This window comes from Benincasa hispida, chromosome 5 (assembly GCF_027475165.1).
Source record: "Benincasa hispida cultivar pf3 chromosome 5, pf3_genome.v1.1, whole genome shotgun sequence".
Lineage (NCBI taxonomy): Eukaryota > Viridiplantae > Streptophyta > Magnoliopsida > Cucurbitales > Cucurbitaceae > Benincasa > Benincasa hispida.
This window is the reverse complement of record NC_143482.1, coordinates 24,561,160-24,622,872: the sequence shown is the minus strand read 5'-3', so window position 1 is coordinate 24,622,872 and position 61,713 is coordinate 24,561,160. Positions and strand designations below refer to the sequence as shown.

The 61,713-nt window shown below is 39.8% G+C and overlaps 1 protein-coding gene across 1 annotated transcript; it reads left to right on the top strand.

Moving 5' to 3' along the window:
* The first annotated feature begins 3,406 nt into the window (after positions 1-3,406).
* On the top strand, positions 3,407-53,471 carry LOC150035991 (peptide chain release factor PrfB1, chloroplastic-like). The gene is made up of 5 exons (XM_090314151.1): positions 3,407-3,627; positions 51,322-51,525; positions 51,689-51,904; positions 52,135-52,321; positions 53,007-53,471. Exons 1-5 carry the CDS (start codon positions 3,553-3,555, stop codon positions 53,309-53,311), a joined length of 987 nt encoding a protein of 328 aa, XP_090170277.1. The 5' UTR covers positions 3,407-3,552; the 3' UTR covers positions 53,312-53,471.
* Positions 53,472-61,713: the final 8,242 nt, after the last annotated feature.

The window sequence follows — 61,713 nt, the reverse complement described above, 5'->3', positions numbered from 1 at the left end:
GGTCTTGTATCAATGCTACTCAGAACATAAGCTTACATGCCAAGTTCTCTCCTGAAGAAATCAAGGCTGCGGTAAGGAAACTAGGAAAATGTAAAGCACCAGGACCCGATAGTTTCACAGTGGAGTTTCTGCTGAAATTTTGGCACTTGATCAAGGATAATCTGCATTGACCTTTGAAGATTTTTATAATAATGGTAAGCTAAATGCTTGCATAAAGGAAAACTTCATTTGTCTTATTCAAAAGAAGAAAATAGCAGTCAAAGTAAGTGACTTTAGGCCAATTAGCTTAACTACAGTGATATATAAGGTTGTTGCAAAGGTGCTAGCTAAAAGATTAAAATTGGTAATGCCATTATAGCCTCTTCCCAAAGTGCCTTTATTGAAGGAAGGTAAATTTTAGACCCCATCCTCATTGCTAACGATGCTGTAGAAGAGTATAGAGTGAAAAAGAAGAAAGGATGGATCCTCAAACTTGATTTGGAGAAGGCCTTTGACCGTGTGAATTGGGATTTCCTAGAAAAGGTGTTGAGAAGCAAAAACTTTGATCAGAAATGGATTGATTGGATTCTGGGCTGTGTTAAAAATCCAATGTTTTCTGTGTTCATCAACGGAAAACCAAGGGGAAGAGTGGTTGCCACTAGAGACATTAGGCAAGGTGATCCCCTCTCACCTTTCCTTTTCCTTCTAGTAAGTGAAGTTTTAAGTGCTTTGGTTCAGGGGGAAGATCATAAGCAGTTTTTTGCCTTAAGGAGTGGCGGCAAAGCTCTTGATTGAGATCATTCAAGCCGGTCTATATGAAGGTTTTGTGGTTGGCAAAGATAAAATCCAGATCTCCATCCTTCAATTTGCGGATGATATGCTCTTGTTTTGTAAGTATGACAGCAGCATGCTTGCAAAACTAAAGCAAACGGTGGGGTTTTTCGAATGGTGCTTAGGGTAGAAGGTAAATGGGATAAATCAGCTCTTTATGGTGTAAATGTGGATGAAAAAGAGTCGCTTTCAATGGCTGCTGCATTAAATTGTAAGGCTGATCAGCTTCCAATCCTCTATCTTGGGCTGCCTCTAGGAGGGTACCCGAAGAAGCTATCTTTTTGGCAACCAGTTTTGGACAACTTCCAAGCCAAATTGGATAAATGGAAGAGTTTCAATCTTTCTAGATGAGGTAGAGTCACATTATGCAAGTCAGTTCTATCTAACCTCCCAACACACTTCATGTCCATATTTATATTGCCGGAAGGAGTTGCTTCGAAATTGGAGAGAATCATAAGAAATTTCTTTTGGGAAGGGCACAATGGCAGCAAGCTAAATCATTTGGTGAAGTGGGCTATGGTTCAAAAACCATTGTCAGATGGAGGCCTCGGCCTTGGTGGATTCAAATTTATGAACCAAGCCCTACTTGCTAAATGGGGCTGGAGGTTCTTCAAAGAAGAAGGCTCATTTTGGGGGCAAGTTATCAGAAGCATCCATGGCACGGACCCTTTCAATTGACACACGACAGGTAAAGGGGGTAGAAGTCTGAGAAGCCCTTGGATTAGTATATCTAAATCTTGGCTAAAAGTTGAATCGTTGGCCACTCTTAAGCTTGGAAATGGTAGAAGAATTGGTTTTTGGCTGGAACCTTGGGTGGGAGCGACTCCTTTCCGTTCCTTATTCCCAAATCTCTTCCGAATATCTTTGTTACCAAACGGTTCGGTTGTTGACCATTGGGACACCAATTTGGCAGCTTGGTCAATAATCACCTTTCGCCAATTGCTTAAAGATGATGAAATCACCTCCTTTCAAGATTTGCTTGGGGTCATTGCAACAAGGAAAGTTTCAGAATTTGTTGATAGCAAGGTATGGTCTATCTCAGCCTCGGGACTCTTTACGGTCAACTCACTTAGAATACCTTTCCCACTCCTCCCCAATGGATAAATCTCTATTCTCGGCCCTATGGAAGACTTACAGCCCAAGAAGAATTAACATTCTTGTATGGATAATGCTTAGTGGGCAGTTGAATGTAGCCTCGGTGTTGCAAAGTAAGATGGCCGCCAACAAGATCTCTCCTTCAATATGCCCTTTGTGTCTAAATTGGTCAGAAGACTCCCTCCACCTTTTCTTTCATTGTTTCTATTCAGCTTGGTGTTGGAATAAGTTGCTGTCCTTCTTCAACATCTCATGGGTTATGTGTAATGACTTTAAGGGCAACTTGCAGCAGCTGTTAGTTGGTATAGACCTTCACAAACCCAACAATTTTCTGTGATGGAATGCTGTAAAGGCATTGCTGGCTGACCTTTGGTTTGAAAGAAATCAGAGGGTGTTCCATGATAAGGTACTTGGATGTCAAGATCGATTCGAATCAGCCCGTCGGCTAGCTTCTTCTTGGTGTATGATCTCCAAGCACTTTAATGCCTACAGTTTATCAGAATTTAATCTCAATTGGAGGGTGTTTGCCTCCCTCCCAAGTGACGGGATTTAGTTTCTTCAGCATCAAGTGGTTTTCTTAGTTTTTTCATTGTTTTTTCAGATTGTTTATTTAATTATTAGCCCCGTTGTTTGTCCTTTTGGGAATGTAAAGAAGCTATGCAAGCTTTAAGCTTGTCTTAGATAATTATTGAATATGATGAGGGCACTAAGGGGGTGTCAACCTAGTTGAGATGCCCGGGTGCGCTAGCTGATCCGTTTTGGTTTTTGGTTGTTATTTAGCTCATTGTATAATCCTCTTGTACTTTGGGCTTTTGCTCGATATTCTCTTAAATTAACGAATTGTTTCCGTTTTAAAAAAAAAAACAAGAACTAGGCATATAATTGAAAATTCTTTGAGGATGAAAGTTTGTAATTCGAACAATAGTTTAGTAAGAAAATTGTTTTCTTATCAGGTATCCAACATTTCCAGTTATGGAAGATGATAAAATCTTTATTAGATATAATGCCCTTTATTTTTATTATTATTATTTTTTTTGCTTTCATATAATCTCGTGCCCAGGTCAAATAAATATTGCTGTGACATGTTTGACTTCAAACGTTAGGCTTTTCCAAGCATTAAAATTTGGTCACTATTAGGTCGCCCTTGGTTCCTTGAATGGTTGTTAAACCATTTTAATGGGTTGACATAAGAATAAGTGACTTATTAGTTGTATCTTCGTCAATTGTGGTCAATGTTTGTGTTAAATGACGTTCAATTTTAAATGCTGCTTTATGAATATTCACTTGAATGACAAATTGCTTAAGCCTTTTTATTATTTTAACATCCTTAAAATATCTATTGCAACTATTTTTAAGACCCAACAGGGTGTTTGTTGCCCCAGATTTTGACATTTCACATCAATTGTATTGGATGCATCTAATTCCCATTTATCCATTTTAGATTCAGTGGTGTTTTCAGCACAATGGAAGTGATATAACCTGTGCTTCTTGTTGCTGACAGATTTTTATTTATTAAGGAAAGAAGTGGAAACAACCTCAGAGCGTGTGGAAGAGATAAGGAACTCTGCCGGTTTGTTACAGTTGGACCAAGAACTTGCAGACTTGGAATCTAAGGCTGCTGATAGCTCTTTCTGGGATGACAGATCTATGGCTCAACAAGTTCTCGTGGCCCTGACTGACGTGAAAGATAAAATAAATATGCTTACTGATTTCAGAACTCAGGTACCTATCATGCAGTCTTATATTTAGAGCACTCTGTTCTTTTTAAGAATAAGAAACGCAATTTTTTATTAGAGTAATGAAAAAGATCAATGCTAAAAAATACAAGCGCCAAAACCAAAAGGAGGAGGAAAAAAAAAAGCGAAAAGAAAAACTTCATAGACATAATAAGAACTAAAAATTTCTCGATTCATACAAATATCTGTTTGGCCTCTGGTTAAGAAAGTTTATTCTAGGAGGGGCAAGAAGGGTATTTCACCCAGACAAGTAGTGTATAGCAGTGTAGCAATGTAAGAGCAAGAGAGAATGTCATTATAATGTTTGGAAAGGGTGAGGGTGTCCTTATCTAGGATTTTGTATAAAAAGGACTGTAAGAGTCTTTTGGGAAAGATTAGTTCCTCTGAATTGGCTGGGGATTATCTTTTATTTTTCTTTATCTTTATGTTTGTTCTAGGGAAGAATAGTTTTGTGATCCATTTTGGAACTTGTGATCGTTGTTCGTTATTTTGGAAATATATATCATAGTAAGGAGTATCTTTACAAGTGGTATCATAGCCGTTCAAAAATTTGGGGCGATGGTCAAAGATGACGTAGAAATAGTTTGAAGAATGATTGAATGCTACAAGGATGATCTCGGAGGAATAAAGAAAGAACTTCAAAGACTTCCTGTTATGGAGAAGTCGATTGAGAAGATAAATGATGAGATCCATTCGTTGGACGCAATGATTAAGGAGATGTATGGGGATTGAAAACGTTCGAAAACATCTGAGCTAACGTAAGCGTCAACTGGGAAGAGAAAGGTAAGAAAGATTGATGTGATGAAAACAATCGATGAGGCAGAGGACGGGGAGACCTCAAATCGTCATGAGAATGGGGAAAGACTGAAATGGATTAAGTTAAAAAAATTAGAGATAGGTTTTCAACAGTTAAGACGTGGGCGGGTAGTATTTTAGAGCTGAGCCGAGCATTGTTTTGAACTCCATTTGCTTACAGAGACAGAGAAGTTGAAGAATGCAATAGTGAATTTGGAGGGAAGAGCCTTGAACTGGTTTCGATGGGCGAGAAACCATCAAAAGTTTAAATCGTGGACAAAGTTGAAGAAGCGTATCTAGACTTGATTTCGATCGCATCAACAAGGGACACTGTGCACTCGATTCTTGGCAATCAAATAGGAAGGAACGATGACGGAGTTCTTGCAGTCGTTTGAGAAGTTGTCGGTGTCGTTGCTGAACATGGCAGAGGGTGCTTTAGAAAATACATTCACTAATGGGTTGGATCAGGTTGTTCGAATTGAAGTCTTACTAATGAGGCAATGGACCTGGATGATATGATGGACATGGCCTAGTTGATAGAGGATAAAATGGAAGCTGCTAAGGTAACCGAAGGCCCGAATGGGTGAAAAGAGCCCAAGTTCAATGGAAAACCTGTTAAAAAGTCGATGACAAAAAATTATGAAGGAATGACGACACACTATTACCTTGGCAGAGAAGATACTCATAAATCAAAAGGACTACAACTACAAAAAGTTATCAGACTTGGAGCTCCAAGCTAGATGTGATAAAGGCCTTTGTTACCAGTGTGACGAGAATTATTCAAAGGGTCATCATTATTAAAACAAAGAACTTTGACGGTTGATTTTTGCTCACGGAGTGGAAGATGACGAGATGGACAAAATGGAAATAAATGAACAAGTGCTTCAAGTTAGCCCCATTGTGGAGCTGTCACTCTCGTGGGTTTGATGACATCGAGACTTTCAAGTTAAAGGGAGTGGTCGATGATCAGGTGATGGTCCTTGTGGACTATTGTGCCACACATAACTTCATCGCACAATGAGTTGTTGAGGCAATCGACCTTCCCTTATTAGAGACTACTAGCTATGGGGTAGTAATGGCATGGGAGAAGTAGTCAAGGGCAAGGGAATCTGTAAGGGAGTGATCTTTCATTGATGACTTTCTATCGTTAGAGCTCGGAAATTGTTATGGCTTCTATTATGAAAACTTATGTTAGAAGGAACAAGTGGCCTGTTGATGTTGGGCCTAGTCAGTAATGGGCCTTTATTATCTTTTGTTATGTTTTGGGCTGGTTGCTTGTGTTGTCTGACTTATATATATTTTGTGGTGTTTGGGTTATGGAATATTTTATGTACTAACTGGATAGTGTGAACTTGAGAGAGGTCCGGTGCCCTCGAGTCCGCCGGTTGACTTGTATTATTGTAATTTCAATATCAATATCACGAAGGGGACCTAGTGTCCTTACAAGTGGTATCGAAGCACCTTTAACATCTTGGGAAGGATGAGGAATAGGACACAGAAGCAAATGAAAAGGAGTGGTTGAGTGCAACAGAGGCAGAGATGGGTGGTTTGAGAAAAGAGTTGCAAAGACTACCGGAGTTGGAGAAAGGAGTGGTCATAATAACGACAGAGATGCGGGACATACAAAAGACGTTGAAGGTTTTGGTAGAAGAGTTGCTGGAGGAACCCGATAGGGAAGGAAATGAAATGTCTAGAACTGAAGTTGTGGCCCGCAAGAGAATGACCAGAGAGCGGAATGAGGAAGGGGCAGAGGTTGAGGAAACTCAGAAAGACAGAGAGCTATCAAGGAGAAAGCTTGATGAAGGAGACGGGGAGAGGATCACGTCCAAGAAGGTGGAAATGCATGTTTTTAATGGAGAAGACCTTGACGGATAGTTCTTCCCAGCAGAAAGATATTTTCAACTCCACCAGTTGTCTGAGGTAAAGAAACTCACCGTAGTTGTGGTTAGCTTTGAAAGGTAGGCCTTAAATTGGTACTGTTGGGAGAAAAATCAGAGAAGGTAGCTTAAGGAGACTTGAAGAAACGACTGCCCTTTCGTTTCCGGCCGGTTAGGGATGGAACACTGTGTGCACGTTTTTTGAGGTTAGAAGGCTTGATGGCTGAATATCGCCAGAAATTTGAGGAGTTGTCGACGTCTCTTCCACATCTTTCTGATGAGGTGTTAGAAAGTACATTCTTGAATAGGCTGAAACCGTTGATAAGAGCAGAAATGGCCTGTTTTAGGCATGTTGGGCTGGAAGAGATGATGGCTGTGGCCCAATTAGTAGAGGATAGTTTGGATGAGGACAAGCCTAGGTTAGGTCCATCTGGGGAAATGAAATCTGATAGGAGGGTTGAGCCCAAATTTAATGCGAAATCGGCAGGGAAGGGACAAGAGGGCATGATGACTCGTATGATCACATTGCCTGAGAAAGTGATGTCAAATCAGAAAGAACCGTTGTATCGTTGTTGGACCGATTTGGAAATGCAAGGAGGGAACGATAAAGGGCTTTGTTATCGTTGTGGCGAGAAGTACAACCCTGGGCACTGTTGCAAAAATTGGGAACTTCGACTATTAGTTTTTTCTGACGAGGTGGCTGGAGACATGTTGACAAAAGGCAGGAAGGTTACGAAGGTACCGAGTGAAGTGTTGGAAGTGCCCCTACGCGTCGAGTTATCTTTGAACTCTGTTGTAGGGTTATCGACACCCTGAATCATGAAGTTGAAAGGGTTCATGGGTGAACAAGATGTGGTGATATTGATCGACTGCAGGGCCACGCACAATTTTATACCTCAAAGGCTAGTGGATAACTTGAAGCAGCCATTAACAAAAACCACAAGTTATGGAGTGGTCCTGAGCCTCGATGAGGCAGTCAAGGGAAAAGGAATATGTAAATCCGTGATCGTCTGTCTGCCCAAGATCATGATACAAGAGGATTTTCTTTCGAGTGAACTGGGAAATTTGGACCTTGTGTTGGGAATGCAGTGGCTCCGAAACAGGGGGCTATGATGGTTGATTGGAAGGCTCTTAGCATGTCGTTCACCATGGGTTCTTCTAGAAGAGTGCTGAGCGGAGATCTCACATTGGCTCGCTTGGAGATTTCTTTGAAGATGATATCAAGAATGTGGGATGAGGAGGATCAAAGCTTTCTCATCGAGTTTAAGGAGCTGGAAATCCAGAGTTCCGATTTTATTACAGAAACGGGAAACCCAAAGCTTTATCGGGTCTTGACTGAATACGAAGTTGTCTTTAACATGCCGAAAGGATTACCTTCGAAGTGTGCCGTGGATCATTGGATCTCTATCCAGGGAGGGCATGACCCCATTAACATAAGGCCCTTCAAGTATCTCCATGCCCTTAAAGCGAGATTGAAAATTTAATAGGGAATAATCCGACCAAGCGTCAGCCCATATGCCAGCCTGGTGATCCTTGTAAAAAAGAAAGATGGTAGCTGGCGGTTTTGTGTGGACTACCGCGCCCTAAATAGGGTTACAATTTCGGACAAGTTTCCTATTCTGGTGATTGAAGAGCAACTCGATGAGCTACACGGGGCCAAGGTCTTTTCCAAACTGGATCTGAAATTGGGATACCATCAAATTAGAGTGGTAGAAGAAGACCGCGTCCAGATGGTGTTTCGCACGCATGAAGGCCACTATGAATTCACGGTCATGTTGTTTGGCTTGACAAACGCACCAACGACCTTCCAATCTTTAATGAACTAGGTTTTTTGCCCTCTCATTTGCAAATACGTACTTGTTTTCTTTGACGATATTTTAGTTTACAGCCCGGACATGCATACCCATCTTGCACATCTATCAGTAGTGTTCAGTGTGTTGAAGAAGCATCAACTTTATGCTAATTATGAAAAATGCCAATTCGAGCGAGAGCACATTCAGTATTTAGGCCATTGGGTTTTCGCCAACAGGGTGGAAGCAGAGAGTGAGAAGATTCGGATGATGGTGGAATGGCCTGTACCGACCAATATGAAAGAATTACGTGGGTTTTTAGGCCTCACAGGCTATTATTGGCGTTTCGTTGAAGGGTATAGCCTAATCGCTGCCCTATTGCATGCTTTGATGAAGAAGAGTGCTTTTAAATGGACCAAGGAAGCTACTTTAGCTTTTGACTGGTTGAAGCATGCCATGATGACACTGCCACTGCGATTTTTGGCATTACCTGTCTTCCAGGTCGCCTTTGTCGTTTAGACAGACGCATCCGACTTGAGGGTGGGGGTTTGATGCTATCTTAGTGGTGGTGGACTGCCTTAGTAAGTATGCTCACTTTATCCTTGTCTCTCATCCGTTTTCAATTAAGGCTATTACGACAACTTTCATCAAGGAAGTGGTCTGGCATCACGGGTTTCCTAGTTTGATTGTTTCCGATCGAGACAAGATTTCTATTAGTCATTTATGGACATTGTTTTGGCTGTAGGGTACACAGCTTAGGTGCAAGACGACTTGTTAGCCCAAATCGGATGGTCAAACCGAAATTGTGAATAAATGTCTCAAAACGTATTTACGCTGTTTTAGTGGTGAGAAACCGAAGGCTTGGTCTAACCTTGTGGGCTAAATCATGGTATAATACCAACTTTCATGCTTCAATTCAACCGACGTTGTTTAAGATTGTGTTCGGGCGTGATTTTCCGCCATTATTGGGTTTTGGGAATTATGATATAGTCAATGGGACTCTTGAACAACAATTGATAGAAAGGGACCATGTGCTCACCACTTTGAAAGAACCGCTGGTGGTGGCCCAGGATCGTATGAAAAATTTCACTGATAAAAAACGACGGGAATTAAAATTTGAGGTGGGTGATTATGTGTCACACCCCCTTCCAGATTACTCTCTTAATCTGGAAAGAGATGTGACGGTAGCAGTTACTAGCCCTATTGCCTACACTTACCACCTAAGCTTTCTAACCTAAACACCAATCTGTTAAACATTATTAATGTACGCATACAGCATGCCTCCATAAGGTTCTACATAAGTTTATATAATCACATGCAAACAGTCATGATACAACATCTACAGGTAAAATATTTACAGTTGGACCCAAACATCATTAACAAAGCCCTAGTCCCTCTCAAAACATGTGTACATAGGTAGACCATCAACCTAAGTTCTTCTTGACAAGCCGGCCCTTTCAGTGGCAAGCAGCAGCAGGATCAACATTGAGGAATCTGACCGCTACCTGGAAAAGGAAAACATAGAAAATCTGTGAGCTAGTAGCCCAGTGAGTGACTATAGAATCATATTACACCATGCATTACATTACTATAAACATGTAAATATACCGATGGGCGTCTCAAGCAACTTCCTCTAAACATAAACATTGATAACTACTCTTAAACATCATTAAACATCATTATTCCCTAGTCGAGAACGAGCATATATTGCTCTAGCTCCCAACGTCTGTTACCGGCCAAGAGACCCATACTTTGGCCTCTCTTTGCTGGTATATGGCCTAGGAGACCCATACTTCGGCCTCTCATTCAGAACTACTTACGTGCACGTGGAGTTTTCTAAGTACCGTCAACACCTTAGGTACTATTACCCAGATACCTTCTCCGTGTCCTTCAGTATTGGGTTATTTCCTAGTATCAAATTAAGTTTCATTGCATGCCATTTACACAAAGACTCATTCCATCATAGCCTTCCTACAGAACACATCTTCAACATAGGAACTTAACTTTTATAATGAATTCACAACATACCTTGGCATGCGTTAAAACATATACAAGTTGGAGAAGATACACTATGTTATTCATTAAACATTTGTTGCTTGAGGAAGTATAAATTCATCATCAACATCACTGTAACTTACATGGTCCTTTATGCATAAGTATTGAAAGCATTAAGTTCATTTTAGTCATCCACAGCTTGTCGGGGCTCTGAACGGTTTATATGCCTCTCCTAGCTCTTCTTGGCATGAAATGACATAATTCTCGGTTAGATTCCTTAGAATTCTCAGCAAAATGCCTTAGATAGTTTGTTTACTAATGAAACTTTTATTAACAAAATCAACATTACTAGCGAGATGATCATCATGAGTGAGATCACCTTCATGAGCGAGATTTACCATTCCTAGCGAGATTTGGCACTTTCCAGCGAGATTCAGTGCAAAACCAGCGAGATTTCCGTCCTTAGCGAGATCCACCTCTCGCTCTTTATAGTGAGCTGCTTGCTTAATCTTCCTAAGCAGCTGCTTGTTTGTGCACAAATTTCCTGTTTTAACTTAAAAAATTCATAACTTAAAATCCAAGACTCTTTTTAAGAAACTTTCTTCTACAAACTTGTTTAGAATTGAGTTAACTTTCTTACCTTAAAATATCAGCCGAAAATTTCTTGTAGTTTGGCCTGGAGCTTCCAATCTTCACCCCGGGCCTTGATTAATTCGAGAATCTGCCCCTTCTGCAAATTCCTCACTTTTTGTTCTTCTCCTTTTGAGATCTTTCTCCGGCAAAACAACCTCGAAAACTAGATTCTCCCAGCTTTCAAATGGCATCGATCTCACTTAATTTGCTCATGTCATTTGCCAAAACCGAGCTTTTAAAGTTCCGCTTCCATTTATTCTTCCTGCCGCCTCTCGTGTTCAATGGTCAAGCCGCCACCTCATCCCGCACTTAGTGTTTCCTGCCAATTCCAATTAGTGAGCTCCTTCAATTAATTTGTTTTTCCTTCCCTTCCTTTATAACCCCTGTTAGTAAGCATGGATCTCCACTTATCAAATAATTAATATAACATTCCTTTGGCTAAACATGCTTATATAGAAAACTTAGAGTTCGGGGTTTACAATCACCTCCCCCTTAAAAGAAATCTCATCCTTGAAATTTACCTGATATATCATTCGAAAAATTGAGAATATCTCTCTCATTAGTTCTTCAGGTTCCTAGGTTGCCTCTTCGATTCCATGATTACGCCATAGTACCTTCACCAAAGGAATTGTCTTATTTCTGAGTACCTGGTTTTTTCCTATCTAAAATCTCGATGGCCTCTTCCTCGTAAGATAGATCTCCTTTGAGCTGTATTGGTTGTGCTGCCAATATGTGCATAGGATCAGACACATACTTCCTTAACATTGACACATGAAATACGTCGTGAATACAAGTTAGCTCCATAGGTAACTGCAATCTATATGCTGCTGGACCAACCCGTTCCACAACTTCATATAGTCCAATGTATCGCGGACTTAACTTCCCTTTCCTCCCAAATCGGAGAATTCCTTTCCATGGGAACAATCGAAGAAATACCCGATCTCCGACTTCAAATTCTAGTTCTCTTCTTTGCTTATCAGCATAGCTCTTCTGTCTATCACGAGCCACCTTAAGATTATCTCTGATAAGCTTCACATTCTCTGTTGTTTGTTGAACTAATTTCGGACCCCATAACTGTCTTTCTCCGACTTCGTTTTAGCATACTGGGGTCCTGCAAGGTCGGCCGTACAACACTTCATAGGAAGCCATTCCGATCCTAGAATGGTAGCTATTGTTATATGCAAATTCGATCAACGACAATTGCGTATCCCAACTTCTTTTGAATTGTAATATTCAAGCTCTTAACATATCTTCCAGTATCTGTATAGTTCTTTTCGACTGTCCATCAGTTTGTGGATGAAAAGCCGTACTGAAATGCAGTTTAGTGCCCATAGCCTTCTGTAGACTAGGCCAGAATTTTGAAGTAAACCTCGAGTCTTGGTCTGACACTATCGACACTGGGCTCCATATTGACTGATTATCCTATCTACATAGATCTTAACTAGACAGTCTAGTGTAAAAGTAACTTCTACTGGTATAAACTTGGCCGTCTTGGTTAGTCTATCGACTATTACCCAAATGCCATCGTATCCTGAGGGCGTCCTAGGCAATCCAAACAGAAAGTCCATTGTCACATGCTCCCACTTCCACTCAGGCACTGTGAGTGGGTTCAGTAATCCTGCTAGTCTTTGTCTCTTAGGTTTCCCTGTTGACAGACTAAACATCAATCAACATATTCTGCTATGTCTTTCTTCATCTCAAGCCACCAGTAAGATCTCTTCAAAGTTCTATACATCTTGGTGCTCCCTGGATGCATAGCATAAGCAGAACTATGTGCTTCTTCCAGAATGGCTTGCTTAAGCCGTAGCTTATTAGGCACACACATTCTTCCCTCCTTTTCTAGTACATTATCCGCTCTCACTTGAAAGTCAACTCTGATTCCCTTACTTACATCATTAGCAAACTTCTGAAGATCAGGGTCTTTCAACTGATCCTGCTTAAGGTCTTCTACTAAGGTAGGTCTTACCTGGAATGTAGCTAATCAATCCTCCTGACTGTCCCACTGATAAGGCGGTTCTAGAATTCTTGAATTCCTACAATAACATTCCTCTCATTGAGCCAATAATGGTCCTAGATCCCGAGGATTTCCTACTTCGTGCATCCGCTACAACATTAGCCTTACCAGGGTGGTACTTGATGGAACAGTCATAATCTTTGATTAGCTCAATCCATCTTCTTTGTCTCGGATTCAACTCTTTTTGATCAAAAATATATTTTAAGCTCTTGTGATCTGTGAGTATTCTACAACGCTCTCCAAATAAATAATGTCTCCACAACTTCAGAGCCAAAACAACTGCTGCCAGCTCTAGATCATGTGTAGGATAAATGCTCTCGTGCTTCTTAAGTTGACGAGATGCATATGCAATCACTTTCCCATCCTGCATCAGCAAACATCCCAATCCTTGTCGGGACGCGTCATAATAAATCTCAAATTCCTTACCTGGAACAGGCAAGGTAAGCACTGACGTTGATACTAGCCTCTGTTTCAGCTCCTGAAAAGCTCACACTCTGACGACCACTCAAACCTCACGCCTTTCCTGGTCAGGTTCATCAATGGAAGGGCTATCTTAGAGAAACCATCAACAAACCTCCTGTAATAACCTGCCAATCCTAGGAAACTGCGTATCTCTGAAACAGTCGTGGGTCATTCCCAATTAACTATTGCTTCCGTCTTTTGGGAATCTACACTAATACCATTTGCTGAAACAACATGCCCGAGAAATACAACCCGATCTAACAAAAAATCACATTTGCTGAACTTAGCATACAACTGCCTATCTCGCAGTGTCTGCAATACTATCCTCAGGTGGGTCATATGATCTTCTCTACTGCCAAAATATACCAATATATCATCAATGAATACTATCACGAACTGGTCCAAGTAGGGATGAAATACCATGTTCATAAGTCCATGAATACCGTAGGGGCATTTGTCAGTCCAAGTGACATTACTAGAGATTCATAATGTCCATATCTTGTTCTAAATGCGGTTTTAGGAATGTCAGCTTCCTTCACCTTCAATTGATGATAACTCGATCTCAGGTCTATCTTTGAAAACACCGTGGCTCCTCTTAGCTGATCAAACAAATCATCAATGCATGGTAACGGATATTTATTCTTAATTGTTACCTTATTCAGCTGCCTATAGTCGATACACAATCTAAATGTACCATCTTTCTTCCTTACAAATAACACTGGAGCTCCCCAAGGCGATACACTAGGTTGTATGTATTCCTTGTCAATTAACTCTTGCAGCTGAACCTTTAATTCTTTTAACTCAGTTGGCGCCATTCTGTACGGTGCCTGCGATATGGGAGTTGTTCCTGGAATTAAGTCAATAGTGAACTCCACTTCTCTATCGGGTGGCAATCCCGATAATTCCTCAGGAAATACATCCCGAAACTCATTTACCACGGGGACATCTTCTGTGTTCAGCTCTTTCCTCTGAGGCAATCACTACGTGAGCCAGATAGGCCTTACATCCCTTACTCAACAGCTTTCTAACTTTCACTGCTGATATTAGACTTTCCGTAGTTAATCTTTTGCTTCCTACCAGAACTGCGTCTTGGCCACTTGATTTTTTGAGCTTTACTTCTTTCTTGTAGCAGTCCACTAAAGCACGATATCTACATAGGAAATTCATCCCTAGGATAGCATCAAACTCTAACAAATCCAAGGAAAGTAAATCAACATAAAAGTCCTGACCATTGATCAACATTTCACAATGTTTATAACATTCCTATACTATTATCACATAAACATAAGTAAACTGTCCACATAATATGACATTACCGGTCACAACATCTGGAGACTCCGCTGCCTCCTGGTTTGTCACGGCATACACTCGCCCCTGTTGCTGGGGTTGACCTACGACACCCTTCTGCTTGGTACCATTTGACCCTTCGTCTCGATTTCTAGCGCCCTTTGGTTGGTTAACTGTCTGGGAGGTTGTCTGCTGTGCTGTTGGGGCTTCCCTGTTCACCCGAGGACAGTCTCTCTTGAAATGCCCTGCTTGTCCGCATTGGAAACATACCCCTCTGCCATCATAGCATACTCCAAAATGCCTCTTGCCACAACTAGGGCACATCGGTTTCCTGTCTGTGCTGGCTATCGATTCACCAGCTCGTGGTATCTCTGGTCGGCTGACTGCACTGGTCAAGGGTCTCGATTTCCTCTTCTTGGATCCTTGCCAACTCGTACCCCTGAATTGGCTTCCACTAGTCTGAATTGCAACTGGAGGTCGGGATCCCCTGTCTCTTGGTCCTACTACAGCCTCACTGCCCCTTTGCAGCTGCTCATCATCTGCCAAACTCCGCTCGACTCGTGTCGCCGTTTCTACTAACTGGTTAAAGTCTAGCCAATTAGTCGTAGATGTCACCAAAGTTCTAATCTCTTTCCTCAAACCTTGTTCAAACTTCCTGCATCTATCTCTTTCCTCAGCAATAATCGGTAGAGCATACTGTGATAACTCTATAAATTTCTGCTCATATTCTGCCACTGACATCGTTCCCTGCGTCAATCTGAGGAACTTATCCCTTTTCGCATCTCGGAATGAGCTGGGGTAATACTTGTCTTCAAAGGCCTTCCTGAACTCAGGCCATAACATCGCATCTGTACTAGCTCGTCTGGCGGATATCACCTTCCACCATTTCTCCGCTCCTTTCTGTAGTAGAAAGGTGGCTAATCCTACCTTCCTGTCTTCTGGACAGCTCATAACATTGAAACATTTTTCAACTACATCCAACCATAACTCGGCTTCAGCTGGGTCCACTATACCTTCAAATGTCACAGCCCCTAGGGCTTTAAACCTCTCAATGCCATATTTCTTCTCTGGGTCGGCTCGTACTGAGCCCACACTGGTTGCTAACCTCTGCGCTATCCTGTCAAAAACTATATCTTCTAGCTGGGAATCTACCCTTGTCTGGAGAGTACTAGACTCTTTCTCAGACGTCACTTCCTGGCCCACTGGATTGTTCACCTTCCTCTTTCCACCTGATGGGTCCTAACTAACCTCCGGGCCTCTATTGGTAGGGTCAGTATTCCTGCCTCCTATCTGCCTACTCTGTCTGTCACTTTGCCTCGGCATTCCACCTATTACAATGTACACATGTTAGGGACTCACACTTTATGGACTTAGACTTCTGCATGAACTTTCCCTCTTATTCCCAAAACCTTATGCTCTGATACCAACTTGTCACACTCCTTTCCAGATTACCCTTTTAATCTCGAAAAAGATGTGACGGTAGCAGTTACTAGCCCTACTATCAGCACTTACCACCTAAGCTTTCTAACCTAAACACCAACCTGTTAAACATTATTAATGTACGCATACAACATGCCTCCATAAGGTTCTACATAAGATTATATAATCACATGCAAATAGTCATGACACAACATCTACAGGTAAAATATTTACAGTTGGGCCCAAACATCACTAACAAAGCCCTAGTCCCTCTCAAAACATGTGTACATAGGCAGACCATCAACCTAAGTTCTTCTTGACAAGCCGGGCCTTTCAGTGGCAAGCAACAGCAGGATCAACCTTGAGGAATTTGGCCGCTACCTGGAAAAGGAAAACATAGAAAATCTGTGAGCTAGTAGCCCAGTGAGTGACTATAGAATCATATTAACCATGCATTACATTACTATAAACATGTAAATATACCGATGGGCATCTCAAGCAACTTCCTCTAAACATAAACATTGATAACTACTCTTAAACATCATTATTCCCTAGTCGAGAACGAGCATACATTGCTCTAGGTCCCAACATCTGTTACCGGCCAAGAGACCCATACTTCGGGCTCCCTTTGTTGGTATATGGCCTAGGAGACCCATACTTCGGCCTCTCATTCAAAACTACCTACGTGCACGTGGAGTTTTCTAAGTACCGTCAACACCTTAGGTACTATTACCCAGATACCTTCTCCGTGTCCTTCAGTACTAGGTTATTTCCTAGCATCAAATTAAGTTTCATTGCATGCCATTTACACAAAGACTCATTCCATCATAGCCTTCCTCCAGAACGCATCTTCAACATAGGAACTTAACTTTTGTAATGAATTCACAACATACCTTGGCATGCGTTAAAACATATACAAGCGGGAGAAGATATGCCATGCTATTCATTAAACATTTATTGCTTGAGGAAGTATAAATTCATCATCAACATCACTGTAACTTACATGGTTCTTTATGCATAAGTATTGAAAGCATTAAGTTCATTTTAGTCATTCACAGCTTGTCGGGGCTTTGAACGGTTTATATGCCTCTCCTAGCTCTTCTTGGCCTGAAATGACATAATTATCGGTTAGATTCCTTAGAATTCTCAGCAAAATGCCTTAGATAGTTCGTTTACTAATGAAACTTTTATCAACAAAATCAATATTACTAGCGAGATGATCATCATGAGTGAGATCACCCTCATGAGCGAGATCATCCTCATGAGCGAGATTTACCATTCCCAGTGAGATTTGGCACTTTCCAGCGAGATTCAGTGCAAAACCAGCGAGATTTGGCACTTCCAGCGAGATTCGGTGCAAAACCAGCGAGATTTGGCACTTCCAGCGAGATTCAGTGCAAAACCAGCGAGATTTCCGTCCTTAGCGAGATCCACCTCTCGCTCTCGCTCTCTACAGTGAACTGTCTGCTTAATCTTCCTAAGCAGCTGTGTTTACGCACAAATTTCCTGTTTTAACTTAAAAAATTCATAACTCAAAATTCAGGACTCTTTTTAAGAAACTTCCTTCGACAAACTTGTTTAGAATTGAGTTAACTTTCTTACCTTAAAATATCAGCCGAAAATTCCTTGTAGTTTGACCTGGAGCTTCCAATCTTCACCCCGGGCCCTAATTAATCCGAGAATCTGCCCCTTCTGCAAATTCTTCACCTTTTGTTCTTCTCCTTCTGAGATCTTTCTCCAGCAAAACAACCTCGAAAACTAGATTCCCTCAGCTTTCAAATGGCATTGATTTCACTTAATTTGTTCATGTCATTTGCTAAAACTGAGCTTCTGAAGTTCCGCTTCCATTTATTCTTCCTGCCGTCTCCCGTGTTCAATGGTCAAGCCGCCACCTCATCCCGCACTTAGTGTTTCCGGCCAATTCCAATTAGTGAGCTATTTCAATTAATTTGTTTTTCCTTCCCTTCCTTCATAACCCCTATTAGTAACCATGGATCTCCACTTATCAAATAATTAATATAACATTCCTTTGGCTAAACATGCTTATATAGGAAACTTAGAATTCGGGGTTTACATTATGTTTTCTTGAAACTCCGCCCCTATCACCAATTATCCTTAGCTTGAAAAGATGTGAAAAATTAGCGCCCAAGTTCTTTGGTCCATACAAAATCTTACATCGAGTGGACATCGTGGCGCATCGTTTGGATTTGCCTGTAGACGTAGCCATCCTCTCGGTCTTTCACGTCTTGTAGCTAAAACGTGCTATTGGGGATGATATCATGGTTCAAAGAATCCCTCCCTGGGTGTTCGATGTTTTTGAATGGATAGTGCGACTGGTGGAAGTATTAGCAATGCATTGGAATGAAATTGAACTGGAGTGGGAAGGTCTGATCGCTTGGCAAGGACAACTGGACTGCGAAGCGACCTGGGAGTCTGTTCCCTGTATGCAATGTCAATTTCCCCGAGTTCCACCTTGAGGACAAGGTGGCTTCGAAAGGAAGGGGTATGATATGCACCCACGATGCTGCTTGGATGCAAAGCTAGAGGTCCTTCTAGTATCCTTGTAAACACTCACAAAGAAAGCTAACTTAGATTGAACTTAGAATTTATGATGGTCACTCATAGATCCTAAGACAACTCACTCCAGAACTAGCTTGATCAAGACTAATCCAGTGAATTGATTTAAACATCAAATCTAAAGTAAGATTTGAAAGAAAAAGACAACACCAAAGGATTGAATAAACACAAGTTTTTTTACTATGGATAATCTGAGTTTTGAAGAGCGTTACAAGCCATTTTATAGGCCAAATGGTTGTGGATAGACCAAGAAACTCAAAAGTCATTCAAATACAATTAATTGCACATTGTAGAAAATAACACCTAGAAACATGAAACTTAATTGCGTACTAAATTATAAGTCAAAATGCAAAACTAGAAATGTAGAAAGTCTTCAAATTGCCTTAAATATCTCCTATAGAAGGCGGCAAAGTAGATGTGCATGTTTGACAAGGTTTGACATCACATTTCTCCTCTTTCCTCCTCTTGGATTTGAGATGTTGATACCAATTTCCCGCATGGTTAGTGAATTCGGTAATAACAAGTCTCATTTTCTTATTCTCACTAAATGAGTTGCAATCAAACACATATTCTATCTTCCTTTCCCATTCCAAGTATGGCTCCGCATCCGATGTTCCACAACATGGTGGAATTTTGAGCTTGACTCCGCTATCTCTATCTTCATGGATTCTTTCTCCTCGTCTAGGGTGCATATTATTTCTTCCTCTTCCTCTCACATTTCCTCTTCCTCCAATTTGTCTTTTTTGTTCAACTAAGTCAAATACTCCTTCATCTTCTTGTAAGACGCTTTGTTGTTGTGCCCTCCTTTCTTGTCTATCTTCCCTCATCATTTCCATCATGCCTTGAATAGCTTGAAGAATAGTCATATTAGTATCTTGTACTTGTGGTACTCCTTCACCCTTTGACATTTTAAAGTTAGTAATAAAAGGACCTCACCACACTTCTCACTAATTTCACTCAAGAACACTCGTGTTTATCACTCAAGGGTAGGCTTCTGGTACTAGGTCAAAGATGTAAGGGTTGGCTTATATTTTTTTGTGCAATCTCACTAAAAGTTTGATAAAAACCAATTCAAAATAATCAACTCTCACAAACTAAGACTAGAGTAACTAAGCTTATGCAAAAAAAAAAAAAAAAAAAAAAAATCTGGATTTTTTTTTCTTTTTTTTCAAATGAATGACAAAAAACTTTCATGTGCCTTGGATCTTTGATTTCTTTTCTTCTTTTTTTTTTCTTTCTTTTTTTTGCTGACTTTTTTTTTCTTTATGATCCAAGAGTTGATTCGAAGAAGTTCTCAAGATAAGTTGTAGTATGTCTTGTAGTACAAGAAGTAAGCAATTGCTTTGGAGAAAAAAATTGAAATAAAAATAAATTAAAATAAAGTAAAGATAACACCTCTAAAGTCGGCCAAGAACGATGAACAAATGCTCTGATACCAAATGATAAGCGTCTGTGATGCTTGTTGGATGCAAAGCTATTGGTTCTTCTAGTATCCTTGCAAACACTCACAAAGAAAGCTAACTTAGATTGAACTTAGAATATTGACCTCTTAGATCCTAAGGCAACTCACTCCAGAACTAGCTTGATTCAAAACTAATCCAATGAGAATTGATTTAAACATCAAATATAAAGCAAGATTTGAAAGGAAAAGACAACACCAAAGGTTTGAATAAGCACAAGCTTTTTTACTATGGATAATCTGAGTTTTGAAGAGCATTACAAGTCATTTTATAGGCCAAATGGTCGTGGATAGACCAAGAAACTCAAAAGTCATTCAAATACAATTAATTGCATGGTGTCAATAATAGAACTTCAGTTTGTAATTTTTATTGTTAGTTTTCAGTTGTAAAAACAGAAACTATATTATGTTATTTTTGTAATTCAATTGTAAAAACAGAAGCTATATTCTGTTTTCCCCTCTATAAATAAAGTTTTCCTCTCCTCATTTGAGAGAGGTCACTTTCATTCAAGATCAGACTTTTGGTATTACACCAAATTGGTATTAGAGCTCCAAGAATCCTTAGACTGATGACCGGAAGAAGAGCAGCCCATCCAAATGGAGGAGATGCTCGTACGCAAGATCAAGAGGTGGAAGAAACCCTCACCCTCTCTCCAAGAACTACAACACGACGCTTGCCTTCCATTGAGAACTCTTTGGAGGGAATTCATGGCACTTTAATGAGTCTCCAAGAAAGTATGGACACTTTTACTCGAAGTGTTGAGATGTGGGCCACACCTCAAAATCGGGGGAATGATCAACCATTCATTCAAGAATGGGGAAGAAGAGGTAGACGTGGTGCTGGACAGCCAAGAAATTTCCTGTTTTAGCAAGAAATTCATCAAGAAAGACCTCCAAGAATGCATAGACAACCCCAAGAAAGATACCAAGAAAACCAAGAATGGAACTCATCTAGTGAATATTGATGAGAAACAGAGTAGAGAAAGAAGGAAAGCACATCAAGATTTTACGTGGAAAACCCCAATCAGGGAGAAAAAACTACGGGATAAAAGGATTCTTATTAAAAGACTGATAAAAAGAAATACAACAGACCATCAGCTTAAATAGAAAAAAAGGGAAACCCTAGGGTACAATGAAAAAAACAAAAATGTCCCTAGAGTACAAAACCCTAATTTCAACACTCCCCCTCAAGTTGGGGCGTAGAAGTCAATAAGACCCAACTTGCTCACACATGCGTCAAACAACTATCTAGGCAGTCCCTTTGTTAAGACATTTGCAATCGTTGATTGGAAGGAATATAAGGAACACAAATGTTGCCACTATCAAGTTTTTCCTTGATGAAATGTCGATCAATCTCCACATGCTTTGTTTTGTCATGTTGAACAGGGTTATTTGCTATGCTTATTGCAGCTTTATTATCATAATAGAGTTTCATTGGACCGGTATGCTCTTGATCAAGGTCTTTCAAAACTTTTTCAAGCCAAATCTCTTCACAGATTCCTAAACTCATTGCTTTGTATTCTGCCTTGGCACTATTTCTGGCAACAACACCTTACTTTTTGTTTCTCCATGTAATAAGGTTGCCCTACACAAAGGTATAATACCCTGATGTTGATTTTCTGTCTATTACAGATCCTGCCCAATCAGCATCGGTGTAAGCTTCGATTCATCGCCTTTCAGTTTTCCTGAACACCAAGCCTTTCCTTGGAGAGGTTTTCAGATATCTCAAAATGGGCTCCATTGCCCTCATGTGTTCTTCGTATGGAGACTGCATGAACTGATTTACCATACTTACTGCATAAGAGATGTCGGGTCTAGTATGAGAGAGATATATTAATTTCCCAACAAGCCACTGATATCTTTCTTTGCTAGCTGGAACACCTTTACTCATATAACTTTGCATTTGCTTCTATAGGAGTATCAACTGGTTTGCAACCTGTCATACCTGTTTCCTTAAGCAAGTCTAGAGTATACTTCCGTTGGGAGACTGAAATTCCTTCTTTCGACCGAGCTATTTCCATTCCAAGGAAGTATCTTAGTTTTCCAAGGTCCTTGATTTCGAATTCCTCAGCCATCTTTGCTTTCAATCGGTCAATCTCTGAGGTATCATTGCCTGAAATAACAATGTCATCAACATAAACAATCAAAACTACAATTTTCCCGGATACTGACCTTTTAGTTTTTTTTTGAACAAGAAACAACCCACTTCATTAAGATAATGAAAGATGTTACAAGTGTATGAAAGGAAACAAACCATAAAGAGCAAAATTAATCAAAACTAAACAAAAAAAAGGATCAGTAAATGTACCAGGACATCTCAATTAGGTTGACACCTCCATAGCATTCTCATCATCTCTTAGAAAGAAGAACCGAAATTCAATTGCTTAGTACAATACTGAGAAGACCTTGCCTATTTCAAGGCATACAACAGAAAGATAATCTGAAAATTAAAAAAACCACAACTAGGCTGTTACAAGATCAAGAAAGCGAGAAGATGAATGCGTTCCAATTGAGACTGATGTCTTGAATGGAGAAGTCTTTAAAAGCTTTGAATAGAGAGCACCAAGAGAAGGCATTGATAAGAGCGATATCGAATTTAAAGAAGCTAATAGATGCTTTGTCTTGAAACACTCTTTGATTCCTTTCGAACCATAGTTCTGATAACAAAGCTTTAACTGCATTGACCCAAAGTAATCTTGGCTTCTTCTTCAAATTTGGACCGATCAAGAGTTGAAGCACATTTGCCTTAAAATCATTGTCAAGAACCCAGCTAACATTGAAGCACTTAAATAAACGTATCCAATAATTTTCTGCAAAAATGCACTGGAAGAACAAGTGTAAGAGAGATTCTGTGTTTAACCAACAAAGAGAGCAAACCTGTGGAGAAATATAATGAGTTAGGCAACTTCCTTGGGAGGATATCTGCACTGTTAAGCAAGCCATTCAGCATGATCCATATCAGTATATTCACCCTTCTAGGACTCTTGGACTTCCATAAAGTTGATTCTAGTAGTGGACTAATTGGGGAGTAGGATAGGTGCTTTACAAGAGACTTGATTGAAAAAATCCCACTTGGTTCTAAAGACCACCTTCTTTTATCGGGAAGCGAATTAAGTTTATAGTGGGGGAGTTTTCCAGTCAGAAGCTGAAAGTTTTCTCCCTCTTCATCCTTTAATAGTCTTCTAAAATGGAAAGACCAAGAAGTTGAAGTCTCATCCCAGTAGTCTTGTAATGAGCCTTCGGGCTTGGTGGAGATGGAGAAAAGACTAGGGAATGAGACTTTTAAAAGAACAATTTCCAACCAAGGGTCACACCGAAAACCTACCCTTTCACCATTACCAACTTTGAAGGCTGCCAAGGAGTCCACTTTTAGCCAAGATCTTGAGATATTAATCCAGGGGCTTCTAAGGCTGCTGAAAGTTTTACCATTGGTGTGCCAACCAAACTTATTTCTTCCATGGATGCTTATAATTACTTTCCTCCAAAGTGAATTTTCCTCAATGATGAACCTCCACCTCCATTTTGCTAGAAGGCTTTGGTTTCTGAGTTTCAAGCTACTAATACCAAGACCACCATCTTCTTGAGAACGGGAAACTAGGCCCCATTTTACTAAATGATTTATTTTGCTTCCGGAATGCCCTTCCCAAAAAAAATTTCTCGAAAGTCTTTCTAGAATTCGAACCACCTTTTCTGGCATCAGGAAAAGTGACATAGTAAGTTGGGATATGAGAAAGAACCGACTTACAAAGGGTGGAGCGACCTCCTCTTGAAAGGTTGTATCTCTTCCATTTGTCCAATTTACTTTGAATTTTATCGATCACTGATTGCCAAAAAGCCAATTGTTTAGGGTAGCCCCCTAATGGAAGACCAAGGTACATGAATGGGAGAGAGACAGCCTTGCAATTCAGAATGGCAGCTTCTGATTGTAGCTTAAAATGGTCAATATTGATGCCACTTATAGCAGATTTTTCCCAATTAATCTTCAACCCAGAACACCACTCAAAGAGTTCAAGTATTTTCTTTAGGTTTCTAAGCGTTTCCTTGTCATCTTGGCAGAAAATTAGAGTATCATCCGCAAATTGCAAAAGAGGAACATGAATTCTATCTTTGCCAACTATAAAGCCTTCAAACTTGCCTTTCTCATGAAGCTGGGACAGTAGTGCATTTAGGACTTCACTGACTAGTAGAAAAAGGAAAGGAGAAAGAGGGTCACCTTGCCTTATTCCTCATGAAGCTTGAATTCTACCGCGAGGTCTTCCATTTATGAAAATTGAGAATTTTGTGTTAGAAATACAACCCATCATCCACATTATCCATCTTGAATCGAAATTATTTTCAACAAGAATTTTTTCAAGAAACTCCCAATCAACACAACCAAAGGCTTTTTCTAGATCAAGTTTTAAAATCCACCCTTTTTTCCCCTTGGATCGATAATCTTCAACCACTTCATTTGCTATGAGGATTAGGTCTAATATTTTCCTTCCTTCAATAAAAGCACTTTGTGAAGCCTCTATTATAGGTATTACCTTTTTCAGCCTCTCCGCTAGTACTTTAGCTACTAATTTGTAAGTCAAAGTAGTTAGACTTATTGGTCTGAAGTCACATACCCGAACAGCATCCTTTTTCTTTTGAATGAGGCTGATGAAGTTTTCCTTTATACATGAATTCAACTTTCCATTGTTGTGAAAGTCTTCGAAGAGTTCTAGGAATTTATCCTTGAAAAAATCCCAGAATTTGAGGAGGAATTCAGCTGTAAAATCATCCGGTCTAGGGGCCTTATTTTTGCCCAACAAGTTTAAGGCAGATTTGATTTCAACTAAAGAAAACCTTGCTGTCAGCTTTGCATTTTCGGCAGTAGAGACTTTGGACCATTTCAGATTGAGAGGAACTGTTCTTTGGCCTGGAAACTTGGTGTACAGCTTGGAGTGGAAGTCTAAAATTAGGTCTTCAATCTCCTTGAAAGAATTGGTTGCTACTTCTTGATCATTTATGAGCTCGGAGATAAGATTCCTTCTTTTTTTGCATCCAGAAATTTGTGGAAAAATTTTGTATTTTCATCCCCTAAACTTAGCTTTAGCTTTCTTTTTTGTCTTAGATTTCTTTCCTCAATTCTATAGAGGGAAAATAGTTCAGCTATCAAAGAATTTCTCATACTTCTTTCTGATTCTGTTAACCCATGAGCTTCTACTTGTTGATCAGTCTCCTCTAATTTTCTTAATAACACTTCCTCTCTTGATTTTCTTGCTGTCTCAAAATTTGAATGCCAAGCTTTAAGAGTTGTTTTGACTTTTCTTAGCTTAATAGAGATGACAAAGCCGGCCCAACCTTGCTGAACACCTCATTGATAAAGTGTCTTTGATAATTTTACAGCTTTCAACTATGGATAACCAACTGTTACAAAATCTGAAATGAGATGGCCCCCATTCGAACAATCCGACGTCAAGAAGAATTGGAAAATGATCTGAACATAACCGTGCCAATTTTACTACTCTAGTATTTGCAAAGGTATCATCCCAAATATTCGAAACCAAAAATCTGTAGAGAAGTGAAGAAGAGGCTGAAGGACCTTCTCTTGACCAAGTAAATTGGCCATTACCAAGGGAATTTCCATTAATTTTGCTGAATCAATGAATTTGTTAAACTTCTTCATCCCTTTTGTTAATCTCCCTGTTGGAATCCTCTCTTGAATCCTTCTTGTGATGTTGAAATCTCCTCCAATACCCCAAGACTCGCAACCATATCCTGAAAGTGAATATAATTCCGGCCAAATATGATTTCTTTCTTTGTAGTCCGTGGGACCGTATACATTTATGACCCAACTTGTTTTCTTGAATAATGTAATGCACTTAACTGATAATGAATGACCTCCCTTAAGAACTTCTATCACTGAGATTTTGTTTTCATCCCACATGGTTAATAAGCCCCCTGATCTGCCTTGCGCTTCCACAAACTCCCATTGTATGTCTTTGGAACTCCAAAGTTCTTTTATAATTCTGGTATCAAAAGAATTTTTCTTGGTTTCTTGGATCATGACCAAATCCGGGTTGACTTTTCTGATACATCTTCTTACTGCTAGTCTTTTGGAAACATCACCCATGCCTCTTGTATTCCATGAAATGATTTTCATGATGTGTTCTTGTAATTATCCCAAGATCAATCCACAGTCTTCTACCAACGAGATCAAATTCCTGGGAATATCTTCTTTGTCAATAGGCTTAATGGAAGATCTGATGATACTAATTGTTTTAAGTTTTTCTTCAGGTTGAAACAAGCAGTGCAAATCTTGATGTTGCTCATAATCAAGGTAATCCTCTTCTTGGAGGAAATCAGGGACTATACTGCCATCCTTATATAGCTAATGCTGAATAGGGAGTCTTCATCAGAGTCATAGGCTTTACTATCTACTGGTGGAGGGTTAAATATGTCTCGCATAAAAGCTACATGTGAGTCTCGGACTTTGAAGTCTTGAAATGAGAAGGAGCAGGGATGAGAGGGAGAAGGGACTGACCTGAAAATAGGGCCGGAGGGTAATTGCTTCTCAAATATGTTTGCATTCAACAAGGAAGTCCAACCATTTTGGAAGGAGGTTTTCTTTCTTATAAAGTGCTTTCGAAAAGGTTTTAAAATGGAGGCCTTGCTTGTATTTGTTGGAATAATACCGAGTAAAGAAGAGGGTGAAAATTTGTCACTTAACGAGCCTTCTGGAAGTAATAATTCGAGGGGGGGGGGGGGGGGGGGGGGGGGTGCTGAAGGTGACACTCAGACTTTAGGGGCCAAAAAATCAACACACAAATGGGCTGCTGCAGTCGGATGGACTTCCTGACTGTCCATTATTAATAAATCTCCACTATTGAATGTTTTGGACTGTTGGGCTTCCTCGGAATAAAAAGATTCTTTGGGTTGTAGGGGATTCTCTAAGTAATTGAAGATAGTTGGGATTTCAAAAGAGGAAATTAAAGGTGCGGTTGGTGGGATAAACGAGTGCGAAACCGTTGGACTTCCTTTGGGGTGAGTTGGATTTTCTAAAGGTTCTCTCCTCATTAAAGGAACCTCCTTCTTTCTTCTTAATGACATCTCTACTTTCTCTTTTTTTTTGTTCACACCAAACCGGTTAGGGGATTGGACAGTTTCTGATTGATCTTCACAAGACTCAACTTCCGACGGGCTGACTCCTATTCCATCCATCTGAAAAACCACCGGAGCCGTCTCTTTTGAAGGAGAAGTCCCCTGAATCTCCATTTCCGGTTGACTGGTAGTTTTATCCGCCGTTTGGGACAAAGAAACCCTTGAAAACAGAGGATTTCTAGAGAAATTCAACTGATTAACTGTTGACTTGAAAGGACCATTCTTCAAACTCATTTGAATTTATTAATCCTTCATCTATCAAAACTTGATTAAATCTAGCCTTGTCTACCGGATTTGAGAGGTTCTTTTCATTAAAAAAATTCTTGGCCTTCTTTAGAGGGTCTAGGAACTCAATATCACCAAAATGTAGAAAAATCCTTCCCCTGTTTTCATCTGAAACTTCTAAAGTTGTTGGTAAAAACCCACATAAATTCTTCTTGACTTGAATTCTAGCTTCTGTCACATTTAGGAGGTTTAAAGTTTCTATAGCAATGGCTTCTAATCCTCCAAAATATGAACCTATTGCTTCGAAAATTTGCTTGCACCAAAACTCTAGTGGCAGGTTTTTAATTGAAATCCAGCCTCCATAACCTTTAATTAACCTTGGGCGGCTGTGTAAGGTGGTGTTCCACCTTTCAAATTTTAGATGAAGCTGTCCAATCTTTTGCCACACTCCAGGATGTTCAATCAAATCTTCCAATTCCCCCTTTTGCAACTTTATTAAGGTTGATTCCGCTGAAAGAGGATTGATGATAGTTTTAGAATTTGACCAAAGTTTCACTTCCTTTGAGACTTCTGACCATTCATTGAATTCACAAAACCGACTGACTACCCACAAATGGCTGAAATCTTCCTTGAGGACATCTTGGTTTTTTTTAACCCAAAAATCAGTTTTGCTCTGTTTTTTAGTGATCTGAGGGGGCAGGGGAGTCTGTTTGTCTGAAAAGGCTGACTTATCCAAGGATTTTCTACCCCTTGCTATGTCTGCATAGGAGTTCGGGATGAGGGGGATTTTTGTCTCCCGACCAGCTTCAAATAAAGACAATGCATCACTTAACATGTTAAAGAAGGAATGCCAACCTAAATTAAGGGTTCCTGATGGAACATGGATGAAGAAACATCCTCCAACTGCAGGCCACACGACACATCTTAAAAACCATTTTGAGTAGACTCTGATCTTTGATATCTTGGTTACCCCGAATGCACCTTGACCGCTTTTGACAAAGAAGCTGGAGGTTGGAAGCTTCGAAAGGGCTGAAATGTTTTCCGCAAACCAAAGTAGCTGCGATTTTGCCAAGGAGATTTGCTTCTTGGCTTTCATGTCTTCTATGATAACAGAACCAGCTTGGAGGAGGGCACAGAAATGGCTGTCATTAATCCTACAACTTATAACTTCGACGGCTGAATTAGACTTGGAAGGGAGGGCCGATGGGAGGGCCATGAGGGACGGATATGAGAAGAGTCAAGGGGGGAGGTAAAGGACGGTGGTGAGTTTAAACATAGCTTGATCGGAGAGAGGGAGAGAGCATAGTGTTAGGTCGGAATGGGAAGCCGGAGAGAGGAAAGGGGAGAGAGGAGAGAGGAGAGAGGAGATAGGAGAGAGCATTTTTTTGTAATTTTTAGTTTTAAGTTTAGGAGATTAAAAATGATATCGATATTGACCTTTTAGTAAAAAGAGTGATCAGAATGACCCTATTTATATCCTTGCGACTTTACAAACATAGTAAACCTGCCAAACCAAGCCCTTGATGACTGTTTTAACCCATATAAGGACTTTCTTAATCTGCAAACTCGGTGATTAAACTGTTTCTTGTATCTTGAGGGAGGACTCCTATAGACTTCTTCCTCCAACTCTCCGTTAAGAAAGGCATTCTTCACATCAAGCTGGTGAAGGGGCCAATCCTAAACTGCAACAGAAAGGAGGACCCAAACTGTATTTAGCTTTGCAACCGGCGAAAAAGTCTCGAAATAATCAACCCCGAAAGTCTGAGTAAATCCCCTGACAACTAATTTGGCTTTGTATCTGTCAACTGTTCCATTGGGCCTATACTTTATTGTGAACACCCATTTACATCCGACTGCTTTATGACCACTTGGAAGATTGACTTGATCCCACGTATGATTTTTCTCGAGAGCTCTCATTTCTTCCATAACTGTGGCTTTCCATTCAGGACTTTCCAAAGCTGTGTGTATACTGTTTGGTATCACCACTGTGTCTAGATTTGTAGTGAGGGTCTTGAACTCAGGAGATAGATTACTATAGGACAAGTAACTCTACAATGGATATTTTGTACATGATCTAGTACCTTTCCTTAGGGCAATTGGAAGATCAAGGGATTCATCTCTGTCTTTACTTTCTTCTAACATACTGCATTCACCCTTCGGTTCTGTTATTTTCCCACTTTCAACGGTTTTTTCAGCGGGAGTAAGAGACGCTTCTTTTCCAGGTTCTACCATGTTCTCAAGAGTCACACAATCATCTATCTCTGCACCATCATCGACCTCGATTACATCTTTGCTGTCATTGTCTTCCCTGCTTTTGCTCTTAACGTTTTCAACACAAGCATCGGTTTTATCATATTTATTATCATGATTAGGGATAAGACTATTAGTACCTGGAACTGATTTCTGTTCAGACTCATGGACTGGAGTCGGAGAGACAACAGGCGGCGCTATTTCCTTCCTAAGATTCTTCCTATAATATGTGATCCAAGGGACTTGTTTGGTCAGGAGGATAGGTGCATTGGTATTGATACTGACATCAAGGATGGGTTCAGGTTCAGGTAAGACAGAAAGACTGGGACCCCAATTGGTTTCTTCACTAGTATGCTCCCCCTGAAGAGAACCATTGGGAAAGAATGGATGATCTTCAAAGAATGTCACATCCATAGAGACAAAGTATTTTCTGGAAGAGGGATGATAACACTTGACCCACGCTTATGTAGAGGATACCCCACAAAGACACATTTTTGTGCCCGAGGGGTAAACTTGGTACGGTTAGGGCCATGTGTATGGACGAACACCACACAGCCAAAGACACAAAGGGGTACATTAGAAAGAAGTCTGGTATTTAGGTAAGACTCTTTGAAGAAATCTAAGGGGATTGATAATACTATGCTATTTCCGATGTTTGTGTTATCCCTATTTACTTTGTTTGTTGGAGTCATAGGAATTCCGTTCACTCAATTCAATCAAGAAGCAATGGATTTGAATATATTAGACAAATGGTTAACGCCGTCTATAAACTGGAATTTTAGGACCCGGGATGGCACGTGATTTATTAGATGGGCTGCTGTCAAGATAGCATCACCCCATAAATAAGAAGGAAGGGAAGTTGATAACATAAGAGATCGGGCTACTTCAACTAGGTGACGGTTTTTCCGTTCAGCCACTCCATTTTGTTGAGGGGTGTACGCACAGGAACTCTGATGGACAACTCCTTTTGAGACTAGGAATTCTCGTAAGGCGTTATTAAGGTACTCTTGACCATTATCACTCTGGAGAATAGCGATTTTGGCATTGATCTGGGTTTCTATAGAATTGTAAAATTGTTGGAAAACTGAAGTAACTTTTGATTTGTCTGTCAGAAGGAAGACCCAGGTTAGTCTAGTATGATCGTCAATAAAGGTTACAAACCAACGCTTCCCAGTTATGATAGTAACAGGTGATGGACCCCAAACATCGCTATGGAACAGGGTGAATGGTTTAGAGGGCTTATAAGGCTGAGAAGAGAAAGAAACACGAGGTTGTTTGGCTTGGACACACACATCGCATTTCAACTTAGAAATATTAATATTTTGAAAAAGATGAGGAAACAAATAATTCATATACTGGAAATTAGGATGGCCTAGGCGATAATGCCATAACATATAATCAGTTTTAGAAACAGAAAAATGGGAAGAAAACAAACTAAGTCTTATCACATATCCTAAAGGAGGCTTCTTCAGTAAGGAAATAGAGTCCCTTATCATGTCGGGCAGTGCCAATTGTCATCCCTGAGTTCAGATCCTGAAAAACAACATCAGGTGAGAAGATAACACGACACTTCAAATCCCTTGTAATTTTACTAATAGATAACAGATTGTAAGAAACTTTTGGCACATACACATCTTGGAGGATTAAACCTACAAAGGGCGACACCTATCCTTTTCCAGCGACGGGGGCAAAGGACCCATCTGCAATTTTGATCCTTTCATTTCCAGCACCAAGTTGATAAGACAAAAATTGATCAGAGGAACCAGTTAAGTGGTCTATGGCTCCTGAATCTAATATCCATGGTTTATTACCAGTTATACTCACAAGTCCAAAGGAGTGAAAAGTACTTGATTGAGCGATGACACTTACTCCAACTATAGTAGTAATGCTCTGAGTGGTTTCCTGATTGTGAGGCTGAGTATCTCTAGTAACAGATTCACCAACAAGAGCCTGACTTGGCTATCGTTTCTTACCATTTGGCAGTCGGTTGTGAAGCTTCCAACATTGATCTTTCGTGTGCCAGGGTTTCTTGCAATGTTCACACACTGGGGGCGGCTTACGGTTCTGTTTATCTTGGATAGGGCCAGATGTTTTGAAAGCAGCGGAATCGGTTGGTGTTACACTGTTCATGGCCCTCGACCTATCTTCCTCCAGGCAAACTTCAGAACAGACTTCCATTAGGGATGGTATAGGTCTGGTCCCCAATATACGACTTCGCACTGTATCAAATTTAGAGTTGAGTTCGGCAAGAAAGTCATACACGCGATCCGTTTCCTCAGACTGATAATGTAACACTCCTCGACAAGGATAGTTCCAAATCATTTCACGGCACAAATCCATCTCTTGCCACAAGAGAGACAGCTTGTTAAAGTAAGCAGTAACGTCCATTGTTCCCTGTTTACATTCATGGACCTTCTCATGTAGGGTATATAAACGAGAGGCATTCTGTCTCCTAGAGTAGAGTTTTTGGGCTGCCTCCCAAATATCACGGGCTGTGGCTGCATACATTAAAGGTTTTCCAACTTGAGGTTCCATACTTCCAATCAAAATCGATCTCAACAAAGAATCCTCTCCTTTCCAAATTCGCTCTTGGGGATCACTGATCCTTGGTTTTGGTATTTCACCTATCAGGTATCCAAATTTATGACGGCCCTCAAGGGTCATTTTAATCGATTGGGACCAAGAAAAGTAATTATCATCCTTCAACTTTTCTCCAATAATAAATTTAGAAGAATTGCCTATAGCTCCAGAACATAAATTTGAGGGGTAAGTAGGGAACGAAGTTACCGAGTTTTCAGGATATGGGTAAATCTGGTTGGATTTTGGATGTCGATCCCAGGGCTTCCCCAATAGCAGCTATTTGCTGCTGGAACATCTCGTTCTGTCGTTTAATTTGCAATTGCAACTTGGTAACTTGATCTTGGATTATACTCTCTTGGTCCTGGTGGTATGATGAAGAATCTCCCCTCCAAACTCGCCCATGATCGGCGAAAACTGCCCTATTCGATTGCTCATATTCGGCTGAGAGACATCTACACATCTTCCATCGGTCTTTTGGTGCGGAGTGGCTGAGGGGGGAAGACCGGCTGCGATGGCAACAGATGGGAAGCGCTGGGCGACGCCAATCTTGACTGGGCGGCGTCGATCTCGCATGGAGAAGCACTGGGCATCGCCGATCTCAACTGGGCGGCGTTGTTCGGCTCTGTCTGATAGCGACCGGACCTGGTCGCGGCTAGGCAGCTTCGTTCGTCTCCGTCTGAACGCGATAGAACCGGGTCGCGATTGGTCGCCGATCTCTGCTGGGTTTGGTGGTTGGTCGTTCCTTCTTCGAAAGAATCGGTCGGCAAGTGGTAGGGCGGCGGCGGCTGGTCTGCTGGCTGGTCGGTCCGGATCTGGTCGGAATGGGTTGGGTGATCGTTATGGAAGTGGGGATGAAGAAAATATCTGTCAATGGCTTTTTGGATAATACTGGTTATATCTGGGTTATTGGTTTGAGATTCTCCTATTGGATTTTCCTCAATGGTGGCCAGGGTTTCGTCTCCATGCTCTGATACCATGATGAAAAACATAGTAGAGAAAGAAGAAAAACACACCAAGATTTTACGTGGAAAAACCTAATCAGGGAGAAAAAACCAGGGGATAAAAGGATTCTTATCAGAAGACTGATACAAAGAAATATAACAGACCACCAGCTTAAATAGAAAAAAAAGGGAAACCCTAGGGTACAATGAAAAACACAAAAATGCCCCTAGAGTACAAAACCCTAATTTCAACAAATATGATCAAGAAGAGTTTTTTGTGCCTAGAAGAGAAAGAGGTGAGAGATTTGAAATGAGAAGTAACACGAATGACTACAAAATGAAGATAGACTTGCCAATATACAATGGGAAACGCGACATTGAGGTATTTCTTGATTGGATAAAAAATACGGAAAGCTTCTTCACCTACATGAACTCTCCCGAGCACAAAAAAGTGCATCTAGTTGCTTAAAGTTGAAAGTCGGTGCATCGGTTTGGTGGGACCAACTAGAAGTCAACCGGAGGAGAAATGGTAAACAACCAATTCATTCATGGAAAAAGATGAAAAGATTGTTGAAAGAACGGTTCCTCCCTCCCAACTATGAGCAAACATTGTACAACCAATACCAAAATTGTAGGCAAGGAGCATGGTCGGTGGCTGCTTATATTGAAGAATTCCACCGGTTGGGAGCAAGAACGAACTTGATGGAGAACGAACAACATTTGGTTGCAAGATTTGTTGTAGGCCTACGCATGGACATCAAAGAAAAGGTAAAACTACAACATTTTTACTTATTATTTGAGGCAATTTCCTTCGCTGAATCAGTTGAACAAGTGAATGAAATTTTCTCCAAGAATTCATCAAGAAGAACCGCATGGGAAGCCTTCGCAAGTAGGAAGGCGAATGCTGCAAATAAAACATCCGACCTACCAAATCCTCCACCTTTGACCAAAGGAAACGAGAAAGAATATCAAAAAGGGGTCGAGGAGAAGAAGACACATGCAGTTCTCAAGAAAAAAACTCAAAATCCTTACCATAAGCCCTCTTTGGGCAAGTGTTTTCGATGTGGCCAAGCTGGTCATCTATCCAATGCGTGCCCTCAGCGAAAAACAGTAACTTACATGGGAGGAAGAAGAAGAAGAAATGTTGATTGAAAACAGTGAAGAAAATGAAGAGAAGGCTGAATTTATTGAACCAGATGATGGAGATAGACTGTCTTGTGTTCTTCAATGGATGATAGTTGCTCCTAAAGAAGACTCTAAGCCCCAAAGGCATTGTCTCTTCAAAACAAGATATACAATCAACAATAAAGTGTGCAATGTCATTATAGGCAGTGGAAGTAGTGAGAATTTTGTCTCCAAAAAGCTAGTGGTAGCCTTAAATCTTAAGGTGGAAGCTCATCCAAACCCTTACCAGATAGGTTGGGTGAAAAAAGGCGGCGAAGTACAAGTGAAATTTGACCATCCCTAATCAGTAGTAGCTATAAAGACCAAATAGCGATGTGTTAGACATGGATGTCTGTCATATTCCTTTAGGAAGACCTTGGCAATTTGACACTCGAACCTTGAATAAGGGGAAAGAAAATACTTATGAATTTTAGTGGATGGGTAAGAAAGTGGTACTACTTCCACTAAAAAAGAAGACAACAGCCACTTGTTTATTACAATCAGTGGCAAAACATTGATGAAAGAAAGGGAGGCTGACATCCTTGGACTTGTTGTCGAAAAGCCCGAGGAAACACAAAAAGATGGAGTCCCACCGGAAGTACAAAAGTTGTTCGATGAATTTCCTCCCAAGAGAGGAACCTGAAGGGTTGCCCCCCTTGTGAAATATACAACACCACATTGATCTAGTTCCGGGAGCTACTTTACCGAATTTACCTCACTACAGGATGTGTCCAAAGGAGTACGGAATTCTCCACTAACATATCGAAGAATTGCTGTAAAAAAGACACATTAAACCAAGTTTAGGTCTGTGTGAAGTACCAGCTCTACTCACGCCCGAGAAAGATGCAAGGAGAATGTGCATGGATAGTGGAGCCATCAATTGAATCACGATGAAGTATTGTTTTCCAATTTCTTGAATAAGTGATTTGGTCAATCAACTTGGAGGAGCCTTAATCTTTTCAAAGGTGGATTTGAAGAGTGGATACCACCAAATATGAATTAGGCCGGGAGATGAGTGGAAAACGACCTTTAAGACTAACGAAGGCTGGATTGAGTGGCTTGTCATCAAATGCTCAGAGCATTTTCATGAGACTTATGAATCAAGTACTTCATCCTTTCCTTAACAAATTTATCGTTGTATATTTTGACAATATTTTGGTTTATTGGGAACCTTGAAGAACATTTACGACATCTTCGTAGCTTATTTCAAGCTTTGACATCTGACACAGTTGTAATCACAAAAAATGCCACATTCTTATGAAGGAGATTGCTTTCATTGACTTCCTAATTGGCCAAAATCAAATCAAAGTTGATCCAAAGAAGATTGAAGCAATCACTTGATAGGCCTCCAATTATACTGCAATATCAAAGAAGAAAGAATAGAGGAAATCAGCGGTTGAGTCGGTTAAGGAGGTTGGGGACCACAGCTAAACTACTTTCAATTCTGTTGGGAGAAGTTGGGGTTTAAAAGAAGAAAGAAACCGAAAGAGAAGGCATTGAAGATTGAATATCTTAAGTAAGGGAAGTGAGTTCTCGAGGGTGGGAGTTCGGGAAAGTCTATCATGTAGAATCAGTCGCGGAGTGCCGCTCATCGCCTACTTCATCTACTAGGCGATCGTGTAGTGTTGATGAGCGATCGCGTAGTGTCTATAAGTGATTGTATAGCGTTAGTAAGCGATCGTGTAGTGTTGGTGAGCGATCGTGTAGTTTATAAGCGATTGTGTAGTGAATGTAAACGATCGTTTAGTGTTTGTAAGCGATCACGTAGTAATAGTAAGCGATCGTATAGTTGTTGATTGACACTCATCGTTTAATAAAGAAAGTTCATCGTTTAGTTGTTATGTTGTGTGATTGTGTCAACTCACTTAATCAATAAATACCTTTTAAAAGATCAATTTCCTATCTAATTGGTATCAGAGCAACCACTTGGGCAGGCATGGCTCAGAAACGCTTTGAGGAAAAGCTGGAGTTTTTAAACCAGGAGATTTTTGGACTCAGAGTCGAAATGCAGAAATTGCCAACCATATAGGAGAATTTGGCGTCATTAGCGAAGAGCATTGAGCGATTGGGATTGCAAGCAGAGAAACATCAACAGATGCTCATTTCCTATGTTACGGAAATGACGAAGGGAAAGGCGAAAGTGACAGAGGAGGCAAAAGGATCGAATGTCAATAATGTGTGTGGAACGAATAGTTCAGTGAAAGCAGCCGATGAAGAAGTGACTCGCGATCGAAGTAAATTCAAGAAAGTGGAGATGCCGGTGTTTAGTGGAAGTGATCCAGATGTGTGGTTATTCAGAGCAGATCGCTATTTTCAGATTCATAAACTGACTAAATCTGAGAAGATGACGGTGGCGGTTGTGAGTTTCACGGTGTCGCGTTAGACTGGTACCGGTCGAAGGAAGGTAGAAAGCCATTCAAAGATTGGGAAGATTTGAAGAAAAGGATGTTAGTGCGATTTCGATCTTTAAGAGAGGGATCGATTTGTGGAAGGTTCTTGAGGCTATTAAACAGGAAACTACTGTAGAAGCATATCGAAATCTATTTGATAAATTGGTAGCGCCATTGCCACATCTACCGAATGAAATATTAGAGGAGACATTCATGAACGGATTAGTGCCGTGGATAAAAGTTAAGGTCGAATGTTGGATCCGTCCGAGTTAGCACAAATGATGTCGTTAGTGCAGCGTGTTGAAGATAGAGAAAATGCACGGGTCGGGCGCGAATGTACGGAGGTAAGATCCTAAACGAACTCTTCGAAATTTAATATAGAAAGTACAAGTAAAACGGGAGGTGGTAGTGAACTGAAAGAGGGAGGGAAGTCGGGAGAGTCATTTTCGATGAGGACAATCATGTTACGAGGAGTGTCGAATAACGATAATCGGAGAGAAATTCCGGCAAGAAGGTTAGCAAATGTTGAATTCCAGTCGAAGAGAGAGAAAGGACTTTGTTTCCGGTGCGATGAAAAGTATACTGTTGGGCATCGGTGCAAAGGGCGCGAATTGAGAGAACTGAGATTACTTGTTGTGCATACGTCCGGTGAAGAATTGGAGTTGCACGAAGAAGATGAAATAAGAGAAGAGACGCTGGAATTGAATTTGTTGACGTTGAATGAAAAATATCGCCGATAGCCAAACTTTCTGTGAATTCGATTGTGGGATTGACGAACCCTCGAACAATGAAGATTAAAGGGGAGATCAAAGGAGAACCGGTGATGATACTGGTTGACTGTGGAGCTATCTTTATTTCATATCAGAAGGATTGGCGAATCGTTTGCAGTTGGAAATCACGAAAACGACAAATTATGGAGTAGTTTTGGGATCGGGAACTGCAGTGCGAGGTAAGGGGGTATGCAAGAATGTGGAAATGAGGTTGGGAGATTAGAGGGTGAACGATAACTTCCTGCCGTTAGAACTAGGAAGTGTTGACGTGATTTTGGGGATGCAGTGGTTACATTCTTTGGGAAAAACCTGTCGATTGGTGGAATCTCACTATGGCATTTGCTCATAAGGGTCGAAAGATTACTTTGCAGGGGATCCAAGTCTGACGAAAGCAAGAATCAGTCTGAAATGTATGTTGAAAACCTAGGAGGCTGAAGATCAGGGATTCTTGGTTGAATGTAGAATGATAAGTAGAGGTGAGTTTGTGGTAGAGTAAGGGGGAAGCGAGGAAGCCGACCCAATACCAGAATCTCTATCGATCCTGCTAAACAAGTTTCAGAACATATTTGAATGGTCGGAGGAATTGTCCCCCGTCGGAGTATAGAGCATCACATCCACTTGAATGAAGGAACTAGTCTAATAAATGTTCGTCCATACAAATATGCGTATCATCAGAAGGCTGAGATGGAGAAATTGGTCGAAGAAATGTTGGATTCGGGCATCATTAGACCAAGCACCAGTCCCTACTCCAGTCCCATTCTACTGGTTAGAAAGAAGGACGGAGTGTGGATATTTTGTGTGGATTACCGTGCTCTTAACACTGCCACCATTCCGACAAATTTCCAATTCCTGTGGTGGAAGAACTTTTCGACGAATTAAATAGAGTTGCTCTCACTAAAGGATTTGAAGTTAGGCTATCATCAAATAAGGATGAATCCGTGGGATGTTAAGAAGACTACCTTCTGGACACATGAAGGGCATTATGAATTTCTAGTAATGCCTTTCGGTTTAACTAATGCACCTTTCACATTTCAGACACGGATGAATAATATATTCAGGCCTTACTTACGCCATTTTGTGTTAGTATTCTTTGATGATATACTTGTGTATAGTGGAAATCTAAAAGAGCATTTGCAGCATCTAGAAGTGATATTATCAGTATTAAGGGAACATGAACTTTATGCTAATAAGAAGTGTCAGTTTGCAAGAGACAGAGTGGAATATTTGGGGCATATCATTTCAAAGCAAAGGGTGGAGGTCGATCCAGAGAAGGTGCAGGCAGTGTTGGATTGGCCGGTGCCTAAGACAATGAAGGAGGTGCGGGGGTTCTTGGGATTGTCTGGCTGTTACCGGAGGTTCGTACAAAACTATGGCAGTATAGCGGCTGCTTTGACACAGATTTTGAAAGGAGGGACTTTTCAGTAGACAGAGGATGCTCAGTATGCTTTTGAGAAGCTCAAAACTGCTATGATGACACTACTCATGTTGGCGTTACCAGATTTCAGCATACCCTTGCATAGGCGCGGTGCTAGTGCAGTAGAGACAGCCGATAGCTTTTTACAGCCATACTCTATCATTGAGAGACCGTGCGAAGCCGGTATGTGAGAGGGAGTTGTTAGACGGTCATGGCCGTGCAGAGATGGCGACTTTATTTGTTAGGAAGACGATTTGTCATCAAAACGGATCAGAAGGCATTGAAGTTTTTACTTGAACAGAGGATGATACAACCGCAACATTAGAAATGGGTAGCTAAATTGCTTGGTTATGATTTTGAAGTAGTCTATCATCCAGGATTGGTGAATGGGGCCGTGAATGCATCATCCAGAGTGGATATGGAGACTTATTTGGCCCAGTTATCGGCCCTTACTTTGATTGATATGGCTGTAATTCAGAAGGAAGTAGAGCAAGATGATCGGTTACAATGAATTAAAGGCCGAGTACTGAGGAAGGAGGATAGAGTACAAGGTTTTTCTCTCCATCAAGGCGTGCTGAAGTAGAAAGGGAGGTTAGTACTTTCCACTACCTCGTCTTTGATGCCTACAATCTTGCATACATATCATGACTCTGTGCTTGGTGGCCACTCGTGATTCCTGAGGACATACAAGAGAATATCTGGGGAGTTGTATTGGTAAGGAATGAAGAGAGCTGTTAAGAAGTATGTGGAAGAGTGTGTGGTTTGCCAGAAGAATAAATTGATAGTCTTGTCCCCAGCAGGGTTATTAATGCCGCTCCCTATTCTTGATGTTGTATGGGCTGACATATCGATGGATTTCATTGAAGGATTACCTAAGGCCAAGGGGTATGATGTGATTTTAGTGGTAGTCGATAGATTGAGCAAGTATGCTCATTTTCTTGCCTTTAAAACATCCTCTGAATGTTGATGTGGTAGCAATTGTATTCTGTAGAGAAATAGTAAAGTTGCACGGGGTGCTGAAGTCAATTGTCTCGGACCGAGACAAGGTGTTTGTGAGTCACTTCTGGCAGGAGTTGTTCTGGCTGTCGAGTACTTGCTCCATCGCAGGACAACATATCATCCTCAGTCGGATGGTTAGACAGAAGTGGTAAACCGCAGCGTGGAAATGTACTTGAGGTGCTTCTGTGGGGAGCATCCTAAAGAATGGATTAACTGGTTGCATTGGACGGAATACTGGTATAATACTACGTATAATGCCTCCACTGGCTTTTCCCCTTTTCAGATTGTATATGGATGTCAACCTCTAGTGTTGATTTACTGTGGAGATGATTTCACTGGGAATGCGACTTTGGACCAACAAATGCAGGATAGGGATGCTGCACTGCGAGTACTTAAGGAGCATTTGAGGGTGGCTCAAGAGAAAATGAAGAAGTTTGTGGATAGGAAACGACGGGATATAGAATTTCAAGTTGGGGATTGGGTATGGCTGAAGTTGCGTCCCTATCACCAAATTTCAGTTCGGAAAAAACGGTGTGTGAAATTATCTCCCAAGTATTATGGGCCATATCAGGTGATTGACAGGGTGGGATTAGTAGCTTACAAGTTGGAGCTTCCATCAACAATGTCGATCCATCGAGTTTTTCATGTGTCACAACTAAAAAAGGTGGTTGGACAGCTAGAAGGAAAGTCATCTGTAGATCCTTTAGCCAATGAAAATCATACTTGGCTACCTGAACCAGAGGCTGTATTGAGCTCTTGACCTGGGTTGTCACATCGGGGACGTGAAGTTTTGGTGAAATGGAAAGGACTGCCAGAGCATGAGGCGACTTGGGAGGTATTGGATGATTTCCAGACTCAATTTCTGGAATTTTACCTTGAGGACAAGGTAAAGGTGGAGGGGGAGGTAATGATAGGCCTCCAATTATCCTGCAATATCAAAGAAGAAGAATAGAGGAAATAAGGGAAAATCGGTGGTTGAGTCAGTTAAGGAGGTTGGGGACCACATCTAAACTACTTTCAATTCTGTTAGGAGAAGTTGGGGTTTAAAAGAAAAAAGAAACCGAAAGAGAAGGCATTGAAGGTTGAATAGAGTAAGGGAAGTGAGCTCTCGAGGGTGGGAGTTCGGGAAAGTTTATCGTGTAGAATCAGTCACAGAGTGTCACTCATTGCCTACTTCATCTACTAGGCGATCGTGTAGAAGAGCTTCAGCAATCATGTAGTGTTGGTGAGCGATCGCGTAGTGTCTGTAAGCAATCGTATAGCGTTAGTAAGCAATTGTGTAGTGTTGGTGAGCGATCGTGTAGAGTTTGTAAGCGATTGTGTTGTGAATGTAAACGATCATTTAGTGTTTGTAAGCGATCGTTTAGTTGTTGATTGACACTCATCGTTTAATAAAGAGCAAGTTCATCGTTTAGTTGTTATGTTGTGCGAAAGTCAACTCACTTAATCAATAAATACTTTTTAAAAGATCAGTTTCCTATCATTACTCAATGGACAACTCCATCAACAATAAAAGATATCCAAGCCTTCCTTGGCTTAGCATCATTTTACAGGAAGTTTATTAAAAACTTCAGCTCCATTGCAGCATCGATTACTAATTGTTTGAAGAAAGGCAGCTTCATATGGGGTAAAAAAACAACAGTCCAGCTTTGATTGTATTAAGAAGAAGTTAAGCACAAGCCCTGTTTTGAAATTACCAGATTTTTCAGCCCCATTTGAAGTAGCAATGGATGCTTGTGTAGGAATTGGTGGTGTTTTGTCTCAACAAGGACACCCAATTGAATACTTCAGCGAAAAGCTTAGAAACTCAAGAAAAACTTGGACTACCTATGAGCAGGAGTTGTATGCTCTTGTTAGAGCCCTTAGATAGTGGGAACATTATCTACTTTCCAAGGAGTTTGTATTAATAGATTATTTCTCATTAAAATACTTACAATCTCAGAAGAACATAAGCCGTTTGCATGCAAGGTGGAATTCTTTCATACAAAGGTTTGACTTAGTCATTAAACACCAATTGGGCAAAGAAAATAAAGTGGCTGATGCCCTAAGTCGAAAAGGCCTAATTCTTACTACTTTAGCCATGGAAGTAACGACTTTCTCCCACCTTCCCGAACTATTCAAGGATGACAATGATTTTGCAGACATTTGGTACAAATGTGCTCACTATTTGAATGTTGAAGACTTCCATATTATGAATGGCTTCCTATTCAAAGGAGAACGACTATGTATCCCTTCACACTTCTCTTCGAGAAGCCCTCCTAAAAGAAGCTCACTCTGGAGGTTTAGTAGGGCACTTTGGCTAAGACAAAACATTTGAATTAGTATCCAAACGATTCTATTCGCCACAACTTCGAAAGGATGTTAATAATTTTGTCAAAAGATATGCTATTTGTCAAAAAGCCAAAGGAAATTCTACAAATGCCAGATTATATACTCCATTACCAATCCCCACAACCATTTGGGAAGACCTATATGTTGACTTTATTCTTGGTCTACCCAAAACACAAAGAGGATATGATGTAGTCATGGTGGTTGTGGATCGTTTCAGCAAAATGACCCATTTTCTAGTATGCAAAAAAACGAGTGATGCAATCTATATTGCTAACTTATTCTTCAGATAGGTAGTTCAACTTCATGGAATACCAAAATCAATCGTTTCAGATAGAGACGTGAAATTCTTAAGTCATTTGTGGCGTACTTTATGGAAGAAGTTTGACAATGGTTTGAAATTCAGCACCACTTGACATCCACAAACTGATGGCCAGACTGAAGTAACCAATAGAACTTTGGGAAATCTCATACAATGTTTAAGTGGTTCACGACCAAAGCAATGGGATTTGTCCCTTGCTCAAGTGGAGTTTGTTTTCAATAACATGAAGAATAGATCAATGGGAAGATGCCCATTCGAAGTAGTATATACTCAACCTCTTAGACTCACATTTGATCTTGCCCATTTACCTTCTTTTGTGGATATTAGTTTGAAGCTGAAAGTATGATTGAAAGAATAGAAGAATTGCACCGAGAAGTTCATGACCATTTAAAGAAGACCACACAGTCTTACAAAGAAACTAAAGACAAGTCACGAAGAGAAGTCAATTTTAAAGGAGACCTTGTAATGATCCACCTACGTAAGACAAGGTTCCCAGCTGGAACTTACAACAAGCTGAAAGATAGACAAATGGGCATTTTAAAGTCCTATAAAGATATGGTTCGAATGCTTATCACATTGAGCTACCGATTGACCTTCACATCAATCCAGTTTTCAATGTAGCAGATTTGAAACCCTACTTTGCTCCTGATGATTTCTTGTTAGCTTCTTGATAAACCTCGAGGACGAGTCTGAATTTTAAGGGGATGGAATATGGTGTAAATAACAGAACTTCAGTTTGTAAGTTTTTATTGTTAGTTTTCAGTTGTAAAAATAGAAACTATATTATGTTATTATAATTCAGTTGTAAAAACAAAAGCTGTATTCTGTTTTCCCCTCTATAAATAAAGCTTTCCTCTCCTCATTTGAGAGAGATCACTTTTATTTAAAATCAGACTTTTGGTATTACACTATTGCACATTGTAGAAAATAACACCTAGAAACTTGAAACTTAATTGCATACTAAATTATAAGTCAAAATGCAGAACTAGAAATGTAGAAAGTATTCAAATTGCCTTAAATCTCTCCTCTAGAAAGCAGAAAAGTAGATGTGCACGTTTGACAAGGTTTGACATCACATTTCCCCATGTAGTGCACACGCATTTTCTTCACAAAATTTGCAAACTTTTTTTTACCACCGTGTCATCTTCATATCATTCTCTTCTTGATTCATTGAACTAACATTATATAAAACTTTGGTCTCAAAATTATTTGTCGGTTCTTGTGAATTTGCTAGTATTTGAAGATGTAATGTAAATGCCTCTTGAATCTTCTTGTAATTGATCCTTCTACATGCAATGGTTCAAGGTTGAATTCGCACCAGGGTATTGTTAGGCCTCCTATCATGAAAACTTGTGTTAGAAGGAACAAGCAGCCTGTTGATGTTGGGCCTAGTCAGTAATGGGCATTTATTATCTTTTGTTATGTTTTGGGCTAGTTGCTTGTGTTGTCTAACATATATTTTGTGTTTTGTGTGGTGTTTGAGTTATGGAATATTTTATTGTACTAACTGGATAGAGTGAACTTGGGAGAGGTTCGACACTCTCGAATCGGCCGGTTGGCTTGTATTATCGTAATTTCAATATCAATATCACAAAGGTGGACCTAGTGTCCTTGCAGAAATTTAGACCATTTTGGGCATGCAATGGCTCCGGAAGCCTAACAATGAGTATTAATTGGAAGAATCTATGCATGATGTATATGATGGTGACGCGAAGTTAATCTTGAAGGGTGATCCGACATTGGCACAAATGGAAGTCTTGTTAAAAATGTTGACAAAAACTTGGCAACCCGAAGATCAAGGATTCCTTGTTGACTTTTGGGCATTGGGCATTCCGAAAGAAGACAGGCAAGTAATGCTTCAAAAAGGACATCGGAGGAGCATCGGCCAATAGTAGAGAAATTGATTGAAGAACATGAGGATGTGTTTAACATGCCTGAAGGCCCTCGCAGTCAGATGTCACCAAATCCAGTTGAAAGAGGGGAGTGATCCTACCAAGGTTCACCCATATTGGTATATGTTGAAAAAAAGGAAGAAAGGAACCCAAGATTTACGTGGAAAACCCTAGATCAGGGAGAAAAAACCACGATAGAGACTGATTTTTATTATTAATTCTGATACACAAAGTACATGAGAATAGGCCAAATAAATAGACTAGTGGGAAGCCCTAGGGTACATACAATTACTAAAATACACCGAAATCAAAGCTTTGTCTCAGTAACCCTTTTGTGAGCACATCTGCAATTTGCTGATTTGAGGGAACATAAGAAATGCATATACTTCCGTTGTCAAGTCTTTCCTTGATGAAGTGCCAGTCGATCTCAACGTGTTTTGTTCTGTCATGCTGAACAGGATTCTTAGCAATACTTATTGTTGCCTTATTGTCACAAAGCAGTTTCATTGGGAGCTCATTGTCTTGATGAAGATTTGACAACACTTTTATCAACCAAATTTCTTCACATATCCCTAAACTCATGGGATATTCAGCTTTCGCACTACTTCTGGTCACAACTCCCTGTTTCTTGCTCCTCCAGGTCACTAGATTACCCCAAACAAATGTGCAATATCCAAATGTTGATTTTCTATCAATAACAAACCCTGCCCAATCAGAATCAGTGTAGGCTTCAATGCAACGTTTATCAGACTTCTTGAACATTAACCCCTTACCTGGTGTACCTTTCAGATATCGTAGGATGTGTTCAACTGTTGTCATGTGTTCCTCACAAAGAGCCTGCATAAACTGACTGACAACACTCACTACATATGAAATATCGGGTCTCGTATGAGATAAGTATATCAATTTCTCAACTAACTGCTGATACATTTCTTTATTGACTGGGACACTGTTGCTGGTATTGCTGAGCTTTGAATTATATTCAACTGGGGTGTCAGTAGGTTTGCACCCAGTCATTCTTGTTTCCGTTAGAAGATCAATCATGTATTTCCGTTGGGACACTGAGATTTTGTCCCTTGACCAGGCTACTTCCATTTCGAGAAAGTATTTTAACTTCCTGGTCTTTAATTTCAAATACTTTGGCCATCTTTGCTTTGAGTTTCACAATTTCATCATCATCATCACCGGAGAGCACAATATCGTCAACATACATGATGAGAACAACCTTTCCTGAAGTTGACTTCTTTGTAAATAGTGTGTGATCTGAGTGCCCTTGGGTATACCCTTGTCCTTTGACAGGAGACTGTTTCAACCCATATAGCGACTTCCTCAGTCGGTAGAGTCACTGTTTGAACTGATCTTCAAATTCGGGGGAGGATTCATGTAAACTTCCTCCTCAAGTTCTCCATTGAGAAAGACATTCTTTACATCTAGTTGATGCAGAGGCCAATCTCTATTAACTGCAACTGATAGTAATACTCGGATAGTATTGAGTTTAGCCATGGGAGAGAATGTCTCCGAATAATCTACCCCAAAGGTTTGAGTAAACCCTTTTGCAACTAACCTGACCTTGTACCGATCAACAGTCCCGTTTGAAACTTTATAGTGAAAACTCATTTGCATCCAACTGTCTTGTGCCCTTTGGGTAGGATCACCTAGTCTCATGTTCCATTTTTCTCAAGAACCCTCATCTCCTCCATAACAGCGGCTTTCCAAACGTCAGTTCCCATTGCTTCCTGTATGTTACTCAGTATCACTCCTGTATTTAAACTGGTGGTAAAAGCCCAAAATTCAGATGACAGGTTATTGTAAGTCATGTAACTATGCATAGGGTACCTTGTACATGATCGAATACCTTTTTTCAAGGCTATTGGAAAATCAAGAGAAGCATCATGCTCCTTCAGTCTGTCAGAATTTCTACTGTGATCGCTAGTCTCTTCTGCCTGGGTTTCATCTTCAGAAATCACCTTTTCACCATTATTTCTAGTATCACTCACATTTTCAAGAGTTGTGTCCGAATCATTATTTATCGTCGTCTTCCCATCTGCTATAGTGGTGCTGTCAGCACCTTTTCCTCCTTTTTCCTCTCTGCATTCGTTAGCCTCAATACAAGTATCAATCTCATTGATTTCAGGAATACACATATCTAATGTCGGGTTTGACTCATGGATCGGAACCGGAGGTGCAACAGGTGACACTGCTTCCTTCCTGAGATCCTTCCTATAGTATGTTATCCATGGGACTTAATTGGTAGGGAGGATAGGACCGACATGTTCGGGAATGGGAGATGACTCCAAGGGAATGTATAAGTGGACCAGTTAGTCTCTTCACTAGATGTCTCCCCCTGAAGATGGCTTACAGGGAAGAAGGGTTGATCCTCAAGGAAGGTGATATCCATGGAAACAAAATATTTGCGAGTGGATGGGTGGTAACATTTATACCCACACTGATGAAGTGGATACCCAACAAAGACGCATTTTTTAGCACGAGGGGTAAATTTCGTGCTGTTTGGACCATGGGAGTGAACAAAAGCAACACAGCTAAAAACTCGAAGTGGTACATTGGAGACTAAACGAGTAGTGGGGACTCTTTCAAACAGTCTAATGGGTTTTGAAAGTTGAGGACCCGGGAAGGCATTTGGTTGATTAAGTGAGCAGCAGTAAGGATGACATCATCCGATAGGTAAGACGGGAGTGATGTGGATAGCATCAAGGACCTGGCCACTTCCACCAAATGATGATTTTTCCTTTCGACTATCCCGTTTTGTTGGGGAGTGTAGACACACGAACTCTGGTGGACAATCCGTTTGGATGCAAGGAACTCCTAGAAGGAAGTGTTAAAGAATTCCCGCCCATTATCACTTCTCAAAATACCAATCCTGGCACTAAACTGGGTTTCAACAGTGGCATAGAGTTGCTGGAATACAGATAACACTTCAAACAGTCTAATGGGTTTTGAAAGTTGAGGACCCGGGAAGGCATTTGGTTGATTAAGTGAGCAGCAGTAAGGATGGCAACACCCGATAGGTAAGACGAGAGTGATGTGGATAGCATCAAGGACCTGGCCACTTCCACCAAATGACGATTTTTCCTTTCGACTATCCCGTTTTGTTGGGGAGTGTAGGCACACGAACTCTGGTGGACAATCCGTTTGGATGCAAGGAACTCCTGGAAGGAAGTGTTAAAGAATTCCCGCCCATTATCACTTCTCAAAATACCAATCCTGGCACTAAACTGGGTTTCAACAGTGGCATAGAGTTGCTGAAATACAGATAACACTTCAGACTTATAAGTGAGAAGAAATACCCAAGTAAGCCGAGTGTGGTCATCCATAAACGTGACAAACCAGTGTTTCTCTATGGAGGTTGTGATTGGTGAGGGACCCCAAACATCACTGGACTAAGGTGAAGGGTTTGGATGGTTTATAGGGCTGGGAATGAAAGGAGACACGACTCTGTTTGGCACGAATACACACATCAAAATTTAAAGAAGATATATTAATATTGCGAAATAAATGCGGAAATAAGAATTTCATGTATTGAAAGTTTGGATGGGTAATGCCATAACAGAAAATCATTCTCATAAATAGAAAAATTTAAAGAGACAAGGCTAGTCCTATAATCATTCCTAGAGGAAGCATCATTAGTCAGGAAGTAGAGTCCCCTATCGTGTCGGGCAGTGCCAATCATCGTCCCCGAGCTCAGATCCTAAAATAAAACAGAGTCGGGTGAAAATACTGCCTGACAATTCAGATCTCTTGTAATCTTATTGATGGATAACAAATTATATGAAATTTTAGGAACATGCAAAATATCCTGCAAAACCAAACCCTCAAACGGAGATAAATGCCCTTTCCCTGCAACAAGTGCGAACGACCCATCTGCAATCCTAATTCGTTCGTTATTGACACTTGGACAATATGAGAGCAACTGATCAGAGGTACCAGTAAGATGATCTGTCGCCCCCTGAGTCAACAATCCAAGGTTTTTTTCCGTTAATATTAATAAGACTAAAAGACTGGATATTACCTGACTGGGCGATGGCACTGACTCCAACCGTACTTAGGCTGGTCGTACTATCTGCTGAGGGTTGTTGCTGAGGATTCTCATTTACCGAGTCACTCACAAAGGCACGTCCAGAGGTTGATTTGTCATGTGACTGGCGATGTTTACTATTTGGGGGCCGCCCATGTAGCTTCCAACACTGGTTCTTTGTATGCCACGACTTTTTACAATGCTCACAGACAGGAGTGGGCCTTTTATCACTGTTAGTACTGGAGGACTTAGTGACAAAAGTCGTAGCATTAGTAGAGGTAATGACTGGGTTATTCATTGCAGTTGATCTATCTTCCTCCAGGCATATTTCTGAACAAACTTTCATGAGAGAGGGAGTAGGGCGTTGCCCCAGAATCCAACTCCAAACGGCATCAAACTTCAAATTTAATCCGGCCAGGAAGTCATAGACATAATCTGCTTCTTCAATAGAGTCATGAGTACATTTCCAGATTGTCTCCTTACAAAGATCCATCTCCTGCCACAATAGAGTCATTTTATTAAAATAGGACGTTACGTCCATAGTGCCTTGCTTACATTCATGTGTCTGTTTCCGTAACGTATAGAGTCAGGATGCATTCTGCCTCTTTGAATAAAGTTGTTGAATAGCATCCCAAATATCTTTGGCAGTTGTAGCATAGAGTAACGGTCTGCCAATCTGGGGTTCCATATTGTTAATCAAAACAAATCTCAACAGTAAGTCTTCTCCATTCTAGATTCGCTCCTGAGGGTCTCCTGGAACGGGCTTAGGTACTCCAGTCAAGTATCCAAACTTATGACGTCCTTCCAAGGCCATTCTGATGGATTGAGACCAGGAAAAGTAGTTCTGGCCATTCAATTTCTCTCCAGTAATAAACCCTACAGAATTTCCCATGGATCTAGACAGGATATTTGTAGTGGGTAAAATAGGGAAATAATTTACTGGGTTTTCAGAGTATACTAGTATGTTGGTCGAGAAATCTGGTTGAGAGTGTCCCAAGAACCTCCAAAATTTGCAAACTGCTGCTGTAGATGGGCAAAACGCCGTAGGAGATCACCTGTAGACCTCCGACAAAGCTGATGTGCAGATCCGACCGTCAGCGCCATCGGAGCAGACTGCTGATGAGAAGTCGCACCGGCTGTTGGTTCTGCTCGACCACAACAGCTGTTTGGAAGCAGATGGGAAGTCGCGACCGGTTGGGTCGACCGATGAAGAGGTGTAGTTGGGGTCGTGCGGTTGGAAACGTGGCAGTTGGGAGTGGTCGAGCGGCTGGAACATCCGCGGCGCTTGGGAGTGGTTGAGTGGCTGGAAATCGTCGGGGTCGCGTGGCTGGGCGATTTTCGGTTCGGCTGTGATTGGGATCTGGTCGGCTGGGGATGGACGACTGGAACTGGGCTGATTAGGGTTAGGGTCTGAAACGGATTGGATGATTTTCGGCAGCGCGGCTTGGAGGTATTGTTCCATGGCTTCCCGAATGGCTTTGGTGATATCGGCTTCTCGACTAGTTCCAATGGAGGTTGCTGATGAGAATCTAGTCTATTTTCATCAATGATGGCTAGGGTTTCGTCGCCATACTCTGACACCATGTTGAAAAAAGAGGAAGAAAGGAACACAAGATTTACGTGGAAAACCTAGATCAGGGAGAAAAAACCACGATAGAGACTGATTTTATTATTAATTCTGATATACAAAGTCACGAGAATAGGCCAAATAAAGAGACTAGTGGGAAGCCTTAGGGTACATACAATTACTAAAATACCCCTAGGGTTACAAGCTGTTTTTCGATAGTATCCACATGCGCAAAAGAACGAGATCGAACGGTTAATCAATGACAATCAGCTGGAATCATTCGTCCTAGCATTAGCCTGTTTTCTTGTTCGGTTATACTTGTGAAGAAGAAAGATGGTAGCTGGAGATTTTGTGTGGATTATCATTCAGTTGATTGTGCAATGGTAGTAGATAAGTTTTCGGTTCCTATGATAGACGAATTGTTGGATGAGTTGAACGGTGCGAAGGTCTTTTCGAAGATCAATCTGTGGTCCAGGTGCCAATAAGGTTAAAAAATGAAGATATTGAGAAAACAACATTTTTGACACGAGGGACCTTAAGAATTCCTGGGCATGCCGTTTGACCTCACGAATGCACTGACAACATTTCAGGCCCTCATGAACGAAGTTTTTCGACCTTATTTACGTTGCTTCATTTTCGTCTTTTTTGATGAGAAGTTTTGATGAATTTAATTCCAAGCTTGGGCATTCTGTATACAACCCCACTTGAGAAGTGTAGATTTGTGCATAGTCATTTATATCTTTTGATGATAGTCTGATATATAGCCCCGACATGGATTCTCATATCCTACACTTGTACTTATGTTAAGTTTGTTAAGAGAGCATTGCTTGTGTGCCAATAAGAAAAAGTGCCAGTTTGTCAAGAATTGTACAGAGTATCTAGGTCATTGGGTTTCAAGTCAGGGTGTGGAGGTGGATGGTGAGAACATCCCAGCCATGATCCAATGACTGCGACCCAAGAACGTGAAAGAGTTGCATGGGTTTCTGGGTTTGATAGCTGGTTAAAAGATATAAATGAATATGCAGAACACAGTTTACACAAGTTTATCATGGCAAGGACTCTGTATATTAGTTGAAATTGCAATATTTGGTTTCAAACCGCTAACATTCTTTCTATTACTATGTGCAGATTGTTTTTTCTCTTTTTATTTTTTGCGATCCAATGAAAAGATGGACCCTTACTTTGAAAAGTACTCTTTATTTAGAGTGCTGATAAAATCACTTGGAAATAATTCATTTTAAGAAAATTAGACTAAAACTTCCTTTGACTGCAACCAAACTAAGCCTTAACATTTGAGGCAATAGCCTAACCAAGCTTTTGAAAAGTGAATGAAATCATCTCCTCATGTGGGTTGTGTAAAATGATGATTCAGGTTGAAGAAGCAGAAACAATCGTTAAACTGACTGAAGAGATGGACTCTGTAGATGCTGGGCTTCTTGAAGAGGCTACTAGTATCATTAAAGACCTAAACAAGGCATTGGATCAATTTGAATTATCTCAACTTCTTTCTGGTCCGTATGACAAAGAAGGTGCTGTCATCTCTATCTCGGCTGGAGCTGGGGGTACTGATGCGCAGGTAAATAGTTGAGGGCTTATCTTGGAAACTGTTTTCAAAGTATTTTTTTGGTTTTGTTTTCTAAACTGCTTGTAGGAATTATGGTCAACTGTGGAATTTTGAGCTCCAACTTCACGAAATTTATTGCTTCTCCCATATTAAATTTTTACAATATCCAGTGCAGGATTGGGCTGACATGCTCCTGAGGATGTATGTGAGATGGGGAGAGAAACAAAGATATAAAACAAGAGTAGTTGAAAAATCTGCTGGAGAGGAAGCTGGAATAAAATCAGCTACAATTGAAATTGAAGGCCGTTACGCTTATGGATATATATCTGGGGAGAAAGGAACGCACAGGATAGTACGTCAGTCTCCTTTTAACTCTAAAGGACTTCGACAGGTAATTTTAACCCTAACTGACATTGCCAGTGCTTGGAGATTAAAGAAAAGGTAGACAAGTAAAGTTACGTAATGACAAAGTTTTAAAATTTTCTTGAACTGAAAATTACAATCCAGAATGATTTATTGACTTGTAATGAATGATGTGAAACTAAGTCCACTTGCTCATGTTTCCTCAAGATAGATTGTTTGAAGATTGAGCCTACATGTTTTAATATAAGCTCTATGCAGACAAGCTTTTCTGGTGTAGAAGTCATGCCTCTCCTCCCCGATGAGTCCATGGATGTTGAACTGCCAGAAGAGGACCTGGAAATAAGCTTTTCAAGGGCCGGGGGAAAAGGAGGTCAAAATGTTAACAAGGTCGAAACGGCTGTACGCATCACTCATATCCCTACAGGCGTCACAGTTCGCTGCACAGGTTTCATATTCTAATTTAGAAGTACTTGTAACCACCATAAGCTTGATGTCTGTTCTGTCAGTAAGAGTTAATAATAGAACAGCGTCCCTAACTTTTATCTAAATTGTTCAAAGTGATCCTCACTTAAAGCAGAATCATTTCACTTTTATGATCAAATCAATTGATTGACATGTAATGTTATCATATTAAGGATGTGTTTGGAATATATTTTCAAGTGTTTAATTTAAAAAGTAAATCATTTTGGAAGAAATTGGAATGTTTGACAATCATTCAAAATAGTTTTTCAAGTGTATTTTAATCCATTTTTATCAAAAGTGTTTAAATAAAAATGAATTTTTTGAAAAACACTTTTCTCACAAGTCAATCCAAACATCGCTTTTCTTCGAGAAAAAATTTAAGCCAAATAGTTTCTGGAAATGTTTGGCATAGTGTTGTCCTTTAAACCTCCATGTTTGAAGTCTTCTGCTTAGGATTGATGTAGTCAACCTGAAACCATTCATACCAAGTGAACCAAATATGTTTTCATTTGACAGCAAACCTTTCAGACTTTCCATGTTCCATGATTTTAGTAATTCAACCTGGCTTGGTGACAAGTTTTGATAGAATCGAATAATATTTCTTTACAGCAAGTTATGAATAATCTCTGAATTAATGTCATTTCTTCTTCTTCTCAACTATAATGCAGAGGAGAGATCACAGCTGGCGAACAAGATCAAGGCATTAAGCCGGTTGAAAGCCAAGCTGTTAGTCATAGCCGAGGAGCAACGTGCATCCGAAATCAAGCAAATACGAGGAGATGCCGTAAAGGCCGAGTGGGGGCAGCAAATAAGGAACTATGTGTTTCATCCATACAAGCTAGTGAAAGATGTTAGGACAGGATATGAGACATCAGACATTGTCTCTGTAATGGATGGCGAACTGGAGCACTTCATCAAAGCTTACCTCAAATACAAGTACAGTATGGCATTATCTACTGGTGAGGCTGACTAAAAATTGGCATAAACCAATAATAGTCAGCCTTGATTGTTGATGTATTACGTATTGTTCTTACTTAATATTCAAAGGAGCAAAGGGCACGAGGCAAAGTTCTTGTGCATTGCAAGCTCTGTGAATTTTGACTCATCGAATATAAATCTTTTCCATTGTTAGAGGCCCGTTTGGTCATTTCGTTTCTTAGTTTTGTATATATTTTTTTTAAATCCGTTTTAAAAAAAACAAAAACCATACACATTTGTAATTTTTGTTTTCTGTTTTCTAAAATCTAAAAACCATGTTTGGTAATTGTTTGTTTCTAATTTTTTATTATATCTTTGTTTTTAGTTTTATTTTATTTAAATCATAATGATAAAAAATGTCATTAATATTTTATAGGTATGGAATAATCATAAATCAAAAAAAGAAAAATATCAAAAATAAACATCGCTAAAAATACAAAAAAAAAAAAATAGTTTATTTTGAAATTTCGTTGTTTTGTTAAAACAATTTTGTTCCCTATATGATATTCAATGACTCATGAACAATTGTCTAAGATAGGATAAATTACTAATATGTGAATGCAACACGGCAATCACATGACTCGACAAACTCTAGTAATGATAGTAATTGTATATAAGAGAGATAAGAATTGGGGTAGTAATATTTATGTTTTTGTGTTTTAGAACTGATAAGAAAATCACATATTTAAAAAACTATTATAAGCAGCTTAAACAATCATTTTTTTTTAAGAAAATATACATTCTTTCCTTTTGAACCAAACATAAAAAGACTGATAGCAAAGTTTGTCCTTTGTGGGCTCTTTCTTGCCCTTTTGTGTCAAAGTTCATCCACACAGGTATAGAACTCCTCCCCAGGGTTCATAAGTACCTTTTGAACAAAACATTAATCCAAATTTGACTTGGAGCACATTTCGACAAGTAGAAACTTAAAGATTGTTATTTTTGGACTCTTTAAGAACCTTTTGGTCCAAACTTCATCCGTACAAGTACAAAACTTCTATCCATGGTTCATAAATAACTTTTAAACAATATTTCATCCAAATTTAGACTGATAGCACATTTCAACACGTAGAAACCCAAAGTTTGTCCTTTGCGGAATCTTTCTATACCTTTTGTGTCAAAGTTCGTCCACATAGGTACAAAACTCCTCTGTAGGGTTCATTTATCTTTTGAACCAAACGTCGTACGAATTTTGACTTGGAGCACATTTCGACAAGTTTACCCAAAGTTCATCCTTTGCGAGCTCTTTCTTGCTCTTTTGCGTCAAAGTTCATCCACACAGGTATAGAACTCCTCCCCAGGGTTCATAAGTATCTTTTGAACCAAACTTCGTCCAAATTTGGACTTGGAGCACATTTTGACAAGTAGAAACACAAAGTTCATCCTTTTTTGTCTCTTTCTTTACCCTTTGTGCCAAAGTTCATTCACATAGGTACAAAATTCAATACTACGGTTCATAACTTTACCCTTTGGATTGAGAGCACATTTTGACATGTAGAAACAAAAAGTTCGTCCTTTGAGGATCTTTCTTAACCTTTTGAGTCAAAGTTCGCCCACACAGGTACAAAACTCGTCTCCAGGGTTCATAAGTATCTTTTGAACCAAACTTCTTCCAGATTTTGACTTGGAGTACATTTCGACAAGTAGAAACCTAAAGTTCGTCCTTTTCGGACTCTTTCTTGTCATTATAATCTAAGGATCATCCACAAACGTACAAAACACATTTCCAGGGTTCATAAGTACCTTTTGAACTAAATTTCGTCCAAATATGGAGTTATAGTAGACTTCGACGTGTAGAAACCCAAAGTTCAACATTTTCGGTCTCTTTACCTTTTAGTACAAAGTTCATCCATACAGGTGCAAAACTCCTGTCTAGAGTTCATGAGTCACTTTTAAACCAAACTTCGACCAAATTTGGACCGATAGCACATTTCGGCACATAGAAACCCAAAGGTCGTCCTTTCCAGATTATTTCTTGATATTTTATGTCTAAGTTCGTCCACACAAGTACAAAACTCTTCTCCAGGGTTTATAAGAATCTTTTGAACCAAACTTCATCCAAATTTGGACTTAGAGAACATTTCGACAAGTAGAAACACAAAGTTCATTCTTTTTAGTCTCTTTCTTTACCCTTGGTGCCGAAGTTCATCCATATAGGTACAAAATTCAGTTTGAGGGTTCATAAGTACCTTTTGAACGAAACTTCGTCTAAATTTTGACTTGTAGCACATTTAGACAAGTAGAAATCCAAATTTCATCATTTTTGGACTCTTTGTTGACCTTTTGGTCCAAAGTTCATCCACATAGGTACAAAACTCATGTCCAAGGTTCATAAGTAACTTTTAAACAAAACTTCAACTAAATTTGGACTAAGAGCACATTTCGACACGTAGAAACCTAAAGTTCATCCTATTTGAACTCTTTCTTGACCTTTTGTGTCAAAGTTCGTCCACACAGGTACAAAACTCATCTCTAGGGTTCATAAGTATTTTTTGAACCAAACTTCATCCAAGTTTGGACCTGGAGCACATTTCGACAAATAGAAACCCAAAGTTCATCCTTTGCGCGCTCTTTCTTGATTTTTTGTGTCAAAGTTCGTCCACACCTACAAAACTCCTCTCTAGGGTTTATAAATATGTTTTGAACCAAACTTCTTCCAAATTTGGACATGGAGAACATATCGACAAGTAGAAAACCAATGTGCGTCCTTTTTAGTCTCTTTCTTTACCCTTTGTGCCAAAGCTCGTCCACATAGGTAAATTTTCTTTCTAGGCTTCATAAGTACTTATCAACAAAAGTTCGTCCAAATTTGAAACTACAGAAGACTTCGACATGTAGAAACCAAAAGTTCGTCCTTTTAGACTCTTTCTTGACCATTTGTGTCAAAGTTCGTCCACACAGGTACGAAACGTCTCTCTAGGGTTCATAAGTATCTTTTGAACCTTCTTACAAATTTGGACTTAGAGCACATTTCGACAAGTAGAAACCCAAAGCTGGTCCTTTTCGGATTATTTCTTGACCTTTTGTCCCAAAGTTCATCCACATAAGTACAAAAATCCTCTCTAGTGTTCATAGGTATCTTTTGAAACAAACTTCATCCAAATTTGGACTTGGAGAACATTTCGACAAAGTTCATCCTTTTCAGACTCTTTCTTGACATTTTGTTCCAAGTTTCATCCACACAGGTACAAAACACCTTTCCAGGGTTTATAAGTACCTCTTGAACCAAACTACGTCCAAATTTTGGAATTATATCGGACTTCGACATGAAGAAACCCAAAGTTCGTTCTTTATGGACTCTTTCTTGACCATTTGTGTCTAAGTTCGTCCAAACTGGTAAAAAAACTCCTCTCCAGGGTTCATAAGTATCTTTTGAACCAAACTTCTTCTAAATTTTTACTTGGAGGACGTTTCGACAAATAGAAACCCAAAGCTCGTCCTTTTTAGTCTATTTCTTTACCATTTGTGCCAAAGTTCGTCCACATAGGTACAAAAATCCTTTCTAGGGTTCATAAGTAACTTTTGAACCAAACTTCCTCTAAATTTTATCTATGAGCACAATTGGACAAGTAGAAACCTACAATTCATCATTTTTTGACTTTTTCTTGACCTTTTCGTCCAAAGTTCATCCATACAAAACTCTTGTCCAGTGTTCATAAGTAACTTTTAAACCAAATTTCAAACAAATTTGGACTGAGACCACATTTCGACACGTAGAAACCCAAAGTTCATCCTTTTCGGGTTGTTTCTTGACCTTTTGTGTCAAAGTTTGGACTTGGAGCACATTTTAACAAGTAGAAATCCAAAGTTCGTTATTTTTGGACTCTTTCTTGACCTTTTGGTCCAAAGTTCATCCATAGAGGTACAAAACTCTTGTCCAAGGTTCATTAGTAATTTTTAAACCAAACTTCGACCAAATTTGAATTGAGAGCATATTTCGGCACGTAGAAACCCAAAGTTCGTTCTTCTCGGACTCTTTCTTGACATTTTGTGCCAAGGTTCATCCACACATGTACAAAACTCCTTTCCAGGGTTCAAAACTACCTTTTGAACCAAAGTACATTCAAATTTGAAATTATAGCAGACCTTTTCTTTATAGGTAATACTATTATACAACAACAAGGAGGATCCCACAGCTCGGGATCAAGGCATCACAACAACAAAACTAATTTTTCAATCATAGCATACTAATGAACCTTTGGTGCCTAAGTTCGTCCAAAATGGTACAAAACTAATTTCCAGGGTTCATAATTACCTTTCGTACCAAACTTCGTCCAAACTTTTAATCATAGCATACTTCCACTTGAAGAAATCCAAAGTTCATCCTTCTTAGACTCTTTCTCGACATTTTGTGCCTAAGTTAGTCCACAATGGTACAAAACTACTTTTCAGGGTTCATAAGTACCTTTTAGACCAAACTTCGTCCAAATTTTTAGTCATAGCAGACTTCCACTTGTAGAAATCCAAAGTACATCCTTTTCGGACTCTTTCTCCACCTTTTGTGCCTAAGTTCGTCCACACAAAACTAATTTCCCGGGTTCATAAGTACCTTTTCAACCAAACTTTAGTCATAGCAGACTTCCACTTGTACAAATCCAAAGTTCGTCCTTTTTGGAATCTTTCTCGACCTCTTATGCCTAAGTTCATCCACAATAGTACAAAACTACTTTCAAGACTTCATAAGTACCATTTGAACCAAACTTCGTCCAAATTTTTAGTCATAATAGACTTCCACTTGTAGAAATCTAAAGTTCGTCCTTTTCGGACTCTTTCTCAACCTTTTGTGAGTAGGTTCATCCACATTGGTACAAAACTTCTTTTCAGGGTTCATAAGTACCTTTTGAACAAAACTTCGTCCAAATTTTTAGTCATATCACACTTCCACTTGTAGAAATCCAAAGTTCGTCCTTTTCGGGCTCTTTCTCGACCTTTTGTGCCTAAGTTCGTCCACAATGGTACAAAACTACATTCCAGGGTTCATAAGTAGCTTTTGAACCAAATTCGTCCAAATTTTTAGTCATAGTAGACTTCCACTTGTAGAAATCCAAAGTTCGTCCTTTACGGACTCTTTTTTGACCTTTTGTGCTTATGTTCTTCCGCAATGGTACAAAACTACTTTCCAGGGTTCATAAGTACCTTTTGAAAAAAATTCGTCCAAATTGTTAGTCATAGCAGACTTCCACTTGTAGAAATCCAAAGTTCGTCCTTTTTTGAATCTTTCTCTACCTTTTGTGTCTAAGTTCGTCCACAATTGTACAAAACTACTTTCCAGTGTTCATAAGTACCTTTTAAACTAATCTTCGTCCAAAATTTTAGTTATAGCAGACTTTCACTTATAGAAATCAAAAGTTCGTCCTTTTTGGAATCTTTCTCAATCTTTTGTGCCTAAGTTTGTCCATAATTGTACAAAACTACTTTCCAGTGTTCATAAGTACCTTTTAAACCAAACTTCGTCCAAAACTTTAGTCATAGCAAACTTCCACTTGTACAAAGCAAAAGTTCGTCCTTTTTGGAATCTTTCTCGACCTTTTGTGCCTAAGTTCGTCCACAATGGTACAAAACTATTTCCAGGGTTCATAAGTAGCTTTTGAACCAAACTTCATCCAAATTTTTATTCATAGTAAACTTCCACTTGTAGAAATCCAAAGTTCGTCCTTTTCGGACTCTTTCTCGACCTTTTGTGAGTAGGTTCATCCACAATTGTACAAAACTTCTTTCTAGGGTTCATAAACCAAACTTCGTCAAAATTTTTAGTCATATCAGACTTCCATTTCTAGAAATCCAAAGTTCGTCCTTTTCGGACTCTTTCTCAACCTTTTGGGCCTAAGTTCGTCCACAATTGTACAAAACTACTTTCCAGTGTTCATAAGTATCTTTTAACCAAACTTTGTCCAAATTTTTAGTCATAGCACACTTCCACTTGCAGAAATCCAAAGTTTGTCCTATACAAACTCTTTCTCGACCTTTTGTGCTTAAGTTCATCCATAATGGTACAAAACTAATTTCCAGGGTTCATAAGTACCTTTTGAACCAAACTTCGTCCAAATTTTTAGTCATAACAGACTTCCACTTGTAGAAATCCAAAGTTCGTACTTTTTGGAATCTTTCTCGACCTTTTGTGCTTAAGTTCGTCCACAATTGTACAAAACTACTTTCCAGGGTTCATAAGTACCTTTTGAACCAAACTTTGTCAAAACTTTTAGTCATAGTAGACTTCCACTTGTAGAAATCCAGAGTTCGTCCTTTTCGGACTCTTTGTCGACCTTTTATGAGTAGGTTCATCCACAATGGTATAAAACTTCTTTCCAGGGTTCAGAAGTACTTTTTGAACCAAACTTCATCCAAATTTCTAGTCATATCAGACTTCCACTTCTAGAAATCAAAAGTTCGTCTTTTCCAGACTATTTCTTGATCTTTTGTGCCTAAGTTCGTCCACGATGGTACAAAAAACCTTTCTAGGGATCATAAGTACCTTTTGAACAAAACTTCGTCCTAATTTTTAGTCATATCAGACTTCCACATCTAGAAATCTAAAGTTCGTCCATACTGGACTACTTCTCGACCTTTTGTGCATAAGTTCGTCCACAATGGTACAAAAAAACTTTCCAGGGAACATAAGTACCTTTTGAAAAAAACTTCGTCCTAATTTTTAGTCATCATAGACTTCCACTTGTAGAAATTCAAAGTTCGTCCTTTTCAGACTCTTTCTCGATCTTTTGTGCCTAATTTCATCCACAATGGTACAAAATACTTTCTAGGGTTCATAAGTACCTTTTTGACCAAAATTCGTCCAAATTTTTAGTCATAGAAGACTTCCACTTGTAGAAATTCAAAGTTCGTCCTTTTTGGACTCTTTCCCTACCTTTTTTGCTAAGTTCGTCCACAATGGTACAAAAAAACTTTCCAGAGTTCATAAGTACCATTTGAACCAAACTTCGTCCAAATTTTTAGTCATAGTAAACTTGCACTTGTAGAAATCCAAAGTTCGTCCTTTTCGGAATCCTTCTTGAACTTGGTGCCTAAGTTCGTCCATGGTACAAAACTACTCTCCAGGGTTCATAAGTACCTTTTGAACCAAACTTTGTCGAAATTTTTAGTCATAGAAGACATCCACTTGTAGAAAATCAAAGTTCGTCTTTTTTGGACTCTTTCTCGACCTTTTGTGTATAAGTTCGTCCACAATGGTACAAAACTACTTTCATGGGTTCATAAGTACGTTTTCAACCAAACTTCGTCTAAATTTTAAGTCATAACAGACTTCCACTTGTTGAAATCCAAAGTTCGTCCTTTTCGGAATCTTTCTCGACCATTTGTTCCTAAGTTCGTCCACAATGGTGCAAAACTACTTTTCAGGGTTCATAAGTACTTTTTAAACAAAACTTCGTCAAAATTTTTAGTCATAACAGACTTCCACTCGTAAAAATCCAAAGTTTGTCCTTTTCTGACTCTTTCTCAACCTGTTGTGCATAAGTTCGTCCACAATGGTACAAAACTACTTTTCAGGGTTCATAAGTACCTTTTGAACAAAATTTCGTTCAAATTTTTTAGTCATAGTAGATTTGAACTTGTGGAAATCCAAAGTTCGTCCTTTTCGGAATCCTTCTTGACCTTTTGTGCCTAAGTTCGTCATAATAGTACAAAACTACTTTACAAGGTTCATAAGTACCTTTTAAACCAAATATCGTCCAAATTTTTAGTCATAGTAGACTTTCTTTTGTAGAAATCCAAAGTTCGTCCTTTTTAAACTCTTTCTCGACCTTTTGTGCCTAAGTTCGTCCAAACTTTTGGACATAGCGGCCTTCCATTTGTAGAAATCCAAAGTCGTTCTTTTTGGAAACTTGCTCGACCTTTTATGCCTATGTTCGTACACAATAATACAAAACTACTTTCCATGGTTCATAAATACCTTTTGAACCAAACTTCGTCCAAACTTTCCAGGGTTCCATTTGTAGAAATCCAAAGTTCGTCCTTTTCGGAATCTTTCTCGACCTTTTGTGCCTAAGTTCGTCCAAAATGGTACAAAACTACTTTCTAGGGTTCATAAGTAAATTTTGAACTAAACTTCGTCCAAATTTTTAATCATAGCAGACTTCCACTTGTAGAAATCAAAAGTCCGTCCTTTTCGGAATCTTTCACGACCTTTTGTGTCTAAGTTCTTTCACAAGAGTATAAAACTACTTTCCAGCGTTCATAAGTATCTTTTAAATCAAAAGTTCATCCTTTTCAGATTCTTTCTCGACCTTTTGTGCCTAAGTTTGTCCAAACTTTTAGTCATAGTAGACTTCCATTTGTAGAAATCCAAAGTTCGTCCTTTTTGGAAACTTGCTCGACCTTTTGTGCCTAAGTTTGTACACAATAATACAAAACTACTTTCCAGGGTTCGTAAGTACCTTTTGA

Bases quoted from the DNA above. Each gene is read 5' to 3' on its own strand.
- LOC150035991 (XM_090314151.1), top strand. From the start codon at position 3,553: ATGGCTCAACAAGTTCTCGTGGCCCTGACTGACGTGAAAGATAAAATA. The intron at 51,526-51,688 runs GTAAATAGTTGA...TATCCAGTGCAG, and splicing joins CTGGGGGTACTGATGCGCAG to GATTGGGCTGACATGCTCCT. The intron at 52,322-53,006 runs GTTTCATATTCT...ACTATAATGCAG, and splicing joins CGTCACAGTTCGCTGCACAG to AGGAGAGATCACAGCTGGCG.